We start from the raw sequence: 72089 nt of genomic DNA, 5'->3' as shown, positions 1-72089 counted from the left end.
TGCTTGATTTGTTAACTCTTAATTGATAGCCATCTTCCACACATTTCGTATACAAAGCTATCTTCAAGTCTTCATTTGTATCAAAACAATCATCTTTCTTGATACAAATAACTTTTGTGTAACAATCAACTGATATCTTTACCAACTCTTCTTCCGGCATCTGAAGTAATTCTGGCATATTCCAGTTATACTCCCGTGGCATTTTCTTCTTTTTCCTTTCTTCGGGGACTTATTCTTCTTCTTATTCTTCTTCTTTTTCTTCTTCAGGGTTATATGAATTACAGAATAAATGTTCAACATGTTCATTCACAGTCGTAACTTCCTCCTCATTATCATCAACAACATCTTCCTAGCAGCGGTTGTTTCATCATCAAAATTCGGGTATTGACCAATATCAAAATTTGCTTGGTGATGAAATTGTGGTTGAACCATTAAATTTTGGGTTGAAGAACTTAGTTGATTACTACCCGCTACTGACCCAACTTCACTACTTCTAGGTTCAACAACATACAATGTAGCATCATCTTCTTGCGAAACACTAATGTAAGCAATGAATCGTTCAAAATCTTCATTGTCGATTAACAAATAAACTTTATCTTTTCTCAGATAAGATAGCCTAAATCCACTTAGAGGCTCTAAATTCAATTTCTTTGCAACACGTAACATTAGAGTTTCATAAGTTAACTTTTTTAATGACAGTTTTAGTTGAAGATTCATGGGTAAAGGCACATATTGTAAAACACCATGAACATTCTCCCATGACCCTCCAAAACACAAATCTATCCAAACATGATCAACATTAGATGATTTCATTCTAAAAATTGTAAATTAATTTACTAAACAAACGAACTATAAACTAGATATCATCACTAACTTAGAGAAAAACATACCTTTATTAAGTTGATAGTTGATAATTTGGGAGAGAAATCATTGAAAAATTATATAGAAATAAAATTATGTAAAAAAATAGAGATGGGAAGGATGTCGTTGGATATAGGAACGGATGTCGCCGGAGAGAGTAATAGATGGAGATGGAATGGGTTGCGATTTAGGTTATGAGTTGTTGCTGCTGCGTTGTTATATACCCAAAACATTTGTGTTGCGAAACTAAAACCTGTTGTGAATTTGAAATTCAGTTGCGAATTTGAAATTCAATTGCGAATTTGACTTTCGCGTTGTGAATTTGACTTTCGCGTTGAGAATTTGACTATCGCGTTGCGAATTTGGAAAATCACAACGCGAATTTAGAAAATCGCAATGCGATTTACATATTCGCGTTGCAAAATTGGAAACTGGGTTGCGAAATTGGAATTCGCGTTGCGAATTTGTTGATCATTTTGACAAATTCAAAAAAAGTTGATTAAATTCATATATTATAAGACATTTTTTGTTACTGAGATTATTTTATTTTTTGTATACTATTAATCAAATATCGTATATGATATTACCCATGACAACTCTTCATTTTTCTTCAAGTATATCACGTCAATAGAAAGACAATCAATCGAACATTTGAATATCACGTTCATTAAATTTCTCTATCATGTTGTAAAAAAAAATGGTTGTCCCTTTTTCCCATATGTATGGGGTAAGGGGGAAGTAAGATAGTAGGCTACCCCCAACACCAAGTTGAGAGCAGCTTCCGTAAGAGACCTCCGAATTATGAAATGCCCTCCGTGACAACTCTTCATTTTTCTTCAAGTATATCACGTCAATAGAAAGACAATCAATCGAACATTTGAATATCACGTTCATTAAATTTCTCTATCATGTTATCATTTATACAATAATTATCATATCGATACAATGATGATCACGATGACTGATTAAAAAATTCAGGTGATGAAAATTTTCAATTTAAGGGTTTAATTGGATAAAAATAAAGACCTAAGTGTTTTTTGTAAGGATTTTTTTAACCCTTAAAAGCCTATTTTTTTATTTAAACATACCCAAATCGGATTAACTATACTCAACCCTGAAAACCTGCTAAAATCGAACTGATGAATTTTGACTTAAAATTTTCAATCGATACAGATTCGACCCAAAACCAAAACACTAGTTTCAAGCAGTAACACAATCAAATGATTAAAAAAAACAATTTTTTCAAAAATATTTTTATGAACAAAGATTCCAACTGATAACTTCTTTGATGTATATAAAATCATACCATTTTCCCACATATGGCAGCTTCTTTGTGACTTCATAATGACATAATGAAAATAGCTTATGCATGAATAGAACACAACTATGTTAGGTTCGAGTGCTGAATACGAGTGTATTCAAATATTCCAAGGTTTCCATACATTTAGAAGGTACTTGGAGGATCATATCCATGTATTCATGCCCGGATATAGGTTCGAGCGAAAACATAGGACCACGGTCTCAACAAAGATAAGGAATCACAGGCTAAATATTTTGTGACAACCTAAATGTTCCTTGCCAGTTTCAGATAAACCGCAAACATGTTATTGCAAGCAAAATATTTGACGATTCCGACATGGATTGTAAGAAAAAAAGAAATCAGCCTCCTTGTTTTAACGTGGAGAAAACAGTGTTCTTTTTTGGAAAGTATGTTCAAGTTATAGTTTGCACCAAAATGAATATAACGATGACAACAAATTCACACTTAACATTCATGGGTATGGAAAATTACCATCATGCAAGCAACTGTCAAGGCCTTGATGGGTTCAGAGCAAGAAGCATGTTCTGGCCACCAGGCAGGTAAGCGACATTTGGTGATCTCGCAAGAGTAGCAGCGATTTCCCTCGATGCTTCTATCCTCCTCAGCTCAATCAGCCCCATACCAGCAGTTGCAGTTGCTTCAGAAATCAACTTCGCCGCCTCACTTTCACCTTCTGCGCGGATAATAGCTGCCCTCCTCTCCTGGTCAGCTTTAGCCACGATGTACTTCGATCTCTCCGCCTCCTGTTGTGCCACCTGCTTCTGCTCCACAGCCCTTGAGAATTCAGCACCGTATGACAAATGTGTGATAGCAACGTCAGCTAGCTCGATGTTGAAGTCCCTGGCACGCTGTGTTAGTGAATTACGAACCAAGGCTGACACTTGGGGACGCTCAGTGAGAAGCTGATCTGCATTGAACTGCGCAACCACGGCCTTCAAGACCTCGTTGCCAATGAAAGGGAGCACCTTCTCGTCATACTCCAGACCAAGGTGTTGATAGATTTCAGGAAGTTTCTCCACCTTATTGCAAAAATAACATCAATTAAACACTAATCTTCTAAAGACATAAATAAATCCATAGATTCAGTAAGCATAATTACACTAAGAAGCTACATTTCTATGCAATTTTTAACAAATTCAAGAACTCATCAACTTCGATTACATTGATATAATGAACAAACCTTTTCATTTTGCAACAAACTCATTTCATAAAATCATCCAAAAACACAGAATTCTCTGCTAATTCATCAAACAATAAACAAATCCCATAAAGCAAACAATCCCATTTAACCTGAAGAGCAAAAGAAGCTAAAAAATGAGTTACCTTGGGTTTAGAAAGAACTCGAAGGGTAAGATTAACCATTTGGAGATCCTTAGTTCCAGAAACAGATGAGAAAGTGTGGGGCTTCATGCGGATATCATAGATGAAAGGTTTCTGGAGCCATGGGATCAAGAAATGAGTTCCTTCATCAGCGGTTTTCTCCAAAACTCCCCTGAGACGGTCAAATATCACGGCTCTTTGGCCACCGTCGACGGTGTACATGGAAGCGTTGAGGAAACTGGCAGCGGCGCCGAAACCGAAAGCGGCGCGTGCGAGGTTGGTCAATAAAGAGACAGCGGCTTGGTTGCTTCCCATTTGTTTGAATTTCTCGCTTACTTTTCAGCTGGGTTTTAGGCTTCAATAGCGAAAGTGTGGGTTTTTATTAGGGTTTATGTAATATATATTTTTAAAAATAATAATAAAACGGTTGGCTTATTGTATCATACTTTTCGTGTTACAAATCATACAGATTTAGATTAAAAAAGCAATCATATATTAGTGATTAACTAATTTATTATTACTTTTTAATATTTTAAATTCGAGTATAATATATACAAGATTATGAATATTTATTTTTAAATGATTGAATATTATTAAATAAATATTACATTGTATTTATCTCGATTTTATAAAAAACACATTAAAAAACTTATTAAATGTTTTCAGTGATAAGATGGAGTGATTTTTTAGAACTTATAGATTTAAGAATCTAAGTATGTTGGTGTATGCATTGTTAATGATTAAGAAATATTTTAAACAGATATTATATTACAATCTTCTTAGACTATTAAAAAAATACATTAAAAATTTATATTATTATTAAGTTTACAATTGAGTTTACATATTCACTAACAGCTAAAAGGGTATGTGATATAGTGTTTTGGTATAATCACACATTTAGGTTGAAGAGATATATATTTTGTATTTTAGTGTATAAATATTTAACTTAAATTCATAATATTATATATATTAACTTTAAAATATATATTTTATATTAACTTATTAAATATATTTTATTATTAACTTAATTTATTTTCAAAGTATATATTTTATCTTAATTTACTAAATACATTATATTATTATTTTAAATTATTAAATATATTTTATTCTTATCTTAACTTTAAAACATTTTAAAAATATTTTTTAAATTATAATTAAAAATAAAATATATTTTGATAAGTTAATATAAAAATATTTTTCAAAACTACTATATATATAATATTTTGATTTTAAGTTAATTATTTTTATACTAAGATATAAAATATATACATCATATTGTCTATTTTAGATCAAACATTGGTCTTGGCTCAATTATTGAGTACATGTTTGGTTTTCTAAGTGACTCATGTTTGAATCCCTTAGGCCTAATTTACTTTGTTTTCTTTTATTTCAATTAAAGGTTGAATTGTGGCGTGGAAAATAAATATATTACTTCAAATAAAGTTAACTCTTCAATCGAGTAGTGAAAATAACATGGACCGAATGTGTGATTATATTAAAATATTTAACGACGGTTAACTCTGGGTGATTATATCTTAATTAAATAAAAAAGAAAATGACCATAAATTATGGGTTTTAAAATGAACGAGGAAAAGTTGACAAAACACAAACATAAGCAATTTAATATACAGTTAAACCAATAAATTACGTATTTAATCGTTTAATGACTTTAATTCTATTTTAATAAATCGACTATTATATTTTTTTTAAATTATATTTTGATCATAAGTTATTAAAAAAAATATGATAACAATTATATCAATTCTTAGTTTTCATTAGCTCTCAAACTGATATTGTTTGCAAACTAATTAAATAAAAGCGTGTATGATTTAGAATAAGCGAGCAAAAAGTGAAATGAAAAACATTAATGTTTTTTTAATTATTCAAATTCTTTAGCAAGTTGCTTCTTATTCGTTTTTGTTCTTCAAGCATACGAGTACTAAATTTATAACAGTAGTCATATATGCGGATGATATTATTCTTGATTAATAAAATTAAAATGTATCTTTATGATATATTTAAGATTAAAGATTATGGTAAGTTAAATGTTTTCAAGGTTAGAAACATCGCGATTTAAAACTGACATAAATTTATGTCAAAAGGAATATATTTTGAACTGATTAAAAGACATGAATTTTATAGGTTCAAAATCTGTAGTAACTCTTGTATTGTCCACTTGCAAGTTGTCCAAAACAGAAAGACAATCTCTTTCGTATGTCACAAGTTATAGGAAGCTTATTGATAAATTATTATATCCTATTAATATCAAGCCAAACATTATTTATGATGTAAACAATTGTCTTAGTTTCTTGTCGCACCTTCTGAGGTTCATTTAGTTGCTACACACAGAGAACTTCATTATATGAAAAGTATACCAAAACAAGATTTATTGGTTTATGTAACAATATGTGAAAATAAAAGTTTTCGACGATTCTAATTGGATTTCATTTCCTGATTTAATAAAACCGCTTACTAATTCTCGTGTTTTCTTAAGTCCCGAAAATATAAGAAGCAACAAATTATTTTTCCTTCTTTTAGTGAAGTAGAATATAAAGCCATAGTTGTTGTCACTTGTGAAATACAATGACTACGATTTCTTCGTAAGGATGTAAATATTTCTTTTGATTTGTAAATGTTTATTGTGACAATCTTTCTATTATTGAAATTGTAAAAAAAAATTAGTGCAAAAGGGTCACAATATTCTGGTCGGCGTGAGCAAACGCCGCGAGGGTTGTCACCTGTGCTTCATCAATCGTCATGCTTTCTTGCAATTTCGATGGAACCCCAAAATAACCACGAAAGTGCTTGTCCGAAACATAGAGCTTTTTTGTTTCTAAAGGCAAGTCGAAGACCTCTTCCATGGCTGCAAATAGTGCATGTCGAAGCTCCAGCACTCGGTCGAATGAAACCCCGAAACAACCATACTGCTCCAATGCTCCACGGACTCGGTGTTTCACCGAATCCCACCCAGGGTTGCCCGTTTCAGGTTTTGATTTGAGAAATCTATAACCGGAAGCTTAGCCCGTGTTCCCGAGCTCATCATTTTGTCAATGTTTACAAACAAATAATGGAAGACTTACGAAAACGTTTGCCTGATTAATGTTTACGTATAGTACTTGAATTTATATTCAGATCTCACCGTTGGGATTTAATATGATCATTTTTTTTTATATTTTATTAATTAATTAATAAATCAAATATCAATAATTATATTTACTATACCTTTAGAGATGATTTTTCAGAATTACTAAACCTCTATCAACAAAGACTCCCGTAGATACCGTATCATCTGTCATCACCTTCTGTCAGGGACACACTTGAGTCTTGCTCTTCAATCCTTGACGTGACCCTTAATGACCAAATCTGAAAATTGACAATCATATATGTATAATCTATTATCCTATTAACATGCATAACGGCTCTAGGTTCATCACCTGTCAAAAGGTCGATATAAAAACTCATCAAATAAGTAAAAAAAGGAGATTTTCTCTTTTCTTATGTTCTCTGACGCAAACAATCCATCTTCTTTAACCTCTATTCCTTTTCCTCACTCGAATTAATCATTATCTAAAAATTTATAAATGGTGTCAAAAAATATTTAATATTTTTAATATAATAAGTATGCAAAAAAATTATTTTTTCTTTTTTCCTTAATATATTGAAGGGCTACATAAAAAATTACTATCGTTTTTATTTAATTAAGATATGATTACTGATTTCAAAAAACATAAGATATTGTCATTGATTTCAAAAAACATAAGATATTGTCATTTTCGTTTTTATTTAGTTAAGATATTGTCACTTTCGTTTTTATTTAATTAAGACGTGATCATCACGGTTTAACTGTTGTTAACAATTAACAGGACACGTGACGTGATAATTTGTATAATCAGACATTTGATTCATGTTATTTACATATTCTTTCAGTTTAATAACACTTTTAAATAAATTTTAACATAAAATATATATTTTTAAATAAAAATAAAAATAAAATAATTTTAAATAAAATATTCTCCCAATTTGCTTTCCTTTGTTTTCTTTCAACCAAACGATGACACATGTCACTCTTTGATCGGTTAAAATAAATATGTTAAATTAAAATAAAGTTAATCTTCTAATTGAATAGTGACACGTGGCATTAGAGTGAGCAAAATTCGACTCGACTCGAAGAACTGATTTTTTTACTCGACTCTTGAAAACGTGACTCGAATTAACTACGAGTTGTAATTTCATAAACTCGACTCGGCTAAAAAAAATTCAAGTTCAAACTGAGTTGTAAAATACAACTCGAATAACTTGAAAATTTTAGTAATTAATAGATTGATTTTCAAGTTTGATTTGAGTCCCTTTACTCGTATCATAAATGTATAAAATATGAAAAAGTACACATGTATTGTATATTGTTATAAAAAGATCATTTAAATTGGAATCAAATAATATCATAATATTATAAATATTTATAATTAAATTTAAACAGAAACTCAAAAATTTGACTCGACTCGATTCTAAAAATTTCAAGTCAAATTCAAGTTGTAAAATAAGACTCGTCAACTCCAGTAACTCGCATTTTTTTTACTCAAATCGACTCGGCTTGATCGAATGCTCACCCCTACGTGGCATGACATGTGGCATCATTCGATGGGATGATTAAATTTATTTTAATTTATTAAAAGTATGACTAAATTGAGAGAATATGTAAATAATAGGGATCAAATGTGTGATTATATCAAAATATTTAACTACTGTTAACGACAATTACGTAAGGGTGAACACGTCTTAATTAAATAAAAACGAAAATAATTATATTTTATGTTTTTTGAAATCAATTACCAAAAGTGGACAAAACATAAACGTGATTTTTCATGAAGTTAACCCGAACTATATTTGATAACTAATTTAAAATAGTAGGTATGTATTTGACCCGGAGAGTCAAATGTATCCATCCCTGGTCGTCAGCTAACAATCGTCTTTACATTAGTTACAACTCTCCAGTCTCCACCTAAATAGCAAAAAAAGTGAATCATCAATTCCTGACGCAATTTCTTTATTCTGTCAATTAAAAATTTGATTAATATATATATACTTCTTGTCTCTTTATATACAATAAAATAAAATTCTTTGATATAAGGAAATAGTAATATATAAGATCACAAATCTCAATCAAATAATTTTATTTAGATTAATGTGAGTATCTTATCCTGTCATTGTCTTTTTTCTTAACTAATTAAATATTATATTTGTTTAACAACTACAATAAGAGGAGTTCATCTTAGCAGACACAACCATGGTTTTCAGAATCGAACCGGTTAACGAATCGGTCATACTATCGGTTCACTGGTTCAACCGGTCGAACCGGTACGACCGGTCGGAAGAATCGGACGACGTCATAATTATTTAAAAAAATTAAATAAAAATACCAAAAATATTTAATAAAAAATAATATTTTATATCACAATTCATATTCAAAACAATTCATAACATATATAAGTTAAAAACCATAAAATCAAGTAAAACAAAATGATTCAAATTAACTACAACATAATATTTAAGGTAAAACATATTAAATAATAAATATAATTATATAACTATAATTATAAAATAAATTTGGGCTAAAAAAATCATAACAAAATGATATTGTTTGGTTTATTTTTTTTTAAAACAATCCCACATGGCTAAGAAACATAGAAGATCATCCCAACTAACTTCTATAAATAATAGAGGAAATTTGGCATTCAAAATCATGGAGCCTTTTGGTGAGCATTGAGTGAACTATTATTTCACTTCAATCAAGCTCGAATTTTAGGCTTCAATCAAGCTTCTAAATTTTTTTTGAGTTCAAGTTTCAATATTATATTTCGAGTTCGAGTTAAACTTCATAATTTTTAGCTCGTGAGTTTGAGTTGAGTTGAGCTTACTTTTAAATTTTTCAAGTTCGAGTCGAGCTCAACACTCGAGTTCGACTTGACTCGTTTAACAAACGATGTTGTTTGGTTTAATTAAAAAAAACAAAATTGGCGGTTTTTCCCGGTTTTTTCCGATTTTTTCCGGTTTTCAGTCGGTCCGATTTGAACGGTTCAACGGTTCCGGCCGCTTCACTAGTAACGGTTCAACCGATTTAGATTGAACCGGACTAGACAACGGTACCGGCCAAAGAAAAACCTACAACAACATCCTGCCAAAATCATGAACAATATAATAGACAGACCAGCCCCTGATACTTAAGTATGTGCAGTATTAATACCGGTCAGACTTCAAATAATATTAAAATAATTTTATGTATCTCTTAGAAATTAATACTTAAAAAAGTTACTTTTGAATAATATTGAGAAAGATATGATGTTTATATGCTTGAATAAAGTTGGGCATTAAGTTGGGCATTGTAAAAATATATAAGATAATATTATACCTTGTAAATAGACGTAGGTGTGTAAATTGGTGCGAATCTAAACCCGATAAGATTGGAGGTACACTCCTATCAGATTGGTCGAACGACGCAAATCAATGATAAAAGAGATGAGGTTATAATTTATTGATCACTGCTAGTCGTGTTATTACATTTTCATCTTGTTTTTATTATTTTGAGAGATAGTCGACCAACGTTTCTTTAGTATTATTTAATTTTTTTAATGAAAAGGAAAGACGATAGTCTTTACACACTTAAGCTAGCACCAGCATCTTCATCGAAACAGTCTTGGATCTCTGCTGGAATTCCAGAGTGAATTCGTAATCCATCAGGCAAGCTCCATGCGATCCTCGCCATACCATCACAGCTCGGTTAACCTCCCTTGGCACGTAACAAAACTGAATACACCAATCAGGCCTCACCATATCCATTACATGCGGTACCATCACAGCTGCATTACCTATACCAGTCTCACCATGGAGAATAACGATTGCCTCCATGCTGCAGGACGCATTCACTCACGATCTCATCCGTATAAAAATCAGCTTGTGCACAGTGATTTACAAAGCAATCACAAACACTATTGTTGCTCGTCTAAAGCCCCTTCTTCCTAAATGGATTATGGAGAATCATATAGGTTTTGTACCGGGAAGGTGTATATCTAATAATATCGTTATCGCCTGAGAAGAAATACATTCGATGAAGAAGAAACAAGGGAGAAAAAGGATGGATAGTAATCAAGATCGATTTAGAAAAGGCGTATGATAGATTGGAGTGACATTTTATTTCGAACACTCTAGCTAATTTGAGTATTCCTTCCGATTTGTGTCATTTGATCATGAGTTGTGTTTCTTCAGTGACAACTCAAATTCTTTGGAATGGTCAACAGACTGACAGCTTCAAGCCTACGCGAAGAATTCGCCGAAGACATCCTTTTTCTTCGTACTTATTTATCTTGTGTATGGAGAGACTTGCGCAGGCGATTCTACGAGCAGTTGATGATGGAAGGTGGAAGCCGGTTAAGCTCACTAAGGATGACCCTAAACTGTCTCATTTATTTTTCGCGGTTGACCTCGTTCTTCGCTGAGGCGTTTATGTCACAAGCACAGCTTACAGTAATTAAGGATATTCGCACAAATTTCTACGATGTTTCAGGACACAAAATTAGTCTTTCGAAGACTAATATCTGTTTTTCTAGATGTGGAGGAGCAACTTCAGACAGATATCAGTAATGGTTTTCGCTTTACTAAAGTGGAGAATTTGGGAAAGTTTTTGGGGCATCTCTTCTTCATAACCGGGTCTCATACGCCACATATCGACATATCATCCAAAGGGTTCAAGAGCGTTTAGCAGGGTGGAAGACTAGACATCTCTCCTTTGCTGGAAGAAATAGCAAAAGTTGTTTTAACAGCGATCCCCTAGTATGCAATGCAGACAAGTTATCTTTTGAAGAAGATCTATGAGGAACTTGAGAGATTAATTCGAAATTTCATTTGGGGTGGCTCGGCGGATCGTCGAGGAATGCATCTAGTGAATTGGGAGTATCTTTGTCGGCCCTAGGAAATAGGGGGAATTGGTCTCAAAAGGATCCATGCACAACAATGAGCCTTTTCTTCTGAATTTGGCGTTTCATTTAGTGGTCGAATGCTCATAACTCTGGGTGAGAGTACTTAGATCAAAGTACAAAATTAGTGATCATGTCCCTATAAGCCTCGATCGAAGGGGCTGTTCTCAGCTATGGCGTGGCCTTCTGTTGTGTAGAGTGACGTTCGACAAAATCTTGTTTGGACTGTTCGCAATGGAAGATTGATTGATTTTGGTACGAGGCATGGCTTGGGAATTTAGGTCCATTAGTTCAATATATTACTCCTCCTACAGGTATCGGGAATACTTGAGGGATTATTTACCAGAGGAGGTGTACATTACTTTGGCTGCTGTTCGACCACCGCTAATGGATTGAGGGAATGATATAGTGGGATGGGGTCAGAATAGAAAAAGGAGATTTACTGTTTCGAGTGCCTATACAGTGCGAGTGCCTTTGATGAACACTATATCGACCAAACCTTGGGATGTAGTACAAACCTTTCGAGGTCTTCCGCGGATCAAGATGTTGCAATGGACTATTTTAAGGGTCGTCTCCTGTCTCCTTTCGAACTAACATTTTTCTAACACAAACTGCATCAATAATTGTGTATAAGTTCTATTGTCTTGAGCAATTTTTTTTGGGTCGTTGCCCAGTGATTTTCAAGTTTTTGAAAAAAATTGCACTAACAAGTTGAAAATTATACTCCCATAATTGAACCGAACACATTAACACATAGAAATACCAAGAGCTTGATCACACAATTCCTTACATTACATACATATATATATATAACAATTATTTATACCCAAATCTTAGATACTACAATAACCTTTAAGATCAGGTGTAGCAGAAGAGATTATAAGATACACTTTTCAAATCATAAGAGTGCAGGCGTATTTTACATCAGACCATAATCGGACAACTTTCTTTTACCCTATTATTTTGAACTGTAATATTTATGCCCAGATCTTAAACACCGCAGTAAGCTTGGAGATTAGAATCAACATGACCAAGATGGACCTGGCCAATGTAAAACCTTAAATATTCTTCGTAGTCAAAGGGTTTGAACATGATGGGATTTTCGTCATTCACAAGCTCATCCGGAGCCTTTACATGGTATCCTGCTCTGGTGCCTGCAAATACTCCCACCACGTACCTGGCCTTATTCTCCTTCATCAACACATGATGATAAGTGGAAGACAGGCCACCATTTAACCATGCCTGTAATAAAGTATTAATTTTGATTAATCAAATCATGGGTTTTTTTAGGTTTAAACAATGAAGAATGTATGATGAATAAGTGACATTACTCTTTGGGACTCTCCCACCATAACTATGAAAGAGTTGGGTGAGGGTTTCACATTCATCCACTCGCCATCTTTGTTATGAATCTGCAATCCATCAACTTCATTTTGATACAATAGAGTCACCATATTCTTGTTGGGAAATAAACGAGTAACAAGTAATTTCCCTATAGCCAGATTAGTGAGAATACAAAATAAAAGCGAAAAAATAATACCCGAAAAATTGATAACGGAGTTCAGCCAATTATGTTTACGTCTCCGGACTGCTGCAGATCTTTTACTAAAGAAAAAATTGCAGGTGTTTACAAAACACACTTGAGAGAGAACTGGAAGATTTTGGGATGATTTTGAAGCTAAATGAGCTAGGGTATTTATAGTTGAAGCTTAAGGACTAATCTTGTAAATACCCTAAAGAGTGCAATGGCTAAAAAATAATTAACCCAATTTTAATTTCAATAAAATATTGGGGCACCGAATTCGGTGCCCCTTTTGCTGAAAACTCTAGCCTTTTATTGAAAAAAAAAACATAGGCGGTGCCCCCCTGTCAGCCGCAATTCTTGACTTCTCCAATAATCTCCCACTTGAAGACTGATTTTAATCTGTCTTTACACCTCGATCAATGCAGCGGCATTTCTGGTCTTGTTACTCTAGCATGCCAACTGAAGCTGAACACAACTTCAGTTTGTCCGTGGTCACCGTCTTTGTCAACATGTCTGCCGGATTTTGAGCTCCACTAATCTTTTCAAGTTTCAAAATCCCATCTTCCAGAAGAGACCGGATAAAATGATATCTCAATTGTATATGCTTTGTCCTGGAATGAAAAGACTGATTCTTTGCTAGATGGATAGCACTTTGACTATCGTAGTACAAGACATTATTTTCTTGTTTCTTGTCTAACTCTTCCAAGAAACTTTGGAGCCAGACCATCTCTTTGCTGGCTTCCGTAACAGCGACATATTCTGCTTCAGTTGTGGAGAGAGCAACTATCTTCTGTAATTGAGAAACCCAACTCACTGCAGTTCCTCCTAGAGTATAGACATACCCTGTAGTGCTCTTTCTGATGTCAATATTTCCGGCTAAGTCAGTATCTACATAGCCTGTCAGTATAGTATCTCCACCTTTGAAACAAAGTGCTTTGTTTGTAGTACCCCGCAGATATCTGAGGATTCATTTGACTATTTCCCAGTGTACTTTGCCCTGATTATTCATGTACCTGCTAACAGCTCCCACTGCATGAGTAATATCTGGTCTAGTACAAACCATGGCATACATCAGACTTCCAATTGCTGAGGCATATGGCACTTTCACCATGTGTGCACGTTCTTACTCCGTCTTTGGTGACTGTTCTTTGGAGAGTCTAAAATGAACACCTAAAGGTGTACTTACTGGTTTAGCATCTTGCATGTTGAACCTGGAGAGTACTTTGTTGATGTACTCAGCCTGTGATAACATCAAAGTCCCCGACTTTGTGTCTCTCTTGATCCTCATCCCAAGAATCTGCTTTGCAGCGCCCAGGTCTTTCATTGCAAACTGCTTCAACAATTTTTGCTTCAAGTTTATAATCTCTTGCATGTCTGAGCCTGCAACGAGCATGTCATCAACATACAACAATAAAATAATGAAGTTGTTGTCGAACCTATTGATGTAGCAACAATGATCTGCTTGGCAACTGGTAAAACCACTGCTACTCATGAAACAATCGAACTTCTTGTACCACTGTCTAGGAGCTTGGTTTAAACCATACAAGCTCTTCTTCAACCTGCATACCAGGTTTTTCTTGCCTGCCTCTATGAAGCCTTCTGACTGCCTCATATAGATTTCTTCCTCCAAATCACCATGAAGGAAAGCTGTCTTTACATCTAACTGCTCAAGGTGTAAATTCTCTGCAGCTACAATTTTTAACACCAGTCTGATTGTAGACAGTTTTACGACTGGAGAGAAAATTTCATTGTAGTAAATACCTTCTTTTTGCTGAAAGCCTTTGACAACCAATCTTGCTTTGTAGCGTTTGCTCCCATCGTGCTCTTCTTTGATCATGTAGATCCACTTGTTATAGATCACTTTCTTGCCTGGTGGTAATTCAACTAATTCCCACGTCTGATTTGACATAAGCGAGTCCATCTCATCTTTCATGGAAGACTCCCACTTGACTGAATCCTCCACTTGCATTGCTTCATCATAGCACTCTGGTTCACCATTGTCGGTCAGCAACAAGTAGTGCAAAGAATGAGAATACCGTTGGGTTGGTTTAGGAATTCTGGAGGAGCGTCTTAGTTCCGGTGTGCCTGGTTCTTCTTGAACTGCTTCAGGACTGATCTGAACATCATTTCCAGAAATCTCCTCGAACTCAGCAAATTCCTTTGTTTCAGCTTTAGTATTTGAACTGCTTGATTCTATAGTTGACCTGTCTTTGTACATCATATTCTCATTGAAAATGACATCTCTGCTTCTGATGATCTTCCGATTTTCATAGTCCCAAAACCGGTAACCGAACTCATCACCGCCATAACCAACAAAGGCACATTTGTTGAACTTAGCATCAAGTTTACTTCTTTCAGCAGAGTCTATGTGTACATAAGAAATACAACCAAACACTCTTAAGTGTGAAAGGTTTATTTATTTCTTGCTCCAAACTTCCTCTGGTATTCTGCCATCCAAAGGAACTGAAGGCCCACGGTTGATCAGGTAAGTTGCAGTGTTGATAGCTTCAGCCCATAGAAATTTGGGTAATCTGGCATGTATCCTCATGCTTCTGGCACGTTCATTCAGAGTTCTGTTCATGCGCCCTGCTACGCCATTCTGCTGCGGTGTCATGGGAACTGTTGCCTCCATCTTGATCCCATTGTTTGCGCAGAAATCTCTGAATCTCCTATTTTTTGTACTCTCCTCCATTGTCAGACCTCAACCGCTTGACTTTCAGACCAGTCTCATTTTCCACCATGGCCTTCCATTTTCTGAAGGTATCAAAGACTTCTGATTTCTTCTTCAGAAAATAAACCCACACCTTCCTTGTAGAATCATCGATGAAGGTGACATAATATAATGAGCTTGCAAGAGATGGAACTGGAGATGGTCTCCATACATCAGTATGAATCAACTCTAACTTTTCAGCCTTGGGTGTCTTACCAATCTTTGCAAAGCTGACTTTCTTTTGTTTGCCAAAGATGCAATCCTCGTATAGTCCGACATCTACATTCTTTAGATCCGGCAACTTCCCCTTTGACAAAAGTGTCTTCATCCCTTTCTCGCTCATATGGCCAAGCCTTTGGTGCCATAGGTTTGATTTTCCATCAGCATCTGCTACTGTAATGATATTCTCTAAATTTGAGGTTATATAGAGAGTACTAGTTTTCTTACCACGAGCAATGACGAGTGCTCCTTTAGTAATCTTCCATTCACAGCCTGAAAAAAGTTGTGCTAAATCCTTCACCATCAAGCTGTCTTACAGAAATCAAATTTCTTTTGAGGCCAGGAATATGTCTCACTCCTTTCAGCGTCCAGGTGGTCTGGTTTGGCAACTTTAATCGGATGTCTCATTTTCCGACGATCTTCAAGGTTTCATCATCGGCTAGATGAACCTTCCCAAAAATCACCACTGACATAGTTCTCCATGATTTCTCGGCATGGGGTGGAGTGTAAAGATGCCACTGAATCCAAGATCCAGGATTCAATCAGACTGTTGACGCTTAGAATCATGGCATCACCTGTCTCCTCTATCATGTTTGCAGATTCCTGTGCGCCGATATCTTTCTTTAGTGCTCGATAATCCCTTTTAAAGTGACCCTTCTTGCCACAATTATAACAGGAAAAATCTTTCTTTCCCGTTCTTGATTTTCCCCGTCTGGAATTCGATCTGCCACAATTTGAATTTCTTTCTGAAGTTCTCCCTCTGGACTCCGTGTGTAAGGCTGGGGAGGTTGATGCTTCACCCGATTCTCTCCGTCGAATTTCTTCGCTCAGTACCAGATCCCAAACATCGTCGAATTTCAATTTACTATTTCCCGACGAGCTGCTAACTGCTGTAACAGTAGCATTCCAACTGTCTGATAGAAATGATAAGAGAATTAAAGCTCGAACTTCATCATCAAATTCAATTTCCACGGAACTCAGCTGGGTTGTGATTGTGTTGAGTTCATTCAAGTGTTGAGCCACTGATGCTCCTTCCGTCATCCGCAAATTGAATAATCGCCTTATCAAATGAACTTTGTTTGAGGCCGATGACTTCTCATACATACTGGAGAGAGCCGCCATAAGACCCGCCGTGGTCTTTTCCTTTGCTATGTTGAAAGCAACATTTCGGGACAATGTCAGTCGGATAACTCCGAGGGCTTGTCGGTCGAGAAGAGTCCAGTCTTCATTCTTCATGCCCTCTGGTTGCTTTCCTGAGAGGGGTTGATATAGATTTTTCTGGTACAGAAAATCTTCGATCTGCATCTTCCAAAAACCAAAGTCCGCACCATCGAACTTTTCAATTTTCACCTTCCCTTCGTCTGCAGCCATCGCTCCCACTCGAATCTGGCTTATTCGGACCGTTTCTGACAATTTGTGCGAACCACCGTGTATTATAACACCTCCGTCGACAAATTCGTATCGCCGACAAAATTTTACTATTCACGAAATTTACTATTCACATGAATAGTAATTAATAGTAACCTCATAAAAAAATTGATAAAATTCACAACCCAAAAGCTCTGATTACCAGTTGTTGGGAAATAAACGAGTAACAAGTAATTTTCCTATAGCCAGATTAGTGAGAATACAAAATAAAAGCGGAAAAATAATACCCGAAAAATTGATAACGGAGTTCAGCCAATTGTGCTTACTTCTCCGGACTGCTGCAAATCTTTTACTAAAGAAAAAAATTACAGGTGTTTACAAAACATACTTGAGAGAAAACTGGAAGATTTTGGGATGATTTTGAAGTTAAATGAGCTAGGGTATTTATAGTTGAAGCTTAATGACTAATCTTGTAAATACCCTAAAGAATGTAGTGGCTAAAAAATAATTAACCTAATTTTAATTTTAATTAAATATTAGTTCGGTGTCTCTTTTGCTGAAAACTCTAATCTTTTATTGAAAAACAAATATATAGGCGGTGCCCTGATCAGCCGCAATTCTTGACTTCTCCAACAATTCTCGTCGCGGTGAGCAATTATGCCACTGGTTGGCTCGCCGTTTTGGGGCGCTTTATATTTGCTGAGCTTTAGCTTGTAATTTGTGTTGTCAAAGAGCTCATCGGCGTACTTTTCAACACCAAAAATCTCCAAAATCTGCCTCCCGATTGTCTTCTCTAGATGAATCAATATTTTTGAATGGTAAAAGAAAGGGTAAGTGGAAAGAGTTATTATTTTGAACCTGAAGCTTATGTTTCCGTGAGGCCACAAGGTTGTAGTCAGGCGTTGTTCAATGTTTTCAGCGATCTGGGCTTCATCAATCATGAAGCTTTCGAGCAATTTCGATGGATCCCCAGAATAGCCTTCAAAGACCTTGGCGGAAACGTAGAGCTTTTTTTGCTTCCAAAGGCAAGTCGAAGGCCTCTTCCATGGCTCCAAATACTGCATCTCGAAGCTCCAACACTTGGTCCAACGAAGCCTCGAAACAACCGTACTCCTCTAGTGCTTCACGGACTTGGTGTTTGGCCGAATCCCATTTAGGGCTGCCCGGTTTCAGGTTTTGGTTTGAGAAATCTATAACCGGAAGCTTAACCGGTGTTCCTGAGTTCATCATTGTGTTATGTATACAAACAAATGACGGAAGATTTTGAAAGCGTTTGCCTGAATAATGTCTACATATAATGCTTGAATTCATACTCCGATGCCACCGTTTAGGATTTAATATGATTATATTTTTAGTATATGATTTTGATTATTGTATATCTTTTGTCCCTTTATCTATAATAAAAGAGATTCTTTTCAACTAGAAAACAGTCATGTATAAGATCACAAATTACAATAAAATAATTTTATTGTAATCAATGTAAAATAATTGTGAAAACCACAATCATAACCACTACAATAACAGGAGTTCATCTTAGCAAATGCAATAACACATATTCCTCAAAGAAAAACTTACCACAACAACCTGCCAAAACCAGGAGCAATATAATAAAGTCCACCTCCTGATGCTTAATTATATGTAGTATTAATACAGTTCCAACTTAAAATAATTATGTATTTAATCAATATTAAAATAATTTTTATTACTTATTATTCACTCTTTTCTTTTAGATTTCACCGTACTGCAAGTATCCCAGTACTATTAAAGGAAGTGAGGTAGTGACCCTAAGAAAACAGTAGACAAAGTACGAACACTTTTGAATATAGATAGACCGGGTCTACTTGAATTACTATTAAAGGAAGTTATAAAATGATCCATAGACTATAAGACTTTGTTTTATTAACTATTAAAAGTTATAAAATAGTCACTAGATTATTTATTGATAAAGAAATGTGGGAAGAGAGACAGTATTGTCATATATTTTATTAATCAACTTGTACTGATCCAAGATGAACCAAGTACCTTTATACAAGAGGAACGGTGTCAAATGTATAGCTGAGACTGCTAACAACCTCCTAGTAGACTCAACAACATCAACAACTGTAACAGAAAATACCTAATGCAACATAACAACCCTACCTGCGTTTAGGAAGGTCTATACCCTTAACATTCTCCATGCTTACTAAACTTTCCCATTCCCCTTTTTTCATTTGAAAACAAAACAAACAAGCAAAACCAACAAAAACCAGCACATAATCTACAAAGAAAAAACAAAGAAACATATTGCAAACGAAAAAACAACTACCAAACCACAGTTTTACCACATGCAATGCTGGATTGAACTCGTTTATCACGAAACCGAGTGAACAAATAGCATGACAAGGGCTTAGTCAATATATCAACAACCTGTTCACAAGCAGGAACTTCATTCACCACCAACTGACCAGACACAACACTCTCCCTAACAAAGAACAAATCCATCTCAACATGCTTGAACTTGGAATAAAGAACAGGGTTTGCAGAAACATCAACTGCATTTGAGTTATCACACCATAAAACCAGTTTTATAGGCGAAACAACATGCAAGTCACGTAACAAAGCTTCTAACCACAAGACCTCAGTAGTTGCACAAGCAACACTCCTATACACTGCTTCAGCAGTAGAACGAGAGACAACTTGATATTTCTTTGAAACCCAAGAGACATGATTCACACCTAAAAAAATAAAGAAACCCATCGTAGACCGAATATCATCCACATCAGCTCCCCAATCAAAACCAGCAAACCTGGTGATTTGTAAACAAGAAGAACAAGCGTATTTCCTTTCCATAATCTAAAGTACCATGAAGATACCTTAAGATACACTTAACATCATAAAAATGTTTATCCATTGGCGACTGCATAAATTGACAAACCCTGTTGACAACAAAGGTAATATCCGATCTGGTGATAAGAATATATTGCAGGTGCACCCATAATATTTCTTTACTTAATGGGATTAAGAAGAGGAGTGCCATGATGGAGAGACAATCTGCAGCTAGAGACCATTGGTGTAGATAGACTCTTTGCCTTATCCAAGCCACACGAAACCAAATGCTCCTCAATGTACTTCTTCTGATTCAAAAAAAGACCATCACGACCATAGGATACCTGCACATCCAAAATATAATTCAAATTACCTAGATATTTTAAAGAAAAAACTCTATCAAGGTCAGAAACTATCTTTTTTATGTCAGACTTATCACTGTCAGTGAAAATGATGTCATCCACATAAACAAGAAGGTAAACCAAGTTGTCACCAGTCTTTTTAACAAACAAGGAGACACATGTTTTTGATAAAACAAACCTTGTAGATAATAATCACAAAGTTTTTCAAACCACGCCCGTGGTGCACGCTTCAGACCATAAATGACCTTTTTTAACTTGCAAACAATGACTTTTTTGTCACCTTGTTCATATACACCTCCTCAGTCAAATCACCATTTAGAAAAGTGTTGTTGATGTCAACTTGTCTCAAATCCCATTGCTCTAACAAAGCAACAGACAAAATAGTCCTTATCGTGGCTGGTTTGACCATTATACTAAAGGTCTCTTGATAATCATGACCAACATGCTACAAATAGCCCTTTGCAACCAAGCGTGCCTTGTGTCGAGCAATCGTTCCATCAATATTTTTCTTCAATTAAAAATCCACTTGCACCCTAAAACAGTCCGATGCCTAGGTAACTCGACAAGAGTCCACGTGTTATTGGCCATCAAGGCATCATACTCAATTTAGGCAACATCTCACCACTTTGAACAATGAAACATCTCTGTAATGGTTTGGGGTTCAAGATCAAAACTCGACTGCTTTGAGGAAGCAAAAAAAGATGTGGCTTCTGAATCCCATTGTTACTTAGGCAACTTCAAGGTTAAGATCATGTGAAGCAACATCAAGATTAGAAATAGGTAAACCACTAATATTTTCTCCTTGTGATCTATCAACCAGACTACTGAGAGCAGCATCAACACCTCCAAATGTGCCAACCATGTCACACATAGCCACGACCTAAGAATCATCACAAACACCCGGTAATTCAGCAAGAAACACACTAACACACTCACTCAAATGAGTAAAGGGCATAGGAGAACTGGTCGAAGAAACTTTAGTATTGGGCAATCCACAAGCCACTGAACCATCAACATGATCTACAAATCGAACAATAGTAACAACACCAAGAGGTACCATAACAGAACTTCCCTCTCCAGCTGCCTTGACTGCACTAAAATTACCTGCGCTTGGGAAGACATTTTCATCGAAAACCACATACTGAGAAATGACAATATGACCATCCTTGTCAAGACACTTATATCCCTTATGAAGAACACTGTAACCCAAAAACACATATTGACTTGTCCTAAAATCTAGTTTATGATGATTAAATGAAAGCATGTGAGGATAAAAAGCACACCCGAACACATGAAAAAATGAATAATTAGGCTTAACCTTAAACAAAGCTTCATGAAGAGACCTATCACCTAACACAGGAGTGGGTAATTTGTTTATAAGAAAAATAATAGTCACAAACACATGACTCCAAAACTTTATGGAAAACAATGCTTGTGCTAGCAATGTAAGACCCATTTCCACGATATGACAATGCTTACACTCGGCATTACCATTTTATTCAGACGTTCTAGGACAAGTTAACCTGTGTTGAATTCTATGTGGAACTAACCATGTCTTTAAAGCAATGAACTCACCCCCACCATATATTTGAAGGGGCTTAATCTGACAACTAAATTGAACCTCAACCATTCTATAAAAATTAGTAAAAGATTAAAAAAACGTCAGACTTGTGCTTTAAAAGAAACAACCAAGTATGTCTACTAAAAACGTCAATAAAGGAAACATAATAACAGTAATCATCAGAAACAACAGAAGCAGATCCCCAAACATCTAAAACCACTAACTGAAAAAGGAAACATCTACTTATTCTCAGATAGAGAGAATGGCAATTTATGTAATTTACGTTGCTAACAAGAAGTACACGCACTAGGCATCTTAACAAGAAATTCTGTGAACGAGGCACAATTAATCTCAACATTTTGATCACTCAAAACAATCGGAGTCACAACTTGTATCTCATACGACCCATCAGAAGTACGTGTTCCTCGAAGCAGAATCTCTCGAGTCTGTGAATCATTCACAAAGCACTCATGTTGATGAAATTCAATAAAGACATTATTATCATGTATTAACTGAGAAACATATATTATATTTTTTGTAATGAAAGGAACAAACAACACATTTTTAGATATAAACTATTAAATTTCATAGGCAAAATACCCTTATCTATATGAGTAATAGAAGCCTTCTCACTATTACCCATAAGAAGCGAATACGTACATGTATACAGAGCCTCAAAACGAAGATTTGCTCGATTGTAGTAACATGACGAGTCGCACCAGAATCAGGAAACCATAAAACATTTTTATTCATGGTCGAATTGAGAATAATAGGAAACCCAGTTAACAACATCTGATGTAGATCAGAAGAAGGAGAACTTTAAAAGATAGGAAAAACCGAAGTAGAAAAGAAGAGTTGAATGATTGTGGAGAACAAAACATCGGTTGAGAAAATGTCGATTGAGAAAACGAGGGATTAACTCTTGACGTTTCAAAACCCGAAGGAGAATTAAAACTACCGTGTAATATTGAATTTCCTCCAAACCATTGTTGAACACAAGGCGTCATAGACATCGAGGCGACAAAAGGATTGGCAATAGGCCTCTCCCTACCATTTGGACATGAACCATGAAATTGAACCAGATGAAACTAACCCTGAGCAGGAATTAACTACACCTGGAGTAACGAATTCTGCCTTTGTTGGCCCACGAACCACTGTTGGATGAGCCATCGCTGGTGTTACCCATAAAGGTACGATCAAACCGATAATAAAAGTGTTGAATCAGAAGACCAAACCTCTCGCATAATAGACATTAATATTGTTGTTATAACGACCACGTCCTTTGCCACGATTGAAGTTTCCTCTTCAAGTGTTCCACGATGCATCAGAAAAGTCTGAGGATAAGAAATTTTGACTCTTTGATGAAGAAAATCTTTCCATATCACCGTCAGTTCTCAAAGATTTATTCTGAGAAACGACATTCGTTTGAATTATCAAATTGTCAATGATAAATTGTAACACCCCAAACTTATGGGAAAAATAAAATTTTGTCAAATCATTTAAATCGTGAAACAATTTATAAATAAAATTGTACAAATTTAGAGATCATTTACATGTTAAAAGAGATTTCAATAATACAGAAATATCAAAGTAACTTTCAGACTCAATATAAAAATAATATGACTTATATGCCCCTAAATTTCACATGTATCATACTCCACAAGTAACGTCGAAGGAACTATCAATACTGATTTTGATAACTGAATATGACTAATTCTTTTAACCTGAAATGGTGAGTAACAAAATGAGCTTTGGGAAAGCTCAGTAATACAAAACTACCAGACAATGCTAAAAGACAAACAAATATATGATGCAACATGAAAATTTCCTTAGTTATTCAGACATATAAAAGTCCTAATGATGAGTTAGAAAATTCAGTAAGTGGTTTTCAGGTAACAGTCAAGAAGCTTACAGTATGTAAAAAACATTTAGATAGACAGATTCATGAAACAAATGTTGGGGAATTTAGTTTGTTCCAATAATATTAGATATTTGTGTACAAATTATTTTAAAATAGTTGTAATTTATTTTAGTAAAACATATTTTTAAAAACACAATAATACCCTCCACCCGAACATTGATATGCATTTTTCTAGAACTACATCCATAAAGACTTACTCTAGGTCCATTGGGTGTAGGAGACAACCTAATGGATTACATTGGGGCCTTAGAACTTACCCAAGGGAGTAGATTGGGGCCTAAGAGCCTACCCAAGGGTCACCTTAGATCCGTAAAGAATTACCAGCTTGATCAGGGCTGTACCTTCATACTCTAGAATTCTACCCATACAGTATCCCAATAAAACAACTCAGATAGTAAATAATAGTTCTATGATCCATAAATCAGATATATTTATATTGTCAAATAAAAACAAATAATTGCAGTGCATATATTGAGAATCCATAGTTCATAAACGGTAAATTAATAAATCAGAATATTGATCCATTAAAATATTCGTAAATCAACCCGATAACAAATCGTATTTCAAAATAGATAAAACAATCATATAGCACACATGGAACACACTAGAGGATTCATATATTTTTAGGAGGCTCTCAGTAGTTATCAAGAATGGAAAACATGAAACGTATGTGAATTGTTTGGATTTTAGGAACGATGTATCTATTAAAATGGTTCGATTACTAACAAATCTAATCAGATATTTAGAATTTGATACTTCAAGACCATTTAGGATTCGAGTGCATTAGGAAGGTATTTAAGAACCTTACATAAGAACTTATTTAAAATTTTGGATATAACATGAGTGATTCAACTGCTCAAGCCATTAGGGGCATTTTAGTCACTTTGTTACTAGGAGAAAACTTGGTAATTTGATCTAAGGAGAATAAAATAGTAATTTGTACTATTCCAGATCTCTGATGATCTATCAGGACTTCAATTCCATCAAACAAATCAGACTTCAGTAACGCGGTATTTACTTATTATTCGGACAGAAACACTTCACGAACATTCATTTTTTGATATTGACTGCATAGTATACTTGAACTGATCACCTTCACAAACCATCATTGAATGTAACTTGAGGAAGCAAACATGTATTCAGGCGGTATTCATTCCAAATATTATAATAATAACAAAGATGATCAACACAGTTAGGTTGTACTCCAAAACCCTTGGTGTCATTACAACATTTTAAGCTTCACTGGTACTTACAGAACTCATCCACATGTATTCCCTTAATCTCATTCATGAGGGTATTTAGGTCATTTCAACACTCAAAGTTATTTTCGTCAATTTGTAGTTTAAGGTATTTTGGCCCTTATATGGTTTAAGAGCATTTTGGTCATTTTAATACTTAAGGGTATTTCAGTTATTTTATTCGATTCAATTGTATGCATTATTTCCAATAATTTAGTCATCGAGTGGTTATTCCAGAATCAGAAATTCTAAGTCATTTGACATCACAGAAGTTAAGAATTCGTTATCAAGATTTTTCTGAACATATTGAGTATTTAACAGGTGAATTAATAGTTTTTCGGATCATGAATGGCTTTTTTCAAGGGTTATTTCTACTTTTAGGGTTATTTCTACTTTTAGGGTCAATTCAAATCATTTTTATCTTACAAGGTTGATTTCATAATTTCATATCCTCGTATTACTTATATTTAAAACTATTTAACTAGAAATACCAGAATCTAAGAATTCTGAGGTTAATTACTTTATCGAACAACCACAAAACTTAAATTATTTCTTATCAATCTCTTAGTCCCTTATACGAGTTATCCGAGTCATTTTTCAAACAAATCAGGAACTTAAAGAGATGGTTCAAGGCTTATATTAGGCCCAATATAAATTTCCATGTCATTTCCACTATCTGGGCATTTCCGACATTAAAACTTTTAATGGTAATATTCAAAATTTAAGGATCAAGAGGCTAATTCCTTTGTCGATTAATCACTAACCTTGAATTTATTTCTTATCGGTCTTCTAATTTTCTTGTACAATTCAAATGAGTTTTAAACAATTTACTACTTTTTACCGCATTTAGTTAGAGCCCATCCATAATCAAAGATGCATAAATGACCAATCATATTCGTCCATGCATTATCCAAAGTCCAATAATGATGAACATTTGAAACATCATATTGATGGTGAAGACTTGGTTGACAAAACAATTTTTCAAAGACTCATAGGGAGGCTAATAGTCTTAACCCACACTATGCCTGATATAGCTTATTCAGTACAACACTTGAGCCAATACATGCGTAGTCCGAAGATGTTACACTTAGAGGCAACCTTGATAATTGTTCGTTATGTAAAAAAGAACCCATGGCAAGGAATTTTTTGGCAGTATCAAGTGCTTGTGAGTTGGTAGCCTATTATGATTTAGATTGGGCTTCTTATCCTTTGATAAGAAGGTCGGTTTTTGGTTTTTGTATTAAGCTAGGTGATTCTTTGATATCTTGAAAATCAAAGAAGCAAAATATTGTCACTTGTTCTTCGGCAGAGGCGGAGTATATGAGTATGGTTGTAACCACAACTGAATTGGTTTGGTTGAACGAACTGTTGAATGAATTATGAGTGATCAGAAACAACCAACCAAGTTATTGTGTGACAGTAGGGCAACATTACAAATAGCTTATAATCCTGTTTTCCATGAGAGAACAAAATACATTGAGATTGATTATCATTTTGTCAGGGATAAGATACAAGAAGGTTTAATTCAGATAGAGCATGTACCTACAAAAGAGCAACTTGCAGATGTCTTGACTAAAGCTTTGGGGACGCTGCAGCACGAGTGGGAGATGCAAATGTATTTTAACCGCCAACTTGAGGGGGAGTATTGGAGTATTAGAAGTTAGAGTTTAGTTAATTTGTTAGTAATCTGTTGAGTAGTTTGTTTGGAGCAGTTAGATTACAAAGTTTGTATATATACGCATTACCTTGTAAACTTATGATTATGATTTGATGAAATATAAGTCAGATGTATTATTTTATATTCTCTCTTAGTTTTAACAATTAAAAATGATAATATATGTTCTAAAGACTCAATCATTTGACAATGAATGTTTAAATATTTTGTACAATCGTTTTTTTATTAAGCTAAGGTGATTATAAAGTAGTATTTGTTCTAAATTCTCTTAACTATTTGACAATGATTGTTCAATCATAAATGAATATTACATTCGTTCCTAAAATTTAGTTCGTGTCAATTTTAGTACTTAAATTGACGTGATTTAGTTTGTGTGTATTTAAGTATACTTAAATTGACGTTTTCATGTATATTACCACAACAACAATAATAATATAGCAATATTTAGATGTATTTTGATTGTCACTTGTTAAATCATAAATGCATGTTGAACTTATTTATTTCTAAAATTTTAACACTGATAGAGCTTTTCGGATAGACACTAATTTTGTTACTTGTGGAGGAGTTCCACGCAACGATGAGGACACTTGGATTCGAGGTTTTGTCAAAATTATCAGCATTTGTTCGATTTTAGACGTGGAGTTATGGAGTATTTTTTATTTCCTTACTTTATCTTAATCGTTGGGAAAGCGAATGGTGAGATTAGAAACGGACAACGAAGATGTGTCGACGGCCCTTGCTTCGGAACTAGCTTTGGGTGGTGGTTTATCCATGATTTCTCATATTGTCGATTTAATAAACAAATCGTGGTTGGTGTTGTTATGGAAGACGGGTTAATTTCCACCAATAATAATAAATTCACCTTGAAAACTATTATCTAGGTGACTAGTGTGAAAAAAATTGTACTAAAAATCACCCCAAGGTAAATTCCTAAGAAAGAGTGGATGAGTCACAATGGTCCCTCTTAAAACCCACTCTCCTTAGACAGAACTATCAAGACAAGTAATTTTAATAGGACAATAATTAACCACAACTATACCCGACAATAGCTATTAAATAGACATAAAAGAGAACACCAAAATTTAACGAGGTTAGGCCAAAATTATGCCTACATCCTCGAACACTACTAAAATAATATTTCACTAATAGAGTAAATATTACAAAGAGAGAGAAAGAGTACAAATAGCCTTTATTATAGAAGAATGCTTATATTTGTGGGATGCTAAACTAAGGAGGAGGAGGGCTCTATTTATAACAAAAGAATTTCCCCTCCTTCTTATACAAAACCAATGTGGGATTCAAAATTTGCCAAAAAAACCAACAAATCTCCACCTTGGCAAATTCCACACACATTTCTCAAAAATCCAATCTTAAGTAGTCTCTGCAAATTCATCTTTCAATTTGTAACAATATTGACCAAGTTTAAATAATGTTTAAACTTGACCGCAGTTACCACTTTTGTCAACATATCAGCAGGATTCTCAGTGGTCTGAATCTTCTGGATTATGACTCCACCTTCTTTTAGAATCTCTCATACAAAGTGATATCGAACATCGATGTGCTTCGTCCTTGCATGGTAAACTTGGTTCTTTGCTAAATGAATAGCACTCTGACTGTCACAGTTCACTTTGATGTGCTTCTGTTCCATTCCCAATTCACCAAGCAACCCTTGAAGCCAAATTGCCTCCTTCATAGCCTCTGTAACTGCCATATACTCTGCCTCTGTAGTAGACAAAGACACTGTTGACTATAAGGTAGACTTCCAACTGAATGGTGCTTTTGCAAATGTAAACATATAACCAGTAGTTGATCAACGCTTGTCCAAATCACCTGCATAGTTTGAATCACAATACCCAACTACATACTGACCATCTTGTTTGTCTTGCTGAAAGACCAAACCAACATATTCGGTGTTCAGAACATACCGCAGAATCCATTTCATAGCTTACCAATGCTCATTTCCAGGATCATACATATACCTGCTCACAACCCTAACTGCCTATGAAATATCGGGTCTCGTACACACCATTGCATACATCAAGCTACCAACAACACTTGCATACGGAACCTTTGATATGTATTCCCGTTCTGCATCATCCTTAGGTGAAATGGATGCACCGAGCTTGAAATGAGGAACAAGAGGTGTACTAACTGGTTTTGACTTCTCATTCATGCCAAAACGTTTTAGTACCTTCCTCAGATATTCTTTCTGAGACAAACAAAGCCACCCCAATTTCTTATCCCTTGATATCTCCATGCCTAGAATCTTCTTCGCTTCATCAAGATCCTTCATCTCAAACTCCCTGTTCAATTGAGTCTTTAGTTTCATAATTTCTGTTTGACTCCTGGAAGCTATCAGCATATCATCAACATAAAGAAGAAGATATATATAGGATCCGTCTTGTAGCTTGCGTAAATACACACAATGATCATATTTGCTTCTTGTGTACTTCTGTCCTATCATAAACTTGTCAAATCGTTTGTACCACTGCCTTGGAGATTGCTTCAATCCGTACATCGATTTTTCTAATTTGCACACCATCTCTTCTTTTTCAGCAACTTTAAATCCATCTGGCTGAGTCATGTAGATTTCCTCATCCAAGTCTCCGTGTAAAAATGCAGTTTTTACATCCATATGAACTAATTCCAAATCCAACTACGCTACCAAAGTCAACAAAATTCTGATGGAGGAATGTTTTACAACTGGAGAAAATACTTCATTATAATCAACTCCCTCTGTTTGAGCGTAGCCTTTAGCCACCAATCTTGCTTTGTATCAGATGTTATTATTGTCAGGAAATCCATCTTTCTTTGCATATACCCACTTGCACCCAATTGCATTCTTTCCATTCGGAAGACTAGCTAGTTTCCACATCTGATTCTTTTGAAGGGATTGCATTTCTTCATTCATGGTGATCCTCCACTTTTTATATTCTGAACTTTGGACTGCTTCATTAAAAGTGGCAGTAACGTCATCAATTTCAATATGTGATGCAAAAGAGACCATATCAACATAACGAACATGTTGTCTAATGGTCCTCTTTCCCTTTCTGAGTGCAATTGTTTCATGTTGCTTTGGAGGTTCTTGGGTCTGAACCTCTTCTTCATCTGACTCTTCTTCTACCATTGGAGAGTCAACATCAGTTTCTTTATTGGCTGGGACAATTTTGCTTCCTTCAAACTCCACCTGTTTGGGAGTTCCATCTGTCTGCTCCAATTTTTCTGAAGTAACCTTTCTCAACATGGTAGATTTACCACCAATAGCAGTCGATGGTAAGCGGTTGACAAGGTGACAAGCATAGACCAAAGCCTTAGCCCAAAATTCTTTGCCTAACCCAGCATTAGACAACATACACCGAACCTTCTCCACTAATGTCCGATTCATATGCTCTGCCACCCCATTATGTTGTGGTGTATATCTGATAGTGAAGTGCCTGACAATACCTTCTTCTTCACAGACTTTCAGAAATGTATCATTTTTGTACTCTCCACTATTGTCTGTACGGAGACGTTTGATTTTTCTGTCTGTTTGAGTCTCCACCATCTTTTTCCATTTAAGGAAAAATCCTAGCACCTCATCCTTTATCTTCATTGTATACACCCAAACTCTCCGGGAAAAATCATCAACAAATGTGACATAATAGTGTGTTTCTCCCAATGAAGTTGTCTTGGAAGGCCCCCATACATCTGGATGAACATAATCCAAAATACCTTTAGTATCATGGATTGTTGTTCCAAATTTTACCCTCGTCTTTTTCCCTTTGATGCAATGCTCACAAAAAAAACTAATTTGCTAGCCCGAGCACCCTTCAATAATCCTTAATCTATCAGCAATTTCAATGATTTTTCACCAACATGCCCCAAGCGCATATGCCATAACCTGGTTGCTTCTAACTCCTGTTCATCAGTAGAAGCTGCCACTACTGCTGTCCCAACAATTGTACTACCCAGAAAGTAATACACATTGTTTCTTTTCCGGATTCCCTTCATTATCACCAGTGCACCAGAGATAATCCTCATAATCACATCTTTTTCCCTCATTTCTAAACCTTTTGACTCTAAGGTTCCCACAGAGATAAGATTTCTCATTAAATCTGGTACATAATGGACACCTGTTAAGGTTCTGATTGATCAATCCTGATTCCTCAAGCGAATTGAACCAATCCCAAGTGTGTCAAAAGAAGAATCATTTGTTGTGTAGACAATTCCACCTTTTAGTTCTTTAAAATCAAACCATTTTCTATTGGGGGTCATATGGTGGCTACAAGCTGAATCTAACAGCCATGAACTGAAACAGCTGGTTGATGGCGTAGCAGCGAATGCGAAATCTGAATCTGCATCATCATACTCGACCAAATTTGACTCTGAGACATCCTTTAACCTTTCAGGTTTGCCTTTATTCTTTAGCCTGAGACATTCTTTCTTCCAGTGCCCTTTTTCTCGACAAAAGACACATTCATCTTTGCTCAATCTGGACTTTGACTTCGATCTCCCTCTCATTCCTTTATTTTGACTCCTCGAACAGCCTCTAACAACAAGAGTTTCTGCTTCGACACTTGTGTTTTCTTGTTTGTCTTTCTTTATCAATTCATAACTATACAAGGCAATTGTTACTTCACTGAGAGACACATCAACCTTCCCATGAAGTAGAGTAGTTTCAAGATACCCAAACTCATCAGGAAGTGATCACATCAACATCAGAGCCAGATCTTCATCTTTAAAAGTCACGTCCATATTCATCAGATCAGTCACCAGTTGATTAAAGCTAGTAATGTGATCATTCATAGTGGTACCTAGTACATAGTTGAAGCGGAACAATCTCTTTTCCATGTAGAGCTTGTTCTGACCGCTTTTCTTCAAAAATTTCTCCTCCAGTGCCTTCCACAATTTACTTGCAGAAGTTTCCTTAGAAAATGCATACTTCTGCTCTCTAGAAAGACACGATCGAATAGTACCACATGTCAATCTATTGATCCTCTTCCATTCTTTCTCCTCAACATCATCTGGTTTCTCTCCTTCAATAGCAATGTCTAGACCCTGCTAAAATAAGGCATCTAGAACCTCACTTTGCCACATGCCGAAATGATCGGTGCCATAAAAATCTCCACTGCAAATCTAACATTTTTCACAACATTTCTTGTCACAGCATTTTTCTAACAATTCCTATTAAAAAAAGGGAATTGTATTCTTAATAGATATATCATACTTAGAAAATACGATAATAAATGTCAACTAAAAACTTTTAACCACAAACTCTAAAAAGTGTTAATAATTATTCCAACTTATTATTAATATTGCGATGAATTAGATAATTTTTTTTGTAAACTGTTGATTTCTCTATTAAATAGTATATAAGCTATTAAACTAATGATTTTCACATAAATGATTTAATGACGAAGTTTATTGACGTTATATTTTACTAAAGATTATTCAGCAGCCAAACAAAGCTTCATGTGCAACAACAGTAAGCTAACCCTATCAATCTGTCAACTCAGTGCAACTTATTATTATTTTTTCTTGATAACATAACTTGCATATTAAAAAATAAATAAATATATCCATAACCTTATGCTTTGTAAAAAAACTAATATTATAAATTCCATTTTTTCATGCAAAAACAAAACAGAAATTGTATGAAAAATACAAAATTAAAATAATAACGCAAATCAAACATTATCTAGAAAGAAGTAATACTGAGGGTTCTGTTGGATTCTTGGTGTTTGATATGCAAAAAACAAATCGACTTTTTATGATTTTGCTCAGATCCACTTGGCGTGTCATGAAATCCAATAACCATTAGGTTTTGGTTAAAATATGGATAACTTTTGTATATATAAAGCAAGCATAGATACAAATATCAGATTGGAAAATAGCAAGCTTTTTATATATAAAACAAATTATGTTATTGTTGCTTTTATAAGAATTTGATATAATAATATTTAAGATAAATTAAGAAGAGAAGTGCTCGTGTTAAAGCTCTAAAGTATAAGATTAGATGGTGATTTCCTTTCGTCTATCAATGAAGTTCTAATTTAAAATTTATCATTTTGATGATTTTTTTACTAGTATAAGATGGATTACGATGTAGTATCTATTCAAAAGATTTTTAATAATTTAATAATAAATATTCAAATACCCCTATTAAGATCATGCTCGATCCTAGAATCTATAGAAATATCAATTATCTCTCTAATAACTAAGATCACTTAATTTATGGATTTCATATTTAAACTTTGATTAGGAGATCAAGATTAACAATGTTATGTTAAGATTGGAGGCCAAAAGTAAAAGTGATAAGGAGGGATATCAATTTAACTCGAAATGAGGGGTTCTGATTCGACTCGAGTTGATAGGGTCGGATTTAAAAAAAATCAGGTTCGAGTCTGTTCAGATGTACTTTTGAAGGGGATGAGGTTGGGTCGGGACTTGTCGGGTTCAGGTGGAGGGTGAAAAAACTCTGACCTAACCCGACTAAGGGATAACAATGTAATTTCTTTAAAAATTATTATTTTTTAATTAAGTTCTTATTTTATACTGAATCGGATGAAATCGAATTATACTCTAAAAAATTCGAGTTGATTCATAATCGGATGAAGAATATATATTTTTCGAGTAGGATAAGATGAAGAATATATAATTTTCAGGTTAGACCGGACTAATAAAAAATCCGACCTATTATCATCCCAAGAATAAACGAATCATTTGAATTGAGTCATTAGATAAAATCATTTCAAGACTAGATCATATGATTTATATTTCAAATCGTAACAAAATTTAAATCAACACATGTATCCTTCACATTTCGGGTCAAGTCATATGTTTGTATGTTTTTTTATATTCAAGAGGTATAATAAATTTATACAAATTTTTACTAATACCTTTTTTTGTGTTGAATTTCTCAGTCATGTACCTGTCACATTCATATTTTAAATTGTAATAATATTGTTACTAATAAACAAAACTTAACTCATCGAAAAGAAAAATATAAACAGAATTTTCAAGACTCAAAGCAGAACTTAACGTATGAAGGCTGTGCTTCAGATCACTCCAATAGGCAATAGCAGCTGAGAAAATAACCAGCACACTGGTCACAAAGCAGAACCTAGATCATCTCAAAATCCATTATAGCCGAATCCGCAAGAAACAAACTAGCATGAGAGAAATCGGAGGGTGGCTGGTTGACAACATCGACGATCAGCTTGCGAGATTTGAGAACAGACCACCTCAGGCGCCGGTAATAACCGACTTGAAGCAATGCCAACGACAATACGAAAATCCATTTAAAATCCATCTGTGCATTAGACAACGGAAACTGTTAAAACAAAGGTCAGTCTAAGTCATTCGATGAATCAATCGGTATGATAATACGCACCAGCTTCCTTTCTTCCATTTCCGGTTCTGCTGCCCACGAAAAAAATGTAGCCACGTCTTTCCCCATCTATACGATAACGATACGAGAGTGTGAGCCGTGTAGTACCCCATAAAATGTGCAAATACATCAGAGGGTTCTCAAAATGGAACAAAAAGAACTAGAAACCAACCTGAGCCTCAGTTGCAAGAGTGCCGTCTTCGTACTCCATAGCACCGTCTATAAGCATTTTAGGCAGGGCAATTGCTCCCCCGGGAAAGTACGGGTTATAGTGTAACCCCTCTCGAATCTAAAAAGTTGGAGAATGACGACCCTAGTTTTTATTTTCAACAAAAAAATATTTATCGGAGACCGGACACATTTAGCCTAACAAGGTGTAAATTTATGTTGCATGCATGCAAAACTTAAACAGAAAAAACTATAGTAAAGGGGAAAACAATGTTCAATTTCATAATTATAGCTGCATCCGCAAGCCATAGCATTTCTCATTGGAAAGCCATAAAGTTTCATTCCGACTTCAAAGCACATCCGATCCACCCAACTGCCAAATATCTAGATATGATCACCTACAGTATCTCTCTACGGAGAAATAGATATCCAACTTCTGGTGTTTTTAATGTCATGTTATACAAGATAGACTAAAGCAGAATTTACTGTGACACCAGCAGGAGGACCACGGTAACCAGTCAGAAGAGAAAACACATAATTCTGGCCATTATGACGAGCCTGAAAGAATAAAATGTAAGATACCACAGTAATATATAGACCATAATTTCCACATTGATCTAAAAATCGAGGCAAGAACTACTTTGGTAATGAGACTTAGATCCGGAGGATAAGCTCCTCCATTAGCAAACCTAGCTGCTTGTTCATTCGCATATGGCTGAGGAAAACGATCACTGGGTTTACCGGGACGAGTAAACATCTCACCCTCATCGTTAGGTCCATCAACCACCTCAATCTCGGCAGCCATAGCCTTTGTCTCCTCCTCTGTATAAGCAACACCCACCAAATCACAGTATGATATTAGAGACAGAGAGTGGCAGGATGCACACACTTGCTGGTAAACCTGGTGACCACGACGAATCCTGATCATCCAAGATCAACCTAATATCAAAAACACTGTAGCATCAAAATTTTAAAACACTGTAGTATCTTGGACTTAATTAATAGGATGGCAGTCAAGCTCCGGCTATTTGTACAGGATTATTAACATTCACATTTGGATAACCTTATTAAGTCAATTCAGTTAAGGAGAGGCATAAAACTCACGGAGCATGGTCCTATGAACTGAGGTTGTCGCTGTGAGGCCAAGGATAATTAGGAACTTCTAACCTGGGTTCAGCCGATGCTATGGTTGCAAATCCTAGAAAACCTGAAATGCCAGCTCCAAGGAGTGCAAATGTCCTCATAGCAGCATATCCTGCTTCCTCATTAAATTTCCTTGATGTAAACCATGATAAAGTTGGAACCTGCAAAATAAAATTCATGTTACTCAGACTCAACCGAGTTTCAGGTACTGGTACGGCTAATTTTTTCTAAGTGTTTCCATATCGTCCGAGAGTCATCAGAGGATCATAACCTCGTAGTGATGTCCAAAAATGTGTCGGGCAAGAAGAAATGGATTGAGCAACATAGGTGAAATTATACCTTCCATTTAGTCGAAAAATATAATGTGCACACCATTGAATCATACAGAATCTGAAAAAGGAGCCCTCATATAAACTTAACATTATTATTAATATTATTCAGAGGAAAATACATGTAGCTAGATATTCTAGATTATCTAAGAAAATCCATAAAGAACTATGTAAATCATAGTCTCTTCATATGTTCATCCATTACAACAAAGACAACGCAAAACATACGAAAAGGGGAAGGATCTCACAGTAGACTGAAACTGAAGTTTCCTCCTTAAAACCTGGTGGATCAATCCTCCAGCCATTTCAGTTGATATTCCTGTAAAATTGGCTGAATCTTAAGAAACAAAAACAATACACAAAAAGGAAAGATAAATTAAACTGATAATTCATATGACATGCATTCAAAAACTCCAAAAGGCCCCCTTTTAAGTGAAAAATCCATTGGTTCTCCAAAATTGAAAATGTTTGAAGATTTCAAACAACTGGGTTTTGGTAAAATCAAAATATTTATGTCAAAACACAAAAAAGGAGCCAGATTTTGGATTTTTATCATTACAAAAAAGGAGCCAGATTTGAATCTTTTAAGTTATTTTCTGTCTAATTACAGGCTAATTTTTTCCTTGTTTCAGTTTAATACATACAAATATATATGATTTTGGAATGATGATGAGAGGATGATTTCAAGTTCAAGAGAAAAGGGTTGTTTTCAAGCAAAACAAGAAGGCGAAATCAACAGCGACAGCAATAAGGTGTCCCAGGTGACATCGAGTTCGAGGCAGTGGTCGGGGTTTCGGAACCCGAGAATCATCCCGAGTGTCGCGTTCTTTCAGCGGGAAGGATCGGCATAACAAAGTTTGTACGATAAGGGGATTAAAGGACCGTCGCATTAGGCTTTCGGTGCCGACCGCAATTCACCTATATGATTTGCAAGATTGACCATGCCTTAACCTATGTTGTACCGATACGAATATAGAACCAGATATGGAGACGGGTAATTATATACACTACACAATAGAACTCTCATAATACATTCTATTTATTATCGTTGCAGTTTAAATAATTTTCCATATCATTTTTCTCGGCATGAGTACAAAAAAACCCTCATAAATTATTTAAATCTCAATTGAACCCTGCTTACAAAGTTAATAGCATTTTTATATAAAAAAAATGTAATGACTAAAATAAAAAAGACAAATAATTTAATGACTGTTAGTATAGTTCATCCCTTCATAAATGAACGTGAGTACTAGGGCTAAATTGATTAAACCCCAAAAACATTATTTTGAAAATCGAAACGGACCGACCGGTTCAATTGAGAATCGCTGTCTAGTCCGGTTTAATTTACACCGATTGAACCGCTATTAGTGAACCGGCCGGAACCGCTGAACCGTTCGAGCTGGACCGACTGAAAACCGGAAAAAACCGTCAATTTTATATTTTTTTAAAAATAATTAAACCAAACAACGTCGTTTGTTAAACGAGCTAAGTCGAACTCGAGTATTGCTGAGCTCGACTCGAACTTAAAAACTTTAAAAGTAAGCTCAACTCGACTCAAACTCACGAGCTAAAAATTATCAAGTTCAACTCGAACTCGAAATATAATATCGAAACTTGAACTCGAAAAGACTTGAACTAAAAAAAAATTAGAAATTCAATTGAAGCCTGAAATTCGAGCTTGATTAAAGTGAAATAATAGTTCACTCAATGCTTACCAAAAGACTCAATGATTTTGAAAGCCAAATTACCTCTATTATTTATAGAAGTTAGTTAGGATGCTCTTCTATGTTTCTTAACCATGTGAGATTGTTTTGGTCTCATATTTTTTCTCTTTAGACTTTTGAGATGCTCTTCTATGTTTCTTAGCCATGTGAGATTTTTTTTAAAAAAAATTAAACCAAACAATATCATTTTGTTTTGATTTTTTTAACCCTAAATTTATTTTTTAATTATAGTTATATAATTATATTTATTATTTAATATGTTTTATTTTAAATATTATGTTGTAGTTAATTTGAATCATTTTGTTTTACTTGATTTTATGATTTTTAATTTATATATGTTATGATTTGCTTTGAATATGACTTGTGATATAAAAAATTATTTTTTATTAAATATTTTTGATATTCTTATTTAATTTTTTAAATAATTATGATATTGTTCGATTCTTTCGATCGATTGGATCGATTCAATCGATTAAATTAATAAATTGATAACATGATCGATCTGATTTTGAAAACGATGCTGAAAAGTGTGGGGCTCAATATCGTCAAATGAGCGTGTTATTAAACAAGTATTTGTCGGGGAAAATATCCAACCGAGATACAAGGCAAAGCTTGTTTTCACTTTAATCCCACACGCACTTCCGAAGAGTGACATTTACCACAAAGTATACAAGGCGAGAGTTCAGTTCACTTCCTGTTTTAATCGCGTGTTAGAAAACTCTCTCCACAAAATAATTCAAGTTGAGACAATTCGACAGCGCATCACAATTAAAATGGAAAACGACGGCACAAAACCGAACCCCACCTCTCAAAACTGCAACGTATTTATTACAAAATTATCTTAGGCCATTTCTTTTATCTGGTTTTTGTCATTTACTTTTTTAATATTCATTTTGAATAAATCTATTAAAAATCAAATATTGTCTAATCCATCTTTGTTTTGTAATGTGAGAATGGTTGCCATCTCTAAATTCTATTTTAATCATGCCCTTTTTATAAAAAAATATTTTTTCTTTCTTTTCAGTCAGTAGATCACAGTCAGTAGAATCAGCCAGCCTTCCTGCACCTCAAAGAAAAGAGCTTTTATTCTTCTTCCATGGGGACTTGCGCCTAAGCTTTCCCATTTCTTTAGTTCTTCAAAGTAATTTCCTGGTAATTTTCTCCCCACATTCAGTGTACGCAAAGTGAAAAAACTGGTTGCTTTACTCACTTTCCTGTTTTTCTCCTTTTCTGACCTTTTTAATCTCTGCATTGTAAAGATCCTTGATTTTTCTCAGCTAGTTTGAGCTAAAAATTCAACTTTTTTTTAGCATACTTGGTTCATAGAAGGTGGATCTGATGCTAACAAATGATGGGTGTTTCAGTTTAATAGCACTTTTGGTCTTTTTTTGTTCAAATGATCTTCAAAGTTTCTATTTTTAGTTCGTTTGTATATATTAGCTTTGTGTAACTTTTTTAATGGTTAGAGCTAATACACTATTATTTTTAGTTCGTTTGTATATATTAGCTTTGTGTAACTTTTTTAATGGTTAGAGCTAATACACTATTTTTATTTTTTTCTTTCATAATTTCTTCCTTTTTTATGTTAATGATGTCTTCTGCTTTAGTGGCTTAGTAGTGGACTGCATTTATTATTTGCCACTTTCTCTTTTTATTCTTTTGGAAACTATATACCCTTATGTTTGGCTGTTTAGAAAATGCTGGGAAATTGAAGGAAAAAAACAGCTTGCCTTTAATTTGTTGTAGGGATTTACAAGGTAGTTTTGTTGAGCTGAATGGTGGTAGTTTCGCTTTTCCCTTTTGCTAAGATTATAAGCTTGGGTTTTACTAATTACACTATTTCTTGATGCAAAGTTCCTATATTAAAATTGTAGTTGTTTCTGCATTGTAGGAATTCAACTCTCTTGTGGATTGAATAGTTTAAGATAAACATATCCTGTTGAAAACACTAGTGTTTCTCAAACAACGATGCTCGGTTCAAGTTCAAAGAGCCGGAGAGGGCCAACGATTCATGTTGATTATCTAATCCACATTCAAGAGATTAAACCTTGGCCCCCATCACAGTCTCTGAGATCGGTTCGTTCCGTACTGATTCAGTGGGAGAATGGTGAACGTAATTCGGGGTCTACCAACACTGTTTCGCCCACACCTGGTTCTGTTGCTGTTGAGGGTAAAATCGAGTTTAATGAGTCATTTAAGTTACCTGTGAATCTAGTGAAGGACGTGTCTGTTAAAGGCAAGGATGTTGATGTTTTCATGAAGAATGTCTTAGAATTGAACTTATATGAGCCGCGAAGGGAAAAGATTCAGTTGTTAGGTACTGCCATTGTGGATTTGGCGGAATGTGGTATTATTAAGGAAACATTAGACATTTTGGTTCCTATGACCAGCAAGAGGAGCATTATTAACACCGCTCAGCCAATTTTATTTCTTAAAATTGATCGAGTTTATAAGGTTCGAAACAACGCTTCATCAAGAGGCAACCTGTCTCAAGAGCACTTGTTGGACAGGAAAGGAAGCGAGACTGTTTCGGCTCTGATGGATGAAGAGTATGCCGAGGAAGCTGAGGTTGCTTCATTCACCGACGACGATGTCTCCTCACACTCGTCTCTCACTGTTTGTTCTTCAACTTTGGAATCTAATGGGGGTTCACTTCCTCAAATTGAAGAGGTAAGTTTTAGTTATTTCCTTTCTTATTGTAGATTTGTTTATAAAATGCTGGAAAAAAAATTCTGACATAGAGAATTGTTTAGGCATGATGACCCATTTCCATTGCATCTTTTTGGCGGAATGGTCTTATGGTTGGCCTAATGGGAGACCTCAATTTTTCTTTAATAAGTTAAAATACACGAGGTGATATAGTAATTGATACTGAATTGCAGAATGGATCAGTCAGTCCAATTGATTGCAAGGGAGAAGCCGTAGAGGAACATGCCCTAGCTTCACAATCGGACCTGGAAAGAACAAATGCGGGGACACAGATCACACAATGTGAAGTTCGTGAACACTCCAAAGTGACTTCATTTGAGAGCTCAGTAGATGCTTGTGCTACTGCATCCAAGTCTTATAGTACCACTTCACCTGTAGAAGATAATGTAATTAGCAACAAAATTCATTTGTCTTCATCATCCTTGGCTAATGGAAATACACAAGATGCAACCGAGACCAGCATGAAAAGATATGATCATGAAGATTTATCTCAGAATGCTCATGAAATGGTTGCCAATAAAGGAACCACAGTTACGTATGATGTTCAAAGTAAGGAAGGTACATCTGATAGTTCTAAGGCCAAAATGGAAGACTCAGCTAACAGCCCTCAGGTTGATAAGCAGGAATCTGGACCTTTTAGTGATTCTCTGGATGACAGAGAAGATGATAGGAAAGTTCTAACAAATGAAAAAATTTCCTCAAAGGAGGCTACAGATGCTGCTGATGAATATGAATGGCAAGAAAATGGACATGAAGGTCCATACATGGAAGCGAAAAGGTCATCTACTGAAGATGAACAATTGAATATTCATTCCCAAGAAAACCATTTAAGCCAAGTGAATCTTGGAACGAAGTCCAATGCCCTAAAAAGTGATAGACTAAAGCATGTGAAGTCTGTTCGATCTTCAGTGGACTCAGTTAGGAGCAATGGGTTGTTTAGCAATAACCATCTCCCAGAATTGCAGGAAGCTTGTGTTCTTGGGGATAGACAGCACGGTCCTGGAACCTTAATAAACAAATCAAGCAATGAAAGTAATGACGCTAAGGTATACCCGAAGGATACTAGAAGTGCCCTGTTGGATAAGAAAATACTGCAACTTGAAAACAAGATAATGACGCTTGAGGGAGAGTTGAGGGATGCTGCTGCCATTGAGGCTGCTCTTTTCTCAGTAGTTGCTGAGCATGGGAGCTCCAGGAATAAGGTGCATGCTCCTGCTCGGCGCCTTTCCAGGCTGTATCTTCATGTTTGTAAGGAAGGCATCCAATCAAGGAGAGCAAGTGCAGCTAGAAGTGCTGTTTCTGGGCTCGCTCTTGTTGCAAAAGCATGTGGAAATGATGTTCCAAAGTATGATCGAGTCTTACTGTTCTTGATGTTCTTCTAAGTTCTGCCTGTACATTCTTTATCATCACATTTACATTTTATGCTTCTATACTTCTATTATCTAATTGCTTTATTCTCCGTCATCTGAAACTGGATTTTCCCGAAAATTTGTTTGTACCAAGTTTTTATTGTTTACTAATGGGGGATGGTAAGTTTTTTTGGTGGGAAAGAAAGGGGAGAAAGGAGGAAACTATTATGACTTCTCATGAACTCATGTCAGATGTATGATGATTACAGGTTGACGTTTTGGTTGTCGAACTCTGTTGTGTTACGAGTAATTATAAGTGAAACTATTGGAGATTTGGATTCACAACTTTCTGCTGGACCCATGGAAAGAAATGGAGGTGGAAAGGAGAAAAAACATGCATCATCTCCGTTGAAATGGAAAGAATCCTCTTCTGGAAGAAAGGAGAGTAAACTTATGTCATATGGAAGTTTCAGTGACTGGGAGAGCCCAGTTGCCTTTACTTCAGCCCTGGTAAAGGTTGAAGCATGGATCTTTTCCAGAATCATCGAGTCTGTCTGGTGGCAGGTAGTACATTTAGACTGCGCCCCCGCGCTTTGATTAAAAAATTCCATAAAATACATGATGGCACATTGAATGTTACAAACTTGAATAGTCATCTGATCAACATATGTTCTGTATATCTACCCGCAGACTCTCACTCCACATATGCAATCAGCAGCTAGAGTCGAAATTGATAGGGGAATGGGCACTGCCTCAGGTAAAAACTTTGGGAGGGTGTCTAGCACAAGTAATCAAGACCAAATGAACTTCTCGTTAGATCATTGGAAGAGTGCTTTCAGGGATGCCTGTGAAAGACTTTGCCCGGTTCGAGCTGCGGGGCATGAATGTGGCTGCTTGCATTTGCTGTCTAGATTGGTAATGTTTTTTTGTGAGGAATTAATTAGTGGAGCACATGCATGTTACTTTGCTTCTGACCCTAATAATTCAACATTTTTCATACCAATTTTTTTACCGTTCGTTCCTTTGTCATCGTGTCAGGAACTATCACCAGTGTTGGTTCCTTTGATTATCAATTTTTTATTCTATATTAAATATGTTATAATTCATCCTTATTCATGCATTTAGATAATGGAGCAATGCGTCTCTAGACTAGACGTGGCTATGTTCAATGCTGTTCTTCGTGATTCTGGCGATGAGATCCCTACTGATCCTGTGTCTGACCCCATTAGTGATCTTCTAGTCCTTCCGATACCAGCTGGGGAAGCAAGTTTTGGTGCTGGTGCACAATTGAAAAATGCTGTAAGCTCTCATTATAAAAAAAAAAACTGTGGTGATCAATGCAAATGTGGTAATATGGAGGTTAATCCATGAGTGAGATCATTGCCTATTATGCTATCATAATTGATAACACAACCATTCCCCATCTGTAGTTAAATCTAGGTTTGCAAACTTTCGGTGTTACTTTTCCTGATTGGTGTGGGCCTATGTTGCTCCGATTCTTCATTTTATTGAAATAATTGTCCAAGTCAATATAGGTTAACCCTGGTTTCGCTCTTATGAATTTAATCAAATCTTGTTTGAATTTCATTTTTATGGATGTCAGATTGGAAACTGGTCTCGGTGGTTGACAGACCTCTTTGGTATCGATGATGAGAACGACCAGTATGGCAGTAATGACCGACAAGACACCTCTGTAAAGCCTTTCCATCTCCTTAATTCATTGAGCGATCTCATGATGCTTCCCAAGGACATGCTTTTGAGTAGATCTATCAGGGAAGAGGTTCGGCTCCCGAACTTTAGACACGCTCCAGTTTGAAATGTTTTACTTAACTGTTTATTCATGGTGTTTTTTTTTTTCAAAGGTTTGTTCAACGTTTGGTCCATCATTGATCAAAAGAGTTATTGACTATTTTGTCCCGGACGAGTTTTGCCCTGATCCGGTTCCTAATGTTGTGCTTGAAGCCCTTGAGGCTGAGGTTAGTCATAAAATCATGTCATATGTTGCTATGATTCCTCATTTTTATTCAAGTATCCGTGTACGACACATATTTTTGGATATTGACATGAGAATGACCTTCGAAAGTCCTTCCAAGTACATGGAAAAATCTGAGCCTGCACACAAGACTTGAGTAACAGACTATATATGTTTTCCATATCTAAACAAGGAACTCTAGCTTGAAATTTGAAGATATGAAGAAAACATTTGTGCTTCTATTTTGCTTCAGGATCCTGGCGAAGCCAGGGAAGGGTTTGTCACAAACTTCCCGTATGCTGCATCTCCTCCAGCTTATTTGCCACCGTCAGCATCATCTGTCGCTAGCATCATCGGCGAAGTTGGAAGCCAATCTCAGCTGAGAAGAAGTGGGTCGTCGGTCCTCAGAAAGTCATACACAAGTGATGACGAGCTCGATGAATTGAATTCTCCCTTGGCTTCAATCTTCATTGATGGTTTCCGATCATCATCGGTTCAATCAAAGCCTAACTGGATATCAAAGGGAAACTACCAAAATGCTATTAGGTATGAACTCCTAAGAGATGTATGGATGAAATCCGAATGATTTGTACATTTTATTACGTCAATGAATGTATAAATGGTTGACAATGATTATGTAGGTAACTTTTGGTTCCTTATTAATTGAAGTTTCTGTATATAGAAAATATCACTTTAGCGTTTAGAATTTCATATGGTGACTGCCATTTTTATCTATCCATGTTTGAATATGTGAAATACAATGTCGTTTTGTGTGGCGTCCTAACGGTTTAGAGATATAATTCAAAATTTAATGCTATAATTGGTGAAATTGAAAGTTCACTTGTATAAATAAGTGTTCCATTATTTAGATAATAGAGTAACATAATGGATGTAGGGCACATGAACCATTCAACAAGGTCCATTGATGGCTAACCCTTGTCGAAGGCATAGGCTATCTCAAGAAGGGTAGGCTCTGACCCCTCTAATCCCCCTCCGAAACAAATTCTGAAAGGCACCTCTTCGCAGGCTATCTCAAGAAGGGTAGGCTCTGACCCCTCTAATCCTCCTCCGAAACAAATTCTGAAAGGCACCACTTCGCTATTATATCCGACCAAATTCCGAAAGGCACCCCTTCGCTATTATATCCGATCGGAACGATGATACCAGGGTATTGACCCTTTGTGAGAATAGACGAAGCTGAATTAAATGGTGATAGCAAGGCGTCTAACTTTTTCTGTCATTAATTTCTCCATTCCATCTATCGACATTTTCGCTAATTCTAGTATCGCTTTCGTCTCTCTTTGGCCGATGCCATTCTTAGCTTTGGCATCAAGGAAGTACTCTTGCCCGTATTCCTACGTTTTTTACTGCATTATATAACCGAAACCCAAGCATCAAATATTCTCGCTTTGTTCGAATGATCGGAAAATAGAGCAATATAAGTTGAAATACTCACCAATTCTGAAAATTTGTCGTTGAATGCAATGAGATCTTTCAAGGATCGCGCTGGAGATAACACAAGTTCTTTTAGGTAAGAATTTATGGCCAATTTGAACTCAGCTGTAATTGCTAGAGCTTCATAATCTGTGCTGGTGCTACATGCACTCAAATACTTGGACGCATTCACGTTTTCTACCAAAACTGCAACCTTTTGCCTTGTATCGAAATTGAACTAATTGATGATAGTTGGATGGTGCTAATATGAGAAATTTGTTATCTATTTTGATTAGTGTTTAAATTATACATTAATTTATGATTAATTATTCCTTGATTAGATAATTTTAGTTGCTAACTTGGGTCTTTTCATTCATTTTCGATGCAAGACATTGAATTCCAGAAATTATGCTAAGAACAACAAAATCGTGCAAGTTTTGATTTTTTTTTCTGGATTCATGGCCGGATTAGTGGGCACGACTTAGGACATAACACACTCGACATGACATCTAGTCAGCACTGACATAGCAATGATGTGGCAGCTGACATGGCGCCCACTCAACAACTTTTAGAAGGCCCAATTAGTAGCTTCTAAAAGATGGATGGGCAGGAGGAGCATTTCAAGCAATTTAGAATTCAAGTCTTTAGGATTTATATTTTTATTTTTAGGATTTAAATTTCAATAATTATCTTTTATTTTTCATCTTATTTTTAGAGTTTTTAGAAGGCTATAAATACTCCTCGGGATAAGCCTAATAGAATCATCCTTATTTCTTTCTTTCTTTCTTTTGAAAGGAAAAGTTTTGTATGAATTTATTAGGTTAGGTCACATACAAAACCGGACAGGACATTGTCTCATTAAAAAAACCTTCCTAAGCCAAAATAGAGAAAAAAGAGTGCACCATGTCCTATCACCATTTGATACCAGAACACACAATAATGCAGAAAATGGTAACACACCACCCTCCCATTACATAAGCAAACAAAACAATCCTCACCTAAAACCAATAATTCGACCGTAACTAGAAGCAAAGAATGAACATGAATTCATCTCTCCAAAACAGCTTGAAGTCGAGCTGTCCAAACATCCAGGACATTCGAACCGCCGACCTCAATATGGAAAATCACAACAACACACAACTACAGCAGTAGCACAATCTCACATGAGTCACCAGCGTCCATGCAAAAGACCTATATGGAAGAAGAAGTGGCAGCCAAGCAAATGCCGAAACCAACATAACAGAATGTAACCAACGTACCAACCCCCACTCCACCCAACGACATCCAAAAAACAGTAAAGGCCACCCTAATAAATTCCAACAAAGCTGAAACTAGTTGCTTAACATTCATGGGAAAACAAACTGGGGAAGGACCATCAAAACGAGTGTCCACAGAAATGCAAACCATTGCCTCCGTTGGTTGATAAAGGTCCCAAAAAGCATGATCTTTCCATTTATGCCTTGAAGCTATGATTTTAACCCATTCAAATAAAAGAAATATGGGCTAAATACTGAATCAATTCATAAGCAGCACCCCAAAAAACAACCAACAGGTCCCACACAATAGCTACAAAAACTAGCGCGAGACACATGAGTAACAATCCACCAACCCAACAGTCGAATGCCGAATGCGTCAGTAACACCACCGGTACACCAGCCTAACACCCAGCAAAATGAACAGGAGAACCAAACCAGAACCCAGGGAGAGTGCTTTCCCAGATTATCGCTAAACAAATACATCATCACAGCTGCTGCAAATTTGGCCAACGGATGAAATCCACGATACTAAAAATATCACTAGGTCACTTGCTTTTACATCAATGTCCAACCCCGCATAAGATTAATTCAAATAGTTGGCTTTCACAACAAGGTTTACCATTAAACAATACGTTATTCCGATACAACCATATGGACCACAAGATTACAAACAGAGCCAAGTTCCATATTGGCCACGAGGCTCTCTTCACCAGCTGTGAGTTCCAAGAACAAATAAGACCTTTTACATTTGCCGGCATAATAAATATGATCGACCAGCAAGAGCACCACCTTTGCCAAATCCTCCAAACTGTGCTGCAGTGACAAAATAAGTGTTCAACCGATTCCACCTCTTCACGACATAACACACACATGCTAGAAACAATATTAATACCACGCTTTTCTAGTTCAACAAGAGTCGGAACCCTTTGAAGCACTAGTCTCCACACGAAAGCCTCCACCTTAAGAGGAGCAAGATTAACCCATACCGGTTTCCACACTGGATCTTTATCATGTCCTTCACATATAACTCTATTATAGAAGTCTCTGGAAGAATACATACCATCACCGGAGAGTTTCCATACTAGGTGGTCATATGGCTCGCTTTCGCCTTCGATATCATTAATCACCCTGTAAAACTCGTCCCAAATGGGAATTTCCCATTCAAACAAAGGCCTACGCAGCTCAATATTCCAATGCCAAACTCCATTTTGCTTAGAACCGAATGAACTAATTTTTTTTCGGATTTTTTAACAGCGATAGAATAAATTCGGGGAAAACGGCTTTTAATGAAGTAACCTCAGACTAGTGGTCCTCCCAAAATTCAATAGCACTGCCATCTCCAAAAGAGCACCGAGTATTTGCTGTGAATACGCTAACCTCCCTCGAAAGCAAAGTGGAGATATTCCTCCACATCCAGGATGCACGTCGCGGAATAAAAGGCCTTGGGATCAAGGAATGTTGATCATACCCGTATTTAGCCACAATTACCTTCCTCCACAAGCTGTGATCATCCGAGCCGAACCTCCAAAGCCATTTGTTGAGCAGAGCCCGATTCTTTAGTTTCAAATCAAACGGCCCTAATCCCCCGAACTCTTTTGGCTTGCACACATTGTCCCATTTCACCCAGTGAATCACTCTTTTGGAATTAGAGCCCCATAAAAACCTTGTTATCAAACTATTCAATTTAGAAACTACGGCACACGACATCTGGAATAAGGATATATAGTAAGATGGTACATTGAAAAGAACTGATTTAATTAGTGTTATGCGCTCGCCAAAGGAGAGTAACTTGCTCTTCCAGCCATCCAGTCTAGTCCTCACTTTATCCAATATGGGGTTCCATAGTTCTAAAGAATTCCTACGAAAACCCAAAAGGAGACCCAAGCATTTCGTGGGAAAGGAATCCACACCACACTTTAGAGCGACAGCCCACTCCGAACATTATATATTACTCACACCAATACCATATACTTTCTGTAAATGAACTGAACGTTCAGTGAACCGTTCATGAACTGTGCGGCGGGAAGTTCATTGAACATGAACAAGATTTTGCGTTCGTTTAATTAAATGAACGAACACGAACAAAGGACTCGTTCGTTCATTTACGTTCGTGAACGTTCGATTATATGTTCGTTTATGTTCATTCATTTATGTTCATTTATGTTCGTTCATTTATGTTCGAACAAAGGACAAGTTGAATATGTTACGAGGATTATTGAAGTTGTTTGGATTTCAAGAAGATTGTTTTGTTGAACAAATTAAACTTTAAAACTTTATTATGTTCATATAGCTTATTTATGATTTATGTATGTTTTTGTCGTATTCGAACTAATTAACTCTAAAGTTGCAGGTTATATTAAAGAATTTTAAGTTGTTATTCTTGTTGTTTACTTTTTTTACATTCATTTGTTGTGTCCGAATAAGTTTTTTTTTTTTGTGTTTGTGTTGTTCGTTTATGTTCATTTATTATGTTAATTTATGTTCGTTTATGAACGAACATGAACAAGCTATATTCCTTAATGAACGAACATGAGCAAAAAAAAATTTGTTCATTTATGTTCATGTCCATTTATGTTCGTGTCCGTTTATGTTCGTTTATTTATTAAATGAACGAACATGAACATACCTCCGTTCGTGTGCGTTCGGTTCGTTTACATGCATACTTTAGACATATTCATGTTGAGAGATATCCCAAATGGATCTCGTGCACCGGGACCGGATGTCTTTAATTTAACCTTTTTTTAGTTTAATAAAAAATCATTTTCTTTAATTTTCTTTCAAATCGAGGGCTAAAGCGATGACTCAATTCCAAAGTGAGAATTGAAAAGCATTTGAATAACTTTGGAATATCTCTCTCAATCTCTGTGCTTATTTTCGAAATCAAAACAGTTTTCAAAATCAAATATTGACTTTGGTCAAGATGTTATTGCGATTAAATGTGTGGAGGAATGATAGACTTATTGAAAGCACATTTCACTTGACAATATTGCCTTGCTAAGAGGAATTTGAGATCGAAATTAGTAGTTATTGAGACAACAATCCGAGTCGGTCTTCACGAACTTAACAGTTATTGATCTACGACAATTGATGTTGATTAGATCAATTTTCGAATCCAGAATCAAAGATTGCCTTGGGTATTCGATACACAAAGAAGAGTCACGAGGATTGCCCTTATAGATAAAGGTGGTGTTTGTTTTTGCAGAGGTAAAAGATCTGCAGTCTGCGAACCACATCTGCAGGCATCTGCAACAGAAGAGGTGGACCAAAAGTCTGTAGTCTGCAAGAAAAAGACTGTTTGTTTTTTAACGTCTACAGACTGCTAAAATGAACTGAAATATAAATAAACTGATTTTTTTAAACTTAAAAGAGTTTTGCAATACTGAGATTTAAATAATTTTAGTTTTACAATAATGAAATTTAAATAATCCATACAACTACAATAATAAATTATTTAAAATAAATTAATCCATATTTTAAAATAAATCAATCCATACTAATAAATTATTTAAAATAAATCAATCCATACAACTATAATAATAAATCAATCCATATTTTAAAATAAATCAATTCATAAAAATAAATTATTTAAAATAAATCAATCTATACTAATAAATTATTTAAAATAAATCAATCCATATTTTAAAATAAATCAATTCATACTAATAAATTATTTAAAATAAATCAATCCATATTTTAAAATAAATCAATCCATACTAATAAATTATTTAAAATAAATCAATCCATACAACTACAATAATAAATCAATCTATATTTTAAAATAAATCAATCCATACAAATAAATTATTTAAAATAAATCAATCCATACTAATAAATTATTTAAAATAAATCAATCCATACTAATAAATTATACTTCATCCACTTCTTGGCTCAAGGGTTAAACAAAGCACGGATAAATCAATAAGTTTCCCTAGTCTCTGTGGGATCGACCTTTACTTCTCTTTTACTACGTTAAATTTCCTTTATTTATTAATTAAGAAGAAAAAATTATTTTGACGCCAAAAATGACAATGTCAAATTGGCGCCGTTGCTGGGGACTAAAGGCAAGTTACTGATTTCTTTCTTTCTTTATTTTTAATTTATGACCAGGAAGTGGAGGAAGCATCTATCTCAGAACCTCTAGTCTGAATCAGGTCATCGAGCTAATGACGTTAAAAATTGTGCTTTGTGGGAGGTAACCCATTTTTATTTTTATTTTCCTTTTGTTCAATTTTTATTTTTAATTTTATTTTTCTGATTTATTTTTTTATTTTTCTTTGAATTTTCAAGTACTCGTTATTCCTACTAGAATTTTAAGCAAGATGAAATCAAGAATTGTTCGAACCGAAAGCGAAAAAAATGGCGAAAACCCGACCCCAAGGCATGAAGAGATCGTGCGGCGTCAAACAAAGGAAGAATCATTCTGAAAAAAAGGAAACATAACTTCAAAATACATTGTTCGAACAGTGCAGAAAAAACTGATTTGGTTCGAACTGTGCAGTGCAGGAAAAAAACAGTGCAGAAAAGTTCGAATATAACAGTGCAGAAAAAAATATAGCACATATTTGAATGAGCAGAAAAACCAGTGCACTATTTGAACAGTAGAAAACAACATTACAATTTTGATTCGAACAGTGAAAAATAGCAATACAATTTTGGTTCAATAGTGAGAGAAACAACAATACAATTTTGGTTCGAATAGCAGTATAGTTTTGGTTTAAACAATAAAAAAATAGTAGTACAGTTTTGGTTCGAATAGTGAGGGAAAAAAAGAAAAGATGATAAAGCTTGATTGAATTATTTTCTTGAGTCTACTTCCTTTTAGAATAAAATCTTGGAATGATCTATTCTTTTCATGATTTTTGTTTAATAGAAAATTTTAATATATCTTCTAGTGGCTTCTCAATTGGACATTATACTCTACAACAGTTCATCTCGACGCAGCCGGGCCACAGTCACTACTAGATCAGGGAGTATTCATTTTCCCTTTCTTTTGCTTTATATTTTAATTTACGTTTGAGACAATACGATTTAAGTGAGGGAGGAGGGATTGCATGTTGAATTTCACCTCACTTGTCGAATGATTGAACTTAAGATATTTTGATCTTGATATGTTAAGTTGTTTGTTGCCTATTCTTTTATTTATTTGATTACTTTATCTTTTTCGATGAATTCTTTAATCTTGTTTTGAGTTGAAAATTAGATGCATGATAGTTAATTGGCATAACTAGTGATTTTTTATGAAAATTTTGACATTCCATGATTTATTGGTTGAATTGATGCTAGACTTGATACATTGAGCCAATTTTGTGAGCTTTGAGCCTATTGAGCATACATGTTTCATTCTTGCTCTTTGTTTCTTTGTGTGTACCAAACTAGTTTTTAACATTCTAGAACTTGTGGTGGAATACTAGTTGAGACAACATGCTTGAATTTGATGTTTTTAGTATGATTGAGGCATTTAGGATTAACCCTTTCATTACCCAAAAAGCCTACCCTTTAATTTATCCCTTAGTAAACCACATTTGAGCCTATTTCCCTTCGTTTGATTTTCATCTCACCATATTAAACTCGAAGTCTTTCTTTTTATTTTTCTCTCTCTTTTCACACTCTTGCCGAGACTTGAGATCTTGTATCATTCTTGTCCCATGAAGGAAAAAAAAAAGAAAAAGGAAACGAAAAAAAAATTTCGTAAAAAAATAGTACAATGTTCACTGTTTCGAACAGCCAAAAAAGGGGGGGGGAAGAAAAAAAGACCCTTTGTTCGAGTGAAAAAAGAAGACGGAAAAATTGATTGTTTCAATTGCCTTTCATCTATTCTTTTTTCTTATTTTATTTTTCATTTTAAACATTTTTTTGGCCTTTTTCTCTACCCATACCTTAGCCAAGTTATAACCCAGATTAAAGACCTCTTGACTTTTGCATCTTATTCAATTTAAAGTAGTCGAGATTGGATTTAATCACAAGCTTATGGTAATGCTTTGACTTGTTCTAGCTTGAGCGTTTCTTTGTCTTTAAACACTTGAATGAAATAAGTGAATCCTTTGTGAGGGTATTGAGTCTTGCATCATGAGATTAGTGAGCTATCAAAATGTCTTGTTTTGATTTAACTTATTTCTTAGCTTTGCCACATGCTTGATTGTTTTCTAATTACAATTCATTGTCTTGATTTTGGTTCATTGGATGATTAAAGTATGATGTGAGTTATAGAATGGAAACTATTGATTTTAGCAAGTTAATTGAGAAATGCTTGAGGACAAGCATTAGATAAGTGATGGAGAATTTGATTAGTGTTTAAATTATACATTATTTTATGATTAATTACTCCTTGATTAGATAATTTTAGTTGCTAACTTGGGCCTTTTCATTCATTTTCGATATAGGACATTGAATTTCCAGAAATTATGCTAAGAACAACAAAATTGTGTAATTTTTTATTTTTTGGATTCATGGCCGGATTAGTGGGTACGACTTGGGACATGACACACCAGACATGGCATCTAGGCAGCGCTGACGTGGTGATGATGTGGCAGTTGACGTGGTGATAACATGACAGCTGACGTGGCATATGACATGGCGCCCAATCAACAACTTTTAGAAGGCCCACTCAGTAGCTTCTAAAAGATGGATGGACAGTTAGAGCATTTCAAGCAATTTAAAATTCAATTTTTTAGGATTTATCTTTTTATTTTTAGTAATTAAATTTAAATAATTATCTTTTATTTTTTAGCCTATTTTTCGGGTTTTTAGAAGGCTATAAATACCCTTTGGGGTAAGCCTAATGGAATCATCCTTTATTTTTTCTTTAGTTTAATAAAAAAAGTATTTTCTTTTCATTTTCTTTCAAGCCAAGGGCTAAAGCGATGACTCAATTCCAACGTGAGAATTGAAAAGCACTTGAATAACTTTGGAATACCTCTCTCAATCTATGTGCTTATTTTAAAAATCAAAACAGTTTTCAAAATCAAAGATTGATTTTAATTAATATGTTGTTGCGATTAAATGTGTGGGAGGAATGATCGACTTATTGAAAGCACATTCGACTTCTTGGGAACACACTTTGCAAGATTGCCTTGCTAAAAGGGAATTGAGATCGAAATTAGTAGTTATTGAAACAACAATCTGAGTCGGTCTTCACGAACTGAAACGGTTATTGATCTACGACAATTGATGATCAAATCAATTTCCGAAATCGGAATCAAAGATTGCCTTGGGTATTTGGTATACAAAGAAGAGTCATGAGGATTGCCCTTGTAGACAAAGTAACCGACTTGAATCTCGAAGGGAAAATATAATTCGATGATTCGAAGGAAATTGAGTCAAAGTGAAAGCCTAAAGTTGATTTTACCATATTAAATTTTATTTTAAATTTATTTTAAATTTTTTTAATCTTCTTTGAAATATTTTTTTCTTTTATTTTATTTCTCTTCATCTATAAATCCCCACAATTACTCAAATTCTACTACATCCACCTCTTGGTTCAAAGATTAAATAAAACACGAACAAATCAGGAAATTTCCTTAGTCTCTGTGGGGTCGACCCTCACTTCTCTTTTACTACGTTAAATTTCCTTTATTTATTATTTGAGAAGAAAAAATTATTTTGAAGCAAAAAACAACAGCACAATATTTTGATACCTTAAAGTGGATAAATGAACCTCAAAAGCTTCAGAGTAAACATATCCTTTATCAAAATTGATGAATTCATTCCTGAATAGGCCCAATCTTTTCCCTTTGAGACCATCAATCTTTAGAAAGTGCCTGTAGCCACAACTTGGAATGTACTTTGATGCTTCAATGATGGCATTACCATTATAATCTAAGCCTGCAATGGCATCCATGACGTATACCGTATCAGCCACTATTCTCCACATGGGTCTGTTTCAGTTCAACGGTATGATATTACACAAGATTTTATGTTAGGGACGAATTTATAAAATGTTAAGAGCCGAAAAAATATTATCAACAGAAGATACAATGAAGGCTTAAGTGTCACTTTTGCACATGTAGTAAACTTAATTTATCAATTTCATCTCTATCAGTTTTTGCATCAATTTAACTCTTAAATTTGTTTAGGGTATTCATCATAGCCCTTAAAGTCAGTGGACTGTATTGACTAATAGAATTGTAAGTCTTTTATGTTTGTGGATTAATGGATTATGTTAAAATATGTATTAGATACAATGATTAGAACAAATTTTTAAAATTTTATTATTTATTTCAATGAGATTAAGGGATTAAGTCAGTTTTTGAAAGTTTTTTAACTGTTATATTTAGTAAATATTTGAGTATTTGTTTTTTTAATACATGTCATGTCATTATCAAATCACGTCAGTAATATTGGTTGATCTAAAATTGTTGGTGTTGATAAACGCAAAAGATCAAGAGTTCTATTAGTCAAAACGAGTTTCGAGAGTTAGAATGAACACTCTAAACAACTTTGAGGGCTAAATTGATTTAAAAAATGATAGAGGCAAAATTGATAAATTAAATTAACTATATGAGAAAAAATAACCTTTAAACCTACAAAAAATATCTAAATTATAGAGAATTTAAAATTTTCAGTTCCGCCCACCCCGATCCACCCCTTATTGTAGTTATGCGTTAGCATTACTTATGGCTTGGGATGATTAATAGGTGTCCTGTCTGGGAGTGATGGGGATGACACCTATCGGTCTCAGTGTCATCCCCGAGTGTTGCTGTTTCCAGATTTGCCGCTGCTGCTATGGCTGATCCACTACTTGACCCGCATGGAGCTTTTGATATATTATAAGGATTCTGCGTAACAATAAAAAATGTTACCAATGGTCCAATACCATTCATTTGTATGAAAAAGAAAATGTTTTATTTTCCTTTTTCAACTCGTTTCCTTTTTCAACTCGCCTTGCTTGACCAGTCCGAGCACACAAGCCATCGGGTGTAGTTAGAATCAAACTATAAATAAATATGAAAAATCTAATCAGAATATAATCATGTCAAACCATAAGAATAAAATAAATGCTAAATTTACTGAAACGTACCTGAATCAAGAAACAACTTTCTTTATCCTGTTTTATTTCTTTTGAGCATGACCCTTAGCAGTTTCATTCTAGTTTTTCTTTTTCTTGCCCTTATCTTTAGAGGCACAAGCCAAATGAACACTTTCAGTTTTGTCTTGCTTCAACTTTTCTTCCTCTTGCACACAATAAGAAATAAGCTCATTTAGAGTTTATTTCTCCTTTTGACAATTATAATTGATTTTAAATTGGTTAAACTGCACAAGAAGCAATACCAAAACCATAAGAACGAGTAGATATTCAAAAAGCTCGATCTTAGGTGCCTTAAGTTTTGAAGTAATATGGTACATTCCCATAATGTACCCCCTTATATTTTCTTGACCCTTATACTTCATAGACATTAAAGAAGTCAGAAGTGATGTCATCTCAACCTTATCATTTTTAGCAAAACGTTTCTCAATTTCATCAAGAAAAATCTTAGCCTGAGTAATCTCTTCAGATTATGTGTCTTTAAAGGCTTTTGGAATGATGTGTTTCATGATCATTAGACTCATGCGATTTGAACGATCCCACCTCTCAAGATCCCTTTTTGCATCAGGATTGCTTTAAGCAGTGAGATGTGCATGTTGTTCGTCCCTTAATGCAAGATCTATGTCCATACAACCAAGCACTATAAGGAAGTGTGTTTTCCATTCCTTGATATTTATCCCATTAAGTATGAGAATAGAATTGATATTAGGAGAAACTGTGGCAACAGAAGAACTAGCTGAACAAAATAAATAACAAGCTCACATAAGCAAAAAATAAATTCGAAATAATGGATAATTTCCATCACAAGATACCAAACACTACATTAATATCAAGTCTTAAGACAATAATACTAACAATAAACGATACTCTTGTTGTAGTAATCAAACATTGATAATAAATTATGTCGAACAAAAGACTAATTTTTGGACTAATGTAATGCTCACATAAAGATTACCTTATAATTGTCACATATTTATTACCACCGGTGTCACTTAAAATCTGGCCAAATATTAACTTTCCTTTGGGTCAATTAATAAACGCATGAATTACAAGAACATATAATCATCTTGATATTTTAAATAAATTAATCTACGCAAAAGAGATTACTTTGACAACATTTTGTTTCAACGAATTTATTAAAATACTAGACATAGCCAAAATACGAATTTATTTATTCATGAATAATTTCTTTAATAACCAATGATTAAAAGTGAAATTTCAATTGAACTAAATTTAATATATATATATATATATATATTAAACAGAGTACGATAACTGTAATCAAAGCAAATTATTACAAACTAAGTAAACTAAAATAATTGCTTTATACTAATTCTTGACAAAGATATATGAACATCACAGGATTGAAACAATTTTTTTAAAAATTCCATAGGCAGAATCAAATTGCGCAAAAAATACCTTAATCGTGGATTAAAGTTCTCTATATAAAATTTAAAGAATCGAAACAGAGGCATGCGACCAAGGCAAAGGGGAGAGAATGCTATCGCATTTGCTCACCAGTATTGAGAATTATACCGTCTGGAGTCGATTGTTAGGCATTACGCTTCTCGCCAAGAAAAAAATTGGCTTTGTTGATGGTTCCTGTATGAAGGATGATTTTGATTTAAACTTGCATCCGCAGTGGGGTCGCTGTAATGCGATTGTCCTCTCGTGGATCCTCAATTCGGTAAGTAAAGAGTTGTCGGCTAGAATTATTTTTACCTCGAGCGCTGCCCTCGTCTGGCGTGATCTTAAAGAGAGGTACGATAAGGTTGATGTATCACAGATTTTTTTCCAACATCATGAGTGTCGGGTTGGGTCCGGAATTGAACTTCGACTTGAATAATTGGGTTAGAGTCGTCACCGATCATTTTTAAAAATATTTAGGCGGATCGGACACCATCTTACCTAGTCTGCGTTTTATCAAAATATGTCGGGTCCGGGAGTCGGTTACGCTCAAGGAAGGATTAGCACCCTTGAACCGCCCTTTCGGTACTAATTAATTTATTTATTGTCTTAATCGCAAAAATTAGAATTAAAACTTAATTAGAATTTAAATACCTTTAATTGATTAAAATTCTTGTAAAAAATGATTCGAAAATGTTAGATAAAAAAAATAATAATAAATAAATAAATACAAAAACGAATTATTAAATGTGAAATGAATAAAAAATTCTAAATACAAACTTGGAAATGAAAAGAATACCAGTAAGTGGTGATAGCACACTACACGTGGGACCCTCCACTTCCCCATGGCTTCACAATCGTCAATCACAGTTTTGCCTTAACCTCAAATGCATGGCCATATCATGATGCACATATTCTGGTAGGTCCCTCTTGTGAAAAGGCAACCACAAGCTAAGTGTTTATGATCTCCAAACGAAGCGGGTAGTTGAAATTTGGAGGCGACAAGAAGCGAGGAAGAAGAGAGGATGTTAATGTAACCGGAACTGTTGGTGTACCTAGTAGTCCCGGTGCGGTTCTCGAGCCTTGTAGACAACGCCATAGGTTCCTTCACCAATCTTCTCTACTTTCTCGTACTGATATTGCTCTTGTGTTGAAGTGTATGCACCAATTATTAAGAACCAGAAATGGTGGCCCCCAAACTGTGTGCTTCCCCGCTTCGTGTCACAAAGAGATTGAACTAACTGCTCAACAGGCATTGGCTCTTGGTCCTAATTGATCGTCGTGTAAAAGGAAGGGGGAGGTTGTTCTTGGCCGAACAAAGTGAACCAGAGTTCAACATGTTGTTGATCCCCTGTTATCTGCCAAACTTTCCTTTCGGAAACGAAAATCGCCGCTCAATTTCACATAATTTCAACACCATAGAGTGTATTTTCAACTACAATTCACTGCTGGCATCACTAAATCGCCTTTCATCATCACCGCTTCTTATTCTTCTCCATTCTCTGATTGTCGGCTTCGAATCAGTTTGTGAAACCTGATTTGGTTATTTTCATCGCTACCTTCGAACAGGAAAAAAAATGGATTTTTGGGTCTCCCCTACTGCCTTTTTGTTTGTGTCCTTTTATAATACCAGTCGAGCTGAGTGACTCAGTTAGTGATTTTCATGGGCATGTGGGAATAGTGGAGTAGGATTAGTGCGTGGTTGGTTGTTTTTTTGTTTTAACATACAGAATGTGAGTTTAGTGGTTGATGGGATTTGGTTAATGTTTGGCAGATAGATTATTTGGCTCGAACCGGGTCTGTTGAATGTTGAGTGGGTTGTAATCAGGTTGATATGGTAGACCTACAAAAAAAATAAAAAAAATAATAAGAATAATAAATAAATATTTTTTGTAAACTCGAATAAAAACGGGTGTCTACAGCTGCACCTCTTTGCACATTTTTGTGTTAACAAGAATAGGGCAAAGATAAAAAAAACAACAAGTTTTTTTCCGGTGGAGTTGAAATTTGACTGATATTTCAATCAAGAATAACTCTCTGTCGAATTGAGTTGTGGATGACTCATTCGTCGCGAAGTCAAGTCCATCTCAAAATGATATAGAATTGAAGCCGCAGTTCGGGATTTGAATCAGGATGCGACTTCTCGTTGCCCTTCGGTCTTCTTCTCGGTTTAAAGACCTTGGTTGGAAAATTCGACTGGAAAATAGTTCTTTGACTCCACCATGTGGTTGACAGGCCCTCGAGCTGAGTGTAATCGAACTCGAAGGTCTTTTGTTGGTAAATAGCCCTTCTTGCCTTGAGGTATGTTGCAAATGATGTGTCTTGGAGCTGAGTGTAGTCGAACTCGAAGGTCTTTATGTTTCAAGAGAAACATTTTCAAAGGTTTTTTTGTGTTTCAAGAGGAACAATTTCAAAGGTTTTTTGCGTTTTAAGAGAAACGATTTCAAATATTTTTTGTGTTTCAAGAGAAACTGTTTCCAGGAATGCAAAATTTTGTTTCAAGAGAAACATATTCAAAGGTTGGTGTTTCAAGAGAAACTGTCTCAAGAGAGACAAAATTTGTTTCAAAGGAAACCATCTCAAGAGAGACAAAATTTGTTTCAAGAACTGTCTCAAGAGAGACAAAATCTTTTGTTTTGAGAGAAACCATCTCAAGCGAGACAAAATCTTTTGTTTCGAGGGAAACAATCTCAAAGGCGACCGATAATCTGCTTGTTCTTGCATATTAAAGAAATTCTCTCAGAAGCTTTAATCATTGACTTAAGGAAGTCAAATCTGTGGATGGCATGGTTGCTTGTGGGCACGATTCCCTTCGTCGTGAAGTTGAAACCGTGGATGACCCCTTCGTTGTGAAGTTGGGCCTTGAATTGGATATCCTTCGTCGTGAAGTTGAAATCCAAGTAAGTTGTATTGTTTCGAGTCCAATATCCTCCTCCGTGAAGTTGAAATTGGATCTGAAACTGGGAAGCCCCTTCGTCGTGAAGTTGAGCCTCAAATGGCACGATATCCTCCGTCGTGGAGTTGAAATCGTGGATGCGTGGGTACGATATCCTCTGTTGTGGAGTTGAAATCGTAGATGGCCTATTCGTCGTGAAGTTGAGCCTTGACTTGAATATCCTTCGTCGTGAAGTTGAAATCCAAGTATTGTATATTGTGGGTGGACACGATTCCCTTCGCCGTGAAGTTGAAACCGTGGATGACCCCTTTATTGTGAAGTTTATCTTCGAGCTAGATATCCTTCGTCGTGAAGTTGAAATCTACTCTCGAGCAAATTGTGTCATTTTGAGTCCAATATCCTTCGCCGTGAAGTTGAAATTGGATCTGAAACTGGAAAGTTTATTGACAGACACTCATTCTTTGAGTTGGATATCTTTCGTCGTGAAGTTGAAATCCAAATATGGAGATGGATGCTACTTGTGTGCACGATTCCCTTCGTCGTGAAGTTGAAACCGCGAGTTGCCCCTTCGTCGTGAAGTTGAGCCTTGACTTGAATATCCTTCGCCTTGAAGTTGAAATCCAAGCTTGTGCTATTTCGAGTCCAATATCCTAAGTCGTGAAGTTGAAATTGGCTCTGAAGCTTGGAAATTGTTTGTTGACAGCCAACCGCCCCTTCACTGTGAAGTTGAGCTTGTGCTGTCTCGAGTCTAATATCATTCGCTGTGAAGTTGAAATTGACTCTGAATGAAAATGAAAAGTTGTTTGTTGACAGTCAGTCGCCCCTTCGCTGTGAAGTTGAACAACCACCATCAACTTTTGAATGTGCATTTGAATCGTGGATCTTTCGTCGTGAAGTTAAAACTTGACTCAAAAGGCTGCAGAAAATTATATATGCTAAAAATGATAAATGCGATGCTCTTAAATATGTCTAATATGCATGCAACATGAATGAGTTATGTTTTATCTCTTGGATTGGAGTCTCGTGTTTTGTCTGCCAATCTGGTCCTTGGAATCGATCGCGCCCCATTTACTTCTCGAGCTTTGGGTTTACAGACCTTTCATATTTGAGACTGTCCTGTTTGAAAATGTTTTTCTCATTTTTCTTGTTTTAGGAGGGAAAAAATTCTATAAAATATTGTTCGCAATTGAATCAAATTATAGTTCAAAGAATATCAAGGAATAAATAGATCTTTTAATGCTTTCAGAGTTACAGCTCTTTGACAAATGTTCAAATGGATGAGTTGGCTTTAGGTTGGCCTCCTTTCTAAGGTTTCGGTCACTCAAAATGTCATCATTTTTTGAAATATCACAACATGCTTTGACATTTTAATTGGATGCGGACAAAATGACGCAACTAGCATTATCGATTACTAGATCTTCTATTTCAGTTCTCTAGAATCTTTCATTTGTTCAAGTTTTGTAAGCTCTTCTAACAAAGGTAGTGTAGAAATATCGGTCTAAAAATGAAATTCTTGAGTGCTCGTGTGTATTTGACTATAACATGTGTTTCTTAACTCCCTTAGTCCATCATTACCGAAAATTTATTGTTTAGATAAATTTGATTTAATTTGCCATTATCTGGCTAGCCAAATCCATAAAGCCAGGGCGTTTAACCAATTGCTTTAGAGGAAAAGCTTAATATTATAATCACTTTTATCAGGTTAACTGAAGGGTTCATCTCATCACAAAGTCTTCAGCCTAACAATAGCAGTGGAGCAAACACCGAGTTGCCAAGTGTCCGAGCAATGTCATGGTTTGAATGTAATCTATTCATAAAAGCCAGGGCTTTCGAGTTTCCTCTATAACCAATTGCCTTAGGGGGATAACTCAGTTTTTACGGTTTTAACTTCTTAAGATTGTCAAGAAGAACCTGTTATAGCCTAAGTGTTGTTAAAAGTCAAAGAATCTCATCTTTAGAGTTCAATTTCGAAGCAACTGGCCTAAACTAGATTTGCTTACTCGATTATTCCATATGTGAAGATTATTATCATCACTGAACGTCTTAAATAAAAAGTATAGTAATGTAATATACAAAAGGATGCCCCGTGTTGTCCGCACCTTATGAAATTAAAAGGCCACATTGGTTAATTGCAAGAGCAAGGTACGGTGTTTGAGTGTATATTCTGGGTAATGTCAAAGTCTTTGTTTTCAATTGTAACATCCCAAATCAGGGTCAATGACTAAATTGTAAATTTTGAAAGTTTTGTGTTCAATTTAGAAATGAAATTTAAAAGTCTTGGGATTTAAGTAAAGAATTTTAATATTGGATTAAATAGCAAAGATGGATGAACTAAAGGGGTAAAATGGTCTTTTCATGGGAAAGATTTTTATCTTCCCTTTTTGAGTATTATATAAACGTGGGAAAATGAGAGAGTTCCAGACTTCTCTTCTTCATTCTCTTCTTTTCCACCGTGAAGCCATAAGCAAAGGTAAGATCTCTTGTTAGTTGATATTTAGCTGAATTTAGGATTTGGTTATGATTATTGGATGATAATTAAGCTTAAGGAAAGCTTAAATCATCTTAAAAACAAAGGATGGTGGAATTAGGAGAGATTAAAGATTTTGAGTTTTTGAATGAAATCTTGAAATAAAGTTGATAAGTTGAATTTTAAGTTGAATTTGACTTGTCAATAGTTGAATTAAGAGATTTGGAGTGATAGAAAGGAATTTAGAACATTTTGAAATTTGAGTATAATTATTGAATTTCATTAAGAGGAGAGGATTTTAAGAATTAAGATGGGTTAAATGAGTACAAATGGGCTTAAGTATGTATGTTTGAGTTTAGTATATGAAAGAGGTTGAAATATGAAGTGTTTAAGATGAAATGAAGTAAAATTCGTGCTGAAAATATGATTTCTGGGCTAGGGGAATCGGTACCCATTCAAGGGGAATCGATACCCCCTCAAACGAACCAGAAATTCCAGAATCTCATAGGGGAACCGATTCCCCCTAAAGGAAAATTGTGAATATGGGTTTAATAAGTTCGTTTAAGTTGCTAGTATCCAATTACAAGGTGTAGGTATCTAATGATTGCCTCAAACTGTACATTTATGTAGATTCTGCGCGTAAAGCAATTCCGGAACATTTGGAAAGTAAGATCGATCAAGGGAAAGATAAGAGATTGGAATTGACTAGTGAGGCCAAGGTGAGTGCATACTAGTGACATGTAGTGTTTAATGGAAATAAGATTTGCGATGAGTCTATTTCCTAGAGTAATATGCATGAAGTCATAGACATGATTATGTGTTGGTTATAACTATATGTGATTATATGTATTACATTGATTGTATGTATGCATGACTAAAGATAATGATATGCTTTGTATATGCTATATGATTTATGTAAAACTTTATTATGTAACAATGGAAGAACATGGAATAAGTTATATGATAGAATCATAAGAAATGAAATGAACATGAGAGAATAAGATAATCAAGTATAAGTCATATGATATGGTATAAGTGATTATACGAGAAATGTTAGGAGACTCTAAGAGAATAGTATGAATTCGAGGGCATAAATAAGGATACATAAGTTATATAGAGAAGATTGATAAATTAAAGGAAACTATGGTTTATGTATTAAAGTGAAGAGCTACAAAGTTTTATTAAAGAGTATTGTGGAAGTCATGAGAAATTGAACTAAATAAATAGATGGTTTATGTGAGTGAAAAGGGAAAATGATATAAAATAAGTGGAAATTATTTATAGGATAGAATGATACTAATTGAACCTGTAATATAAACTTTATAAAGGAGTACTTGGGTAAAATCATTATATGATACAATTATAGAATATTACTATACAAATTATATTAAAATAGTATATATGAGAATATGAGTAAGTTTATAGGTTATTGATAGGACATATAAGAGTATATAAATGTATGATAATATGAAAAAGTGAACTAAGTTTAATGATGTTGAACCCTATGAGTAGAAGTTATGTGATTATAAGTAACATGATTATATGATCACAAGATATGATACATGATATGAGATATATGAAAGAGAAAATATATGTTATATGAAATATTATATGACTATGCGATTATATGAAAATGTTCTACGCGTAAGTGAACCATGTGTTTATATGTATATGGGATATTTGATTTATATGACGATGAGCTATGTGAAAGAACTACATGACTATGTGTATATGTGAATGTATGTTAACATAAATATTAATGCCCATGTTACGTGTCATGAGAGCTAGGGGTATAGTTGGCATGCCAAGAGTCGAGGGTCTATGTGGTCTTTCGGGACATATATGTATTCTTTGGAACATGTGTGAAGTCTGGTGAGACATATACTTGATCCTTGGCATATGTATATGATTCTTAAGGAATGATATGTGGTCCTTCGGGACATATATGTATTCTTTTAAACATGTGTGAAGTCTGATGAGACACATACTTGATCCCTAGTATATGTATATGATTCTTAAGGAATGATATGTGGTCCTTATGGACATTATTATATGGCACTACGGTGCAATTCTACGCGGCACTCCGGTGCAATTCTACGTGGCACTTCGGTGCAATTATACGAGCTGTGGTGACAGAATAGTGCACAACCTCTATAGACTCACATATCTATAGTTCTCACATGTGTACATGGGCTTTGAAAAGAGAACATAATTTGATATAATGATATGTGTATTTCTCGTGACATGGTAGAAGTGCATATATGTCATAGTGATATGAGATGCTATGCGTTTATGTATTATATGATTATAGAAATTAGTAATGTATTGTGGCATATTAAAATATATATAATATGTTTATATTCATTATATGCTCATATGACGGAATTGAAGTAATGACAAGGGAATTAGTAAGGATAAACAGGTTGGTGATATGAGAACAATGTATGTGATATATGTATATGATGTGTGATATGAATTGCATGATATGATATATGTGTGATAGGGGTTATGGTATCTGTTACATAATATACATGAATATATGTTGATATATATGTAAATGAGTTGTATAATTTGATAGCATAAAACAGTCATGCATGATTAGTGGGTATGAATTCCATTAGATGTGTTTTCTTTATGCCTCACTAAGTCATCGACTTAGCGTGTGAGTGTTTCACACGCATGTTACAGAAAGTGAATATAGAAGCTGTGAGGAGCAATACAGGTCAGCATCTCCCTTACAAGATTTTAGATAAGAAAATAGATGAGTTAAATGATTTTTGTTATTTTGAATATAGTTGGCATGTACTAATTGATTGAGTTAAATATGCTTTGATCGATTTTGGTTATTGTGGTCAAATTATGTAACTAAACTGCTTTTACTTTAATGAAAGCTTTAAATTTTCTTTGAATTTTGTCAAGAGTCAAATTTTGAAAATTCAATGTGACACCTCAGACTCGTATCTGGGTCGGGTACGGGTTGGGGGTGTTATATTTAATGGTATCAGAGCTAAGGTTTAGCCGATTCTCGGCATAAACCGAAGTCCAAAGTGTCATAAAATGTGTACATGCCAACATAGAGTGAAATTTTTTTGATCTGATAGTGTAAGGAGTATGTTGTCTTGCTAATAGAATAAGAATAGGTTAATACAGTAGAAATCCGATCGTGATAATTTTGAAGTAAGTGAAAGGTGATATTCCTGACTGTGATAGCTAGTCACCTGCCCTGGCCAGGCAGGATAAAGAGCGGACAACTCAGGAAATGCCTAGTAAGATCAAAAGTTGATTTCAGAAATCTGAAATCATATATGAATAATGATAGAAAGTTTTCATTGTTTTGAATCAGAAACACGATATTGAGTAGTTTTGTTATTATGTGGATAAGATAGAATATGGTGAACAAGTGTCACTATAAGATTGTTAAAAAGATCAAAGGATGTGGTGAGTATTTGTATAAGAATTCAAGAATAGATGCATCAGTGACAAGTGTATAAGAGATATGGAGACAGAGTTTATGAATTTAAGACAAAGGGATAATATTGTGTATAAGCAAGAGTGTGGCTATAATAAGGGTTTGCATTCTAGATGAAAAGAGTTAGCATTGACTAACCAGATTATGTGATGGAAAATGTATGTGAATTATAAGATTTTGAGATATTGTCAGAACAGAAAAACCAAAGATGAGGTGGATCTGGATACAGATGTATATTTGGATCATAATAAATGTGGATTTGATAAGTTAAGTAAACTATTGCTGAGATAATTTCGACTGGAACGAATGTATATGAATGGTTTGATGAAGGTTTATGCTTTAGATTGGAATAATTGGTGGTGACTAACAGAATTATGTGATGGTAAGTGTATCAAAGGTAAAGGATTAGAAGATGATGTCAGGGTAAATTAATTAAGTAGGGTGTGAATTGAGACACGATTATGTATTTTGATCACGAAAATGTAAGGTAATAGAGGAAACAAGAGAATAATATTGTATACGGATAAGAGTGTGGGCTGGATAAGTGAGTAAATTGCACTGATTGGATTTCAACTGAGAAGATGAATATGATTAGTCTGATTAGGGCTTATGCCCTAAATTGGAAAAGTTGTGACTGATTAATTGTAATAGTATGAATAATAAAGTTCTAAGATTTGAAGAAATATAAAGTTAAGTTAATCAAGTATGATGTGGATTTGGATATGGTTTTGATCATATAAATATGATGTAGGCAAGGAAATAAGTATTGGTATGTTTAAAAAGGAGCTTTGAGGAAGAAAATACAAGTACAAGAGATGGTAAAGAATGAGGTTTTGTATAAGTAAAGCAGATTATCAAAGTTATGAAGATGCGATGAAGATCAGTAATCAGGGATAAGTATAAATGATATGAAAAGAGTATGAGAGCCTGAAGAAAAGATATGATCTATGTTATAAGGAAATTTTGATTTTTGAAGGAATGAAAGAATAAAGGGATAAGAAAAGACAAAGATGGAGGTTAAACGATCAAGTAAGACAAGAGGTATATTGAGATATAAGTTATAAGTTGATATTGAAATAATACAATTTTCAATTATTAGAAGAACGAGAATGGGTGATTATTCTTTGAACAAATACGTAAGGGTTATATGAAAAGATTGGGTGTATAATAATACTTACAAGGATTAAGAAATGAGCAAAAGCTTGATTTATGTGCAAAGCACATAGAGAATGATGAAAAAGATCAATTGATCCATAATAGTGAGGATTAAGGATTTGGGGTTGCTATCTATAGAATGAATAATATTATATGGACTTATAAAGATGTGGACGTATATGAAGAATTGAGTATGGGAAAATGGTAGGTTGTAGCGGTGGCAGGAAATATTAAGGGAAGCAACATGAAAATATTAGAAGACGTGATATTATAAAGGCATGCAGTGAAAATTCGAGGATGAATTTTCTTTAAAGAAGGGAAGATTTGTAACACCCCAAATCAGGGTCAGTGACTAAATTGCAAATTTTGAAAGTTTTGTGTTCAATTTAGAAATGAAATTTAAAAGTCTTGGGATTTAAGTAAAGAATTTTAAAATTGGATTAAATAGCAAAGATGGATGAACTAAAGGGGCAAAATGGTCTTTTCATGGGAAATATTTTTATCTTCCCTTTTTGAGTATTATATAAACGTGGGAAAATGAGAGAGTTCCAGACTTCTCTTCTTCATTCTCTTCTTTTCCACCGTGAAGCCATAAGCAAAGGTAAGATCTCTTGTTAGTTGATATTTAGCTGAATTTAGGATTTGATTATGATTATTGGATGATAATTAAGCTTAAGGAAAGCTTAAATCATCTTAAAAACAAAGGATGGTGGAATTAGGAGAGATTAAAGATTTTGAGTTTTTGAATGAAATCTTGAAATAAAGTTGATAAGTTGAATTTGACTTGTCAATAGTTGAATTAAGAGATTTGGAGTGATAGAAAGGAATTTAGAACATGTTGAAATTTGAGTATAATTATTGAATTTCATTAAGAGGAGAGGATTTTGAGAATTAAGATGGGTTAAATGAGTACAAATGGGCTTAAGTATGTATGTTTGAGTTTAGTATATGAACGAGGTTGAAATATGAAGTGTTTAAGATGAAATGAAGTAAAATTCGTGCTGAAAATATGATTTCTGGGCTAGGGGAATCGGTACCCATTAAAGGGGAATCGATACCCTCTCAAACGAACTAGAAATTCCAGAATCTCATAGGGGAACCAATTCCCCCACAGGAGGGAACCGATTCCCCCTAAAGGAAAATTGTGAATATGGGTTTAATAAGTCTGTTTAAGTTGCTAGTATCCAATTACAAGGTGTAGGTATCTAATGATTGCCTCAAAATGTACATTTATGTAGATTCTGCGCGTAAAGCAATTCCGGAACATTTGACAAGTAAGATCGATTAAGGGAAAGATAAGAGATCAGAATTGACTAGTGAGGCCAAGGTGAGTGCATACTAGTGACATGTAGTGTTTAATGGAAATAAGATTTGCGATGAGTCTATTTCCTAGAGTAATATGCATGAAGTCATAGACATGATTATGTGTTGGTTATAACTATATGTGATTATATGTATTACATTGATTGTATGTATGCATGACTAAAGATAATGATATGCTTTGTATATGCTATATGATTTATGTAAAACTTTATTATGTAATAATGGAAGAACATGGAATAAGTTATATGATAGAGTCATAAGAAATGAAATGAACATGAGAGAATAAGATAATCAAGTATAAGTCATATGATATGGTATAAGTGATTATACGAGAAATGTTAGGAGACTCTAAGAGAATAGTATGAATTCGAGGGCATAAATAAGGATACATAAGTTATATAGAGAAGATTGATAAATTAAAGGAAACTATGGTTTATTTATTAAAGTGAAGAGCTACAAAGTTTTATTAAAGAGTATTGTGGAAGTCATGAGAAATTGAACTAAATAAATAGATGGTTTATGTGAGTGAAAAGGGAAAATGATATAAAATAAGTGGAAATTATTTATAGGATAGAATGATACTAATTGAACCTGTAATATAAACTTTATAAAGGAGTACTTGGGTAAAATCATTATATGATACAATTATAGAATATTACTATACAAATTATATTAAAATAGTATATATGAGAATATGAGTAAGTTTATAGGTTATTGATAGGACATATAAGAGTATATAAATGTATGATAATATGAAAAAGTGAACTAAGTTTAATGATGTTGAACCCTATGAGTAGAATTTATGTGATTATAAGTAACATGATTATATGATCACAAGATATGATACATGATATGAGATATATAAAAGAGAAAATATATGTTATATGAAATATTATATGATTATGCGATTATATGAAAATGTTCTACGCGTAAGTGAACCATGTGTTTATATGTATATGGGATATGTGATTTATATGACGATGAGCTATGTGAAAGAACTACATGACTATGTGTATATGTGAATGTATGTTAACATAAATATTAATGCCCATGTTATGTGTCATGAGAGCTAGGGGTATAGTTGGCATGCCAAGAGTCGAGGGTCTATGTGGTTCTTCGGGACATATATGTATTCTTTGGAACATGTGTGAAGTCTGGTGAAATACATACTTGATCCTTGGCATATGTATATGATTCTTAAGGAATGATATGTGGTCATTCGGGACATATATGTATTCTTTGGAACATGTGTGAAGTCTGGTGAGACACATACTTGATCCCTAGTATATGTATATGATTCTTAAGGAATGATATGTGGTCCTTATGGACATTATTATATGGCACTACGGTGCAATTCTACGCGGCACTCCGGTGCAATTCTACGTGGCATTTCGGTGCAATTATACGAGCTGTGGTGACATCATAGTGCATAACCTCTATAGACTCACATATCTATAGTTCTCACACGTGTACATGGGCTTTAAAAAGAGAACATAATTTGATATAATGATATGTGTATTTCCCGTGACATGGTAGAAGTGCATATATGTCATGGTGATATGAGATGCTATGCGTTTATGTATTATATGATTATAGAAATTAGTAATGTATTGTGGCATATTAAAATATATATAATATGTTTATATTCATTATATGCTCATATGATGGAATTGAAGTAATGACAAGAGAATTAGTAAGGATAAACAGGTTGGTGATATGAGAACAATGTATGTGATATATGTATATGATGTGTGATATGAATTGCATGATATGATATATGTGTGATAGGGGTTATGGTATCTGTTACATAATATACATGAATATATGTTGATGTATATGTAAATGAGTTGTATAATTTGATAGCATAAAACAGTCATGCATGATTAGTGGGTATGAATTCCATTAGATGTGTTTTCTTTATGCCTCACTAAGTCATCGACTTAGCGTGTGAGTGTTTCACACGCAGGTTATAGAAAGTGAATATAGAAGCTGTGAGGAGCAATACAGGTCAGCATCTCCCTTACAAGATTTCAGATAAGAAAATAGATGAGTTAAATGATTTTTGTTATTTTGAATATTGTTGGCATGTACTAATTGATTGAGTTAAATATGCTCTGATCGATTTTGGTTATTGTGGTCAAATTATGTAACTAAACTACTTTTACTTTAATGAATGCTTTAAATTTTCTTTGAATTTTGTCAAGAGTCAAAGTTTGAAAAGTCAATGTGACACCTCGGACTCGTATCCGGGTCGGGTACGGGTTGGGGGTGTTACATAAATCTTGTTACTTTGTCAGAGATTCATAACTTTGAACCATTTACTGAGCTTCTTAATTCAGTTGATATTCAAAGTATTAAAAGTTTTCAAATGTGATTCATTGCTCGTCATCATTGAAGTAACATAAATTTATTCAAATGTTCTTACAAAAACTTGAGAAAAAATGAAAAGACAAACTCAAACAAAATGCCTCAAATAATGAAAGGATATGCCTTACTTGGATGCCCCCGAGTTGGTGAAGTCGATCCAATTCTTTTTATGCATTTTATGTACGATTCTCTTGAATGTGGAGTAGTTCTTGATAGTGCGCCCTGGGACACCGCTATGATATTCACAATGAGCGTTATCATCATACTACCTGGGGTACAAGGGCTTTCTGGATTTCTTTGGATATGGTGACACCACATGTGCTTCAACAACTGTTGGTAAAACTCCTTATATGTCATAGGATCGAAATGTTTTCATTTTTTATTAAACATGTGAATGTAATAAAAAAGAGAAAAATAATGCGAAATATGCAGGAATGCATTATGCATGCAATGTTTGAGGCATTGATCCAAAAAATGTGTTTGTTATTAGGAATAATCCTTATTAGGGACAAAAGTGTTTTATCTTTTAAGAGACAAAATTATCCTGACAGCTTCTAACTAGTCTTCTGCCTTTGTCTGTCACCGGTTGAATAACCTACCGCTCTGGCTTCTCTGGATGAACCGTGCAAATGATGAATTGTTTTCCCAAAAAAAAAGTCTCGAAGGACTGCACCTCCGGCTTCCACTCTCTGCTGAGTCTGTTTCCTAACGACAACACCATTGGAGACCTCTATCGATAGAAATTATTTGAAGCTTACTTCTTGAATTCTCCAGCAATGGCATTCAGCTCAGCTAGGGTTTCACCATCTTGTTCTCGTAGTTTTCGAAAGGAGCGTCCGGGTTAGTAACCTTTTCCAGTCAGTTCTTCAAAGATAGACTTTCATTGTGCTTGATGTAGACCCGGTTCATTCTGAGTCCTTTATAATGCAGCAGAATATTATACTCTTCAATTGTGGGCACCACGTCTTCTGGATTGAATGTGACACATAATCGCCTTATAGACTGTCCTCTGTATTTTCATCTCTTGTATTACAACCCCTTTGTCCATTAATGCATATTATTCATGTTTACCAAACACGTTTTTGGTGGATCAACACCTCTTTTAAATGATGCAAATGATGAAAACAAAATAAAATTGAACAAAAATAAAAAAAAAGGTTAGTGAGGTGAAAAGAAACAATCATGAAGATAAAGTCCTACCCCACATGACATCTATCCTACATGTTTATTATTCCTATCCGGACATGATCTCTATCCCGTATGCTAATTTAAAACAAATCCTAACAACATATTTGTCTAGTTCGCGTGCTTTGAACAGAAAGTAAAGCAGGAAATAAAGCAGCCTAGGGTTTGGAATGAGGTTTTGGGGTGGGCTCTAGCTCCTTGTAATATCTCGGTTTAGGTTCTGAAAGGTATCCGAGTTCTCCTTGCTAGTGCCCCCTTGGGCTTGCCAGACCCTTAGTCCTAAGCCTATTACAAGCTTGTGTGGACAAAGTTAAACTCGAGAGGACACATTCTCTTATGTCCGTGCAGTGAATAAATTCACACGAAGACATAAGATATATGAATCCCGAATGTTACTTGCTAGGCCTATGCGGTGAATAAATTCACACGAAGGCGTCGCTTTCACCCCCACTTAAATAGGGTTTAGAGCTCGGGTATAGAGCTTGAGATGAA

At 34.8% G+C, this 72089-nt stretch overlaps 3 protein-coding genes and 2 pseudogenes across 3 annotated transcripts; 1 reads left to right on the top strand and 4 right to left on the bottom strand.

Moving 5' to 3' along the window:
- Positions 1–2501: 2501 nt before the first annotated feature.
- LOC120212514 (prohibitin-3, mitochondrial-like) lies at positions 2502–3887 on the bottom strand. Its single transcript, XM_039210793.1, has 2 exons — positions 3506–3887; positions 2502–3201 (listed from the first exon to the last, which is right to left on the bottom strand). Exons 1-2 carry the CDS (start codon positions 3815–3817, stop codon positions 2671–2673), a joined length of 843 nt encoding a protein of 280 aa, XP_039066724.1. The 5' UTR covers positions 3818–3887; the 3' UTR covers positions 2502–2670.
- Positions 3888–12459: 8572 nt separating this feature from the next.
- Positions 12460–18560, bottom strand: LOC120212402 (annotated as a pseudogene).
- A 15337-nt stretch (positions 18561–33897) lies between these two features.
- LOC120212513 lies at positions 33898–36258 on the bottom strand (annotated as a pseudogene).
- Positions 36259–38640: 2382 nt separating this feature from the next.
- LOC120212512 lies at positions 38641–44287 on the top strand. Its single transcript, XM_039210792.1, has 9 exons — positions 38641–38738; positions 39478–40256; positions 40469–41640; positions 41914–42208; positions 42335–42559; positions 42770–42943; positions 43248–43424; positions 43507–43620; positions 43870–44287. The coding sequence occupies exons 2-9, from the start codon at positions 39555–39557 to the stop codon at positions 44200–44202; spliced, it is 3192 nt and encodes a 1063-aa protein (XP_039066723.1). The 5' UTR covers positions 38641–38738; positions 39478–39554; the 3' UTR covers positions 44203–44287.
- A 496-nt stretch (positions 44288–44783) lies between these two features.
- On the bottom strand, positions 44784–54173 carry LOC120212336 (probable amidase At4g34880). The gene is made up of 3 exons (XM_039210683.1): positions 53941–54173; positions 45073–45271; positions 44784–44983 (listed from the first exon to the last, which is right to left on the bottom strand). Exons 1-3 carry the CDS (start codon positions 54141–54143, stop codon positions 44981–44983), a joined length of 405 nt encoding a protein of 134 aa, XP_039066614.1. The 5' UTR covers positions 54144–54173; the 3' UTR covers positions 44784–44980.
- Positions 54174–72089: the final 17916 nt, after the last annotated feature.

Source organism: Hibiscus syriacus, unplaced genomic scaffold, assembly GCF_006381635.1.
Source record: "Hibiscus syriacus cultivar Baekdansim isolate YM2019G1 unplaced genomic scaffold, ASM638163v2 tig00110013_pilon, whole genome shotgun sequence".
Classification (NCBI taxonomy): Eukaryota; Viridiplantae; Streptophyta; class Magnoliopsida; order Malvales; family Malvaceae; genus Hibiscus; species Hibiscus syriacus.
This window is presented reverse-complemented; position numbering and strand designations above follow the sequence as displayed.

What these genes read in the sequence shown, in the direction of transcription:
- LOC120212514 (XM_039210793.1), bottom strand. Translation starts at nt 3,817, where the DNA reads ATGGGAAGCAACCAAGCCGCTGTCTCTTTATTGACCAACCTCGCACGC. An exon ending in GAGTTCTTTCTAAACCCAAG is followed by an intron (nt 3,202 to 3,505) that starts GTAACTCATTTT and finishes TTTTGCAATAAG; the next exon opens with GTGGAGAAACTTCCTGAAAT.
- LOC120212512 (XM_039210792.1), top strand. Translation starts at nt 39,555, where the DNA reads ATGCTCGGTTCAAGTTCAAAGAGCCGGAGAGGGCCAACGATTCATGTT. An exon ending in TGCATTTGCTGTCTAGATTG is followed by an intron (nt 42,560 to 42,769) that starts GTAATGTTTTTT and finishes TCATGCATTTAG; the next exon opens with ATAATGGAGCAATGCGTCTC. An exon ending in GTGCACAATTGAAAAATGCT is followed by an intron (nt 42,944 to 43,247) that starts GTAAGCTCTCAT and finishes TATGGATGTCAG; the next exon opens with ATTGGAAACTGGTCTCGGTG.
- LOC120212336 (XM_039210683.1), bottom strand. Translation starts at nt 54,143, where the DNA reads ATGGATGCCATTGCAGGCTTAGATTATAATGGTAATGCCATCATTGAA. An exon ending in GTTCATTTATCCACTTTAAG is followed by an intron (nt 45,272 to 53,940) that starts GTATCAAAATAT and finishes TTTCGATACAAG; the next exon opens with GCAAAAGGTTGCAGTTTTGG.